At 38.7% G+C, this 71,185-nt stretch overlaps 5 protein-coding genes across 6 annotated transcripts; 1 reads left to right on the top strand and 4 right to left on the bottom strand.

Moving 5' to 3' along the window:
- Positions 1–18,972: 18,972 nt before the first annotated feature.
- On the bottom strand, positions 18,973–32,867 carry eefsec (eukaryotic elongation factor, selenocysteine-tRNA-specific). Its single transcript, XM_041783495.1, has 7 exons — positions 32,051–32,867; positions 29,513–29,720; positions 29,288–29,384; positions 27,104–27,268; positions 25,128–25,760; positions 23,125–23,281; positions 18,973–19,775 (listed from the first exon to the last, which is right to left on the bottom strand). Exons 1-7 carry the CDS (start codon positions 32,352–32,354, stop codon positions 19,600–19,602), a joined length of 1,740 nt encoding a protein of 579 aa, XP_041639429.1. The 5' UTR covers positions 32,355–32,867; the 3' UTR covers positions 18,973–19,599.
- A 133-nt stretch (positions 32,868–33,000) lies between these two features.
- On the top strand, positions 33,001–42,626 carry ruvbl1 (RuvB-like AAA ATPase 1). The gene is made up of 11 exons (XM_041783708.1): positions 33,001–33,294; positions 34,028–34,114; positions 35,122–35,254; positions 36,055–36,206; positions 36,459–36,548; positions 37,163–37,312; positions 37,416–37,479; positions 38,871–39,069; positions 39,160–39,262; positions 39,355–39,446; positions 42,240–42,626. Exons 1-11 carry the CDS (start codon positions 33,154–33,156, stop codon positions 42,397–42,399), a joined length of 1,371 nt encoding a protein of 456 aa, XP_041639642.1. The 5' UTR covers positions 33,001–33,153; the 3' UTR covers positions 42,400–42,626.
- On the bottom strand, positions 42,623–44,100 carry mustn1a (musculoskeletal, embryonic nuclear protein 1a). Its single transcript, XM_041783709.1, has 3 exons — positions 43,913–44,100; positions 43,674–43,803; positions 42,623–43,361 (listed from the first exon to the last, which is right to left on the bottom strand). Exons 1-3 carry the CDS (start codon positions 43,919–43,921, stop codon positions 43,264–43,266), a joined length of 237 nt encoding a protein of 78 aa, XP_041639643.1. The 5' UTR covers positions 43,922–44,100; the 3' UTR covers positions 42,623–43,263.
- A 2,576-nt stretch (positions 44,101–46,676) lies between these two features.
- Positions 46,677–50,559, bottom strand: rft1 (RFT1 homolog). Of its 2 annotated transcripts, XM_041783045.1 has the most exons (10): positions 50,281–50,559; positions 50,090–50,175; positions 49,845–49,967; positions 48,539–48,830; positions 48,325–48,459; positions 47,953–48,213; positions 47,733–47,877; positions 47,531–47,636; positions 47,206–47,455; positions 46,677–47,068 (listed from the first exon to the last, which is right to left on the bottom strand). In XM_041783045.1, exons 1-10 carry the CDS (start codon positions 50,341–50,343, stop codon positions 46,904–46,906), a joined length of 1,626 nt encoding a protein of 541 aa, XP_041638979.1. In that variant the 5' UTR covers positions 50,344–50,559; the 3' UTR covers positions 46,677–46,903. The 2 variants fall into 2 exon arrangements, with proteins under 2 accessions (XP_041638979.1, XP_041638980.1); XM_041783046.1 differs by lacking the exon at positions 50,090–50,175.
- Positions 50,560–55,865: 5,306 nt separating this feature from the next.
- Positions 55,866–69,667, bottom strand: prkcda (protein kinase C, delta a). The gene is made up of 18 exons (XM_041784015.1): positions 69,539–69,667; positions 66,341–66,470; positions 66,024–66,223; positions 65,866–65,932; positions 64,773–64,929; positions 64,230–64,261; positions 64,009–64,094; positions 63,333–63,462; positions 63,153–63,253; positions 61,600–61,696; positions 61,337–61,467; positions 60,944–61,117; positions 60,749–60,840; positions 58,500–58,562; positions 57,265–57,403; positions 56,954–57,142; positions 56,384–56,512; positions 55,866–56,260 (listed from the first exon to the last, which is right to left on the bottom strand). The coding sequence occupies exons 2-18, from the start codon at positions 66,447–66,449 to the stop codon at positions 56,102–56,104; spliced, it is 2,055 nt and encodes a 684-aa protein (XP_041639949.1). The 5' UTR covers positions 66,450–66,470; positions 69,539–69,667; the 3' UTR covers positions 55,866–56,101.
- Positions 69,668–71,185: the final 1,518 nt, after the last annotated feature.

The raw sequence follows: 71,185 nt of genomic DNA, 5'->3' as shown, positions 1-71,185 counted from the left end.
CTGTGTCAACAATGCATAACTATGCTATCTAAAATCTTTGTGAATACAAAAAATGCAAAAAATTCCAGCATTACTTCCTCACAAATGTACTCATAACTAAGGGAAGTACTTTATTAGAAAAAAACCCTAGCGTTTTTAACAGATTCCACAAGTACAGATCCTCATTTTAACATTTGATATGATCTGCAGATTTTGTTTCAGTGACGGTTGCTGAATTGGATTTAAATTCTTCTAATGATGATGCAACAGACTATAAAATAAAAGACTGTCAGTTCAAAATATAAGTCTTATTATAAACAGGGTTTATAAACTATTAAAATTGGAGCTGTCAAGATTAATTGAGTTAATTATGATTAAGGTCTATAATTAGTGCACTGATTTTTTATTGTGATCAACAGCATGATTTATTATCCCTTTCAACACTCTCCCTGCGTCTCCCTGCAGTCACAGTAATGCAAAATACATTATATTGCCAAAAGTATTCATTCACCCACCCAATTAATTGAAATCAGTGTTCCAATCACTTCCATGGCCACAGGTGTATAAAATCAAGCACCTAGACATGCAGACTGTTTCTACAAACATTTGGGAAAGAATGGGTCACTCTCAGGAGCTCAATGAATTCCAGTGTGGTACTGTGATAGGATGCCACCTGTGCAACAAGTCCAGTCGTGAAATTTCCTTGCTCCTAAATATTCCACAGTCAACTGGTATTATAACAAAGTGGAAGCGGTTGGGAACGACAGCAACTCAGCCATGAAATGGTAGGCCACATAAAATGACAGAGCGGGGTCAGCGGATGATGAGGCGCATAGTGCGCAGAGGTCACCAACTTTCTGCAGAGTCAGTCGCTACAGACCTCCAAACTTCATGTGGCCTCCAGATTAGCTCAAGAACAGTGCGTAGAGAGCTTCATGGAATGGGTTTCCATGGCCAAGCAGCTGCATCCAAGCCATACATCACCAAGTGCAATGCAAAGCGTCAGATGCAGTGGTGTGAAGCACACAGCCACTGAATTCTAGAGCAGTGGAGACGTGTTCTCTGGAGTTCTCGCGTTCTCGCTTCTCCATCTGGCAATCTGATGGACAAGTCTGGGTTTGGTGGTTGCCAGGAGAACGGTACTTGTCTGACTGCATTGTGCCAAGTGTAAAGTTTGGTGGAGGGGGGATTTTGGTGTGGGGTTGTTGTTCATGAGTTGGGCTTGGCCCCTTAGTTCCAGTGAAAGGAACTCTGAATGCCTCAGCATACCAAGACATTTTGGACAATTCCATGCTCCCAACTTTGTGGGAACAGTTTGGGGATGGCCCCTTCCTGTTCCAACATGACTGTGCACCAGTGCACAAAGCAAGGTCCATAAAGACATGGATGAGAGAGTTTGGTGAGGATGAACTTGACTGGCCTGCACAGAGTCCTGGCCTCAACCCAATAGAACACTTTGGGATGAATTAGAGCGGAGACTGACAGCCAGGCCTTCTGGTCCAACATCAGTGTGTGACCTTACAAATGCGCTTCTGAAAGAATGGTCAAAAATTCCCATAAACACACGCCTAAACCTTGTGGAAAGCCTTCCCAGAAGAGTTGAAGCTGTTATAGCTGCAAAGGGTGGACTGACGTCATATTAAACCCTGTGGATTAAGAATGGGATGTCACTTAAGTTCATATACGAGTCAAGGCAGGTGAACCAATACTTTTGGCAATATAGTGTAAGTCTACCAGTGCTCCTTAATGTTTAATTTCACTTAAAACAACTCCAGCAGCTCAGGGGACAAATCAAAAGTTATGTGAACCTTGAATTATCAAACATTTACCTTTTACTGTCGCCTTAGGTCCTTTAAAATCAGTAACAAGTTCCTTTTTCCGTGGTTAAGCTGATACCATAATCTTCTCTCTACCAATAAAATCAGGTCTGTATCCAGATAGGCAGTCAACACCTTTACTATAGGAGAGAAGAAAATTCCAAAATGATACAAAAATTTTAAATTAGCAAAAATTTGAATGTGATAAAAAGGGTGTGATTAATTGCGATTAACAGAAATTCTGAGGTTAATTGCAATTAAAAAATGTTATCTTTTGACAGCTCTAATTAGAATTTATAACCTCTTACTTTATTTTTCATTTGATTAAATGTTCATTCGTCAGTGAATCAAATATTAAAACTGTATTGAATGTTTATTGCTGGAGCTGTATGATTCTGAATTAGTCTATGTTGTTAAATTTGTCATTTTTTTATTACCTCCGCCAAGGAGGTTATGTGATTGGGTGGGTTTGTTTGTTTGTTTGTTAGTTTGTTAGCAACATAACTCAAAAAGTCATGGACAGATTTTCATGAAATTTTCAAGAAATGTCAGAAATGGCATAAGGAAGAACTGATTTGATTTTGGGACTGCTCTGGATCACCGTCTGGATCCAGGAATTTCTTAAAGGATTCTTTACTGTTGGGAGATAGGGCTAATGGCGGAGGTCTGCGCTGTTACCACTTTACACCAGGAATGGCAGACATGAGTAAATTCAACACCAGCAGCATGTTTTTGGTGTGTTTCTATTCATAGTTTTGGAGTTTATAGAGTTTGAAAGATGCAGGCCTGGTCGAGGGGACAAGTCAGAGCGTAACAGAGAGAAAGACAGCGAATTGTAGTGAGAATACTCACAATGCTGGGAGGAATAGAGGAATATTCACCCTCTGCCATGACTTTCAGTCGTCCAGTGAGACCATGGGTGCTTCCGCCATGACAGTCCACATATAGCGAAGCCAATGCTTTGTCTCACCGTGTCTCCACCCCAGGGGGAGGGGGTAATTGGCGAATTAGATTTTGGGAGTGATTTGGATCACTGTCTGGACCCAAGAATGTTTTAAAGGATTCTTCACTATTGGGAGATAGGGCTGATGGTGGAGGTCTGCGCTCTCTGAGTGCTTTTCTAGTTTATAAATGTAAAGCTTGTTATAAGGTATTTAAGTGAAAAGGGGCAAATCAAAAGATGATGCCTCTGGGTTGCAGATGACAGAAAGATAACTTTAACTAAAGTTTTACCCTTTTATTTTAATCAAAACATTATTCAGAATGACAACATTATAAATACGGACTGAAATTGCTTTTAAGAAATTTGTTGTTGTTTAATTTTCCTCACAGTTCACATCTTTTCCTGTTAACATTTTTTGTTTCATTTTATTTCATGTCATTTTAATTCAACATACATTATGCACCAGTTTTGTTCTGGTTGTTACCATGATGGTTTATAAACTGGTCACAAACACATCTTCCTTTGAGCCACTGAAGAAACCCTTGTGCTGAAACGTGTTGGTGTCCTTCAGCTGCTGCTTTTCCTAAACCATCAAAGTTTATTAGTTTTAATAATCTTTATTTTTTGGCCCTGGAACTGTTGTGAGGTCAGGTTTCAAACAAAGTGTTTGGATGTAAGCTGGCAAAGCAGCCTTTTTTGTAACATTTTCCACAGAAAACTCTCTTGATGAGTGATATTTTTAACATTTAAAAGAACACATGAATTTTTTTTTGGGTCATAAACAAAACTTACAAGGAGCTGGTAGCCAAGAAATTATTTCTGTGTACTCCATGTACCGACCTGGTGTCCTGGATGCAGACTGCATGGACTCAAATCCAATCTGTGGTTCTTTACTGCATGCCATTCCCATCTCTTTCTCCCCTCACTGCATTGCCACACAAGTTGAAAATACTCAAAATATTTGTGATAGCTGATTGTGTAAAAGTTTTTAAGTAGTGGAAGTATATTTGCTGAATATGACTTTACTTAAATATATAATTTACATGTTTCATCTATTGTAATTTCCCCCCAAGACATGGGGCATCACATATTTTAACTTTGAACAACCATGCCACCCAAAGTAAGCTAATTAATTTGACTACAATTAACAAAGACTGAAAGATGCACTTTAACCCAGAGTTCAGTGCATCATCTGTGCTATGTTAAAGTTGAGCCCCACAAGAAACACTTCTGTATCTGAGTGGGTAACTTCAGTCAGGGTGCAAAAGTGTCTAATGCACAAAAGGAAAACTATGCAGGTTATGGGATGATTGTAAATTATTTTAACAGAATGATAAAAAATACTTTGACTGATTGAGCACTGTTCACTTTGAACTAAAAATGTGTTCTATCAACTCAGAAAAACAGAGACAAAGTAGCTGTTTTAGATTTTTAGGTTTAACAAAACACTTTTTCTTAAACCTTTAACTGGTGGGTCTTATATTGTAGCTTCCCATCCATGAACTTCCCTGTCTTTCTAATAAAGGCATAAAAAAACAAAAAACTATGGCCTGGTAGTTATATGCCTCTGCAACATTTCCTGTTGCCTGACAATAAACATACAGTCATGGGCTAAGAAAAAGGGCTGAGGTTTTTTGGTAGTGTGCTTTGCTTAGATGTTATAGGCAAGGGGCTGTGGCCCAGTGACCTTGACCTTGGACCTACAGTCATGGATAAAACTATTGGCACCCCTGGAATTTTTCCAGAAAACACACCATTTCTCCCAGAAATTGTTGCAATTACAAATGTTTTTGGTATACACATGTTTATTTCATTTTTGTGCATTGGAACAACACAAAAATTAGCAGAAAAAAGAAAAAATTGACATAATTTTCCACAAAACTCAAAAAATGGGCCAGACAAAATGATTGGCACCCTTTTAAAACTGTGGTTGAAACTTTTTCCAAGTATGTGATGCTCATTTAAACTCACCTGTGGCAGTAACAGGTGCTGGCAATCTAGAAATCGATCTGAAGCCAGTTAGAATGTATAAAAGTTGACTCAACCTTTGTGTTTTGTGCCTGTGTGTGTCACACCAAGCATGGAGAAGAGAAAGAAGAGCCCAGAATTGTCTGAGGACTTAAGAAGCAAAATTGTGGAAAAATATGAACAATCTCAAGGTTACAAGACCAACTCCAGAGATCTTGAAATTCCTTTGTCCACTGTGCGTAATATAATCAAGAAGTTTATAACCCATCGAACTGTGGCTGATTTCCTTGGACATGGATGGGAGAGAAAATGGACAAAAAACTGCAACGCAGGAGAGTTGGAATGGTGGATAAACATCCTCAGTCAACTTCCACACAAATTCAGGCTGTCCTGCAGACTCAGGGTGCAAAAGTGTCAGCTTGGACCATAGTGTGTCATCTAAATGAGATGAAGCTTACAGAAGCTTTACAGAAAACAAAGAAGAAAGAAAAGAACACAGTACCTACAGTCAAACATGGTGAAGGTTCAAAGATGTTTTGGGGTTGTTTTGCTGCCTCTGGCACTGGGTGTCTTGACTGTGTGCAAGGAATCATGAAATCTGGAGACTATCAAAAAATTTTGGGCCACAATGTAGGGCCGAGTGTCAGAAAGCTGGGTCTGCGTCGGAGTGCATGGGTGTTCCAGCAGGACAATGACCTAAAACATACCTCAAAAAAGCACCAAGAAATGGTTGGAAACAAAGCGCTGGAGAGCTCTGAAGTGGCCAGCAATGAGTCCTGATCTAAATCCCATTGAACACCTATGGAGAGATTTCAAAATTGCTGTTGCAAGAAGGAACCCTTCAAATCTAAGAGACCTGGAGCAGTTTGCAAAAGAAGAGTGGTCCAAAATTCCAGTTGAGAGGTGTAAGAAGCTTGTTGATGGTTATAGGAAGCGATTGTTCTTTTTTTTTTTTTTTTCAAAAATTCAGTTGAGGGTGCCAACAATTTTGTCTGGCCAGTTTTTGAGTTTTGTGTAAAATTATGTCAATTTTGTCTTTTTCACTTCTGCTTTTTTGTGTTGTTCCAATGCACATAAATGAAATAAACGTGTATACCAAAAGCATTTGTAATTGCAACAATTTCTAGGAGAAATGGTGTATTTTCTGGAAAAATTCCAGGGGTGCCAATACTTTCATCCATGGATGTATGACTTCAAGAATCTATTCAACTCATCCATGAGTCAGAGTGAAAACTTGTGCAAAGTTTGAAGAAATCAGTCGAATCAGTCTTGAGATATTGTGTTCACAAGAGTGAACTGTGAAAAACAAGCCAATAAAAACAATGCCTCTCACCATGTAATTGTCAGCGTGGAATCATAAAAACATTACTTATATCAGTTTATCCATAGGAGACACCAAAAATGACTCAATTACAGTGTTTTTTTTTCAAGTTATGATTACATTTAGATTTAAAAAAAAACATTACAATGTCAATTTTTATAAACAATTGTAGTATTCTATTCTGTCTTAGATTCTTATAAGTCGGCCAGATCAAGTGTTTAAGATTAGTTCACTTATCAAAGGAAAGCATACATCTTACATAAAGTTGACCCCCCAGGTGTGTATAACTGGTACTGATAATCTCTTTAGAGATTTGTAACAAAATAAAAAGGTCATTTAAAAAGCAGTTGTGAAATGTGAGGAGAAAGACAAAAAGATGATTTTGTTGCTGTTCAGCGTCACCCTCCAAAGATCTTGTCATCCCCACGGCGCTCTGCATCTCCTCACAATGATTTTATGTACGCACACCTGACGCTTTAATATGCAGCCATGGAGCAGTGAAAAGAGGGAAGAAAGGGCTGATGGGAATCTTTTTGGGATGGTAAACACTGCATGAATTAAGCTATCAGAAGGCTGACATCATGAGGCATGACTAGAAAACAAATGAGGAGGGTGAATATTAATGGAATATAGTCAAAGATATAGTATGTTATTTTACAGACTGCTTACGTATGCATGTGTGTATAAGTGTGGATCTTACGTACGCAATGCCAATCAAGCCCGTTTCTAATTAAGAGTTGCTGTGTAAGGTTAGTGATTATTGCTAAGGAAGGAAATCACTATCAGCAGCCCATTTTCACATGAATGAGCTCCTTTAATTAGACTGAACAGCTAATGAGAACCTATATCAAGTTAATACAATACCTTACCAGCTATGTAAAAAATGGACAAAAAAGAGATTGTGATTATAAAATATAGGAAGAAAAATGAACATAAGACAGAAACAAAAGGAGCAAAAAGCAGGAGGATGAACTGGTTCCAGAGCAGAAATAAAGATACTGTCGTGTTTTTTCAGCATCTACAGAAGTTCAAAGAATCCAGAGCACCAGAACGATTAGGACAAAAGGAGAAAGAGGGAGAGTGAATGAAGGATTGCATGATGTAAGCCCGTAAAACGCGTGTGTGTCTGATGGAGAAAGGAGCAGTGAGATCGAAGATGAAAAAAAAAATCTCCATTGTCAGTGTGTGTGTTGGTGTCTGATTGAGAAGACTGCACACATGCTTGTGTATCTGCTATAATTTCTCCATTTGAAGGTTAATTAACGCTTGAAGAAAGAGCTACAGGACTGCAAATCAAAGACAGTAAACACTCTCCCTGTTGCTCCAGGGGATTATTAAGAAAATAAATGAAAGCTGCATAAAACAATTAAAATATTTGAAATGTGAACTTTTTGGGGGCATTATTTTCTCCTTTTTCTTTGATAACACCAAAACGATCAAGGACAAGGAAAAGAAGACTGTGAGACTAAAACTGCACCATACCATACTCATTTCCTCCCTACAACTGCATATTTCTACACTGCATACTTTTATTTTCTACTGTAGAATATTTATCTTTATTGCTTTATCATCCCTTTTTTATGTTGCTTAAACCAATGTGAAGTTCCTAATTTTCTTTCAAAAAAAGCAGGTCTGTGCCATAGCAGAGAGTCATTTACCTTGGCTTAAGACAGAACAAAATCCAAAATAAAGCAGAGCTGTTTTAAATGTGTAAGCAGTATTTAAAAATGGGGAGATAAGTTGCTATTGACGACATAAATTCTTGGATTAATTGCAACTCGAAATTTGAATGGTTGTACAGGGCAGGGGCTGGGAACTACTGCTTTAAGCCATTCTTACCTATGCAGTCCTTACGTTTTTAGAAATTTTCAGGCAGCCTGCTCCGTTAATCTTGAGCTGACCCTTCACGTCTGCAGGTGGAACAAACAGGCAACGCTTTACTTTGAATACTTGCCCCTTTATCAGAGCTTGTTGTTGTTGGACATAGCCTGAGATAGACAGCATGTGAATGTTAGACATCACATTGCATCCCACACCGTCCCAAACTCACTGTCCAGACTGCATCTTAAAAAAAAACAAAAAACTCTGCTCCGTGAATTTCAGTTTCCCCTTGTAACTGGGACATAGAGTGCTTTCATTTTGAAAGCAGAGAAACTGAAGTGTTGTGCTCTGTAGCCTTTGAGACAAAAACATATTGCCTTCTTGTTGACACAAGTCAGAACACAGCACATGCACAACTTTCTCCACTTAAAAACAAGACAGAAAGCACTGCAGAGTGAGGAATGTGAAAGAAAAGGTTCATTTTGCACATTGAGATTGCAGTGGTCATTGCTAATAGTACTTTTGGTTAACCTAACACGCCAGATGGATTTGTTTCACACATCCATCTGGGAAAGCTTCTATAGGAAATTTTTGAGAAAAGGCAGAGGCTTTGAAAAAAACTTGGAGTATGATTGGGTGAATGTTCTGTCTGTGACATCTCTACGGGCCACACGTGACGTAGCCGCTATCAAGCTGCGCGTGCACAGCTACTGAGGAATAACGTGAAACATGGTGACTGTAGACATGAAAGTACATGACTTTTGTCGTTTTTGAAAAGACAACAACTCACTGCTGTTCTTTGTTCCTCTTTTAATGAAGAAATGTCGTCAAGTCCTGATAAAACTGGTGCTTTAGCAACATCCACGTTAATCTCTTCCTCCAGAACTGCACCAGCTCTTGCTGCTGCTTGTTTACATCACGACTCTTCTGCGCCTGAAAGTACTGCCCCTCGTCGTTGATTGGTCCTGTCACTTTCTAACTGGGCCCCAAACGGTTCAGATGGGAGCTTTGCAAGATGGATTCACCAGTGAAAAACAAGGAAACGGGCGTATCCATCTGCTTTGTAAGTTTAACTTTTGGTCCCACTGTCTGCATTTTAATACTTACCCCAACTCAATGTGGAGAAATTTAAAGGGGCATGACAGGAAAAAGCCTGGGTAAATCCAGCTGTTTCGTGTTTGCACATGAAGCTCACGCTGAAAATTTCAGGATTGTTTTTAGTTTTGTATTTATGTGACTGAGACTTCAGTGATGAATGAAAGTAGCGTTAGAATCAAGCGTTTTCAGTAGTTTACATTAGAAACCAAGATATCATAAATGTAAATTTAACGTTCATGGCAACATGAAGTCACAAACTGAGTTTCTCCACTCTCAAACAGAAAACCACTGATAATTTGAGCTGTAAGGAACACAAAACACAAGAGGCACGAAAACACAATTTAGGCTCTTTAAAAGCAGTAAAGTGATGTTAGTTACTGGTCTGGAGGGGAGTTTTTGTGTTTATATGTTTGATTTTTAGCTGAGCCGTGTGCATGTCAACACCCTCAATCCAGCAAACCAGAGGGATATGAGCTAATTAAGGAGGAAGACAACCAAAGGGGTAAAACTGAGGGAAGAAATCAAATTACAGGCAGCAGGGGGATTAGTGAGAGAGGCACTTTTTCTAGAGTTTAGCTGAAACATTTGGAAAGACAAGTAGGGCAGTAAACAAGGAATGAAGAGTAAGAGAGACATGAAGAGGGCTTTCACTTAAACTGATTTGGATGTTTTTTTTCCGAGCACATTTGCATTAAATGAACCCCCTGCCTTTAAACACACTGTTTGTCTTATTTTCCTGTTTTCTCATCGTTCTCTCTCCGTTTTTGTCCATCTTTTCGTCTCCTTTTAGTTCTCTCCTAGGAGTTGTCCCTGTCCCAGTCGCAGTTCTTATCTGATGGGCAGCGGGCCACTGTTTTCATAAACACCGTTTTTGGAAGGTTAGCGTACATACATAAACAGCAGCACCACAGACTGCAGTGTCAAATCTCCTCTAAACCTCTGTCACTCATTCTGCTCTTCTAAAAGCTCCATCAGGCCGTGTTTGGGTCAGCCTGACAGTGTCAGTGCTTTCAGACAGGGTCCCAAAATGAACCAAAGCCATGCTGGGGTCCCCATAGAAACACAGCAGTGTCCATCACAATCCCACTGTCCCTGCCTGTCAGTCCAGGATAAACTCTGTATACATACAAAGCCATTATAGTACACACAGCATAGACCTCAGAGCACAATAAATGTCCTATAATCTGATAACCTCCTGTTTGCTTGAAAAAGAAAGTCACTGAGAGGTTTTTGTGGGTTGGAATATGTTAGCATGAACCTCAAACTCTGTAAACAGTCTTCTTCTGATCATTAAAGAACCATTTGTGGTTTCCTAAAGTTGAGATCCTGAGGTCCTTAAGTATGCCCGGGCTTTTTCTGTGGCACTGAAACCTCCGTATGGTGGAGCAGCAGCTGTCTAATTAGAATACATTAACTACTATCTATTCATGGCCCTTACAGGAGCAGTTTACAATGTAAATGTTGCCAAACCACTTGCTTTGAGGTTGTTTTTCTTAAAAAAACAAAAAAAAAAAAAAAATCAGAAACTATTTGAAGCTGTTAAGGTATTAACAGCTGTAATATTCAGAATAGAATAGAATAGAATAGAATGTTTGTGGCCACTCACATGGCTTTGGTCTGAACAGCTCTTTTTTTTTTTAAACTGTATACTCATAATCTTGCAAAGCAGATGAGTCTGCCAGCCGTCATCTCTGTCATCACAGAAATTCATCGTGCAAAGCTCCAAAGCAAGAAGAATGGAGGCATTTGTGGCTGGAAAAGCTCCACCAGGATTTCCAGGGCAACTACGTGGACTACGTTCAAGTTTGTCCTGAGGATTTCTTTACAGGTAGGTCATATTCTGTGTTGCACAAAGTATCTTAAAATCCTACTTAGGTGAAAGTAAATTCATCATGCTAGAATATCATTTGGATCAAACTAGGTCACCTAAATAAATAGTACTTGACTTAAGTATTTGGTGTTAACTGTAATGTTACATTAGTGTCAAAAATAATTGTCTGGCCACTAATATAATTGAGTGTACAGAGTACTAAGTAATTTGCATGTATCAATGAATTCAACTGTGTCCGGATAGGATATAGAAAGCAGAACCGCTGGTTTTTAATGTTTCCAAGATGAGAGAGCTAGCTCGTATGGGTCTTTGATACTCTTTTTCCTGCTGAGTCCCTCTCTAGAAGTTTTAGCAGCCGTTAACCATTTTTCTGATTCTCTTTGTGGATTTATTCCAAAATCTGATTTAATTGTACACTTTCATCCCCATCCATTCATTATTTACATGCCTGTATCTCCAACATGTCTGCACATCCAGGGAACTGCCCAAATTGTGACGTCAGTCCAAAGACTCTATTAAATAAAGAGCAAAGAACAGCATTGAAATCTTTTCATGATGGGAAAGATGTTTTCCCTCTTCTGCTAACCTGCTTTGCCATAAGTCTGCTAGAGTTATGAAGGGAGGGGGATGTTGTAGTATTTTGAGTCAATATATATAATGATAGAGCGACTCTCAGATAGAGAAGATGTTTTTGCCCTTCTCCCAACTGGCCTCAGCAGTTTCATCCACAGTTTATATACCACAGCAGTGTTTGCTTGTCAGTGTTTTTGTGGAGCTGGACATGCCTGCTGCCTCATTTTGTCTCTTCACTCTGATTGGCTTGTAATAAATATGAGAGACAGAACGTTTTTCCAATCACCGTGGGAAATGTTTTAAAAGTCCTGCCATTCCCAAAAGCTTTCTATGAGGGCTTTACCAGATGAATGTGAAAAATATCCAATAAAAATTTTGTTCACAGCAGAGATCTGACTTTTCTTCTCAAGGTTGAAGGCCCCAAGTCTGCAGCTCCTGCAAATTGATTTCTGGTGATATTTCTTTGGCAAAGAAAAATATTTAGCACATGGAGCTATTTATTTATGATCTTACAGATGTTAAAGTAAAATAATAAGTGGCTGTAGACACAGTCCTTACCTTATCTGTTTGATTATATCGGGATAAGAGCTTTAAATTAGCATGATTAGGAGCTGGAGCGGACAAAGGCCTGCCTCTCTGCTTGTTTCTACACTGTTTGAAAAGTTTGGTGGGCAAAATTTCCAAAATGAGGAATGGTATTTTAAGGTCTCTTTTCAAAACCAGTGGGTGTGGTTATTAGGATTAAGACCACGTTTTATAGACTATGGTATTTTCTCAAAGCCTTAAAGAATTAAGCATCTTTGAGCTTATGCTAAATGCTTTCCTAATGCTTTCAGTCCAGGATAAAGCGGTACAGTTAGCTACTAGCTGATGAACACAGTGATGACATTTTTCTAAGGAGCTAATAGAAACCAAAAAGAGTTAAAGCATTTTATAGCACTCATATTTATCAGGTGGATTTAAAGATGGTTGACTTTCTGCTTTCAAGTTCTCAATAAAATCTTCAGATTTGAAAACATGTATTGTGTTCCTGATTGCAACCCTGAAATCCTTGTTTACCATTAAACAAGTATTCTTAATAAATTAAAGGCTCAGTGGATTGAGAGTGATAACCACACAGACTGCTGGACTCATAAGGAAAGACTTAGGACAAGTTTCTTTGTTTATGAGCGTCATGTTTGAGGACTAATCTAAACATAACATCTACCTCTGGGTTGCAGCGAGCCAAATGGACTCCCCAAGGCTCCCTGAAGACATTTCATTAAATTGTATAACAAGCATGAAAATCCAAGAATAGTTGACATCCCTTTGACATCTTTTACAAGGTTACGCAGAGTGGAAGTGACTTTTCACATGACCCTACACATCACATGACCCCACCAGCAGCAATTTTGAATGAACCGACTGGACCCTGGGTTTCAAAACGATCCGCCCTGCAGCCTGACGTCCCTCAGCAGTAACACAATGCTGGAAAGGGAACAGCTTCAGGCCTTTCCTTCAGATTCATTACCATGTAGGTTTAACATAATTAGTGGGAACATTTTTGTGACTACACATGACCTCAAACCAACATCAGAAAGTTTCAAACTTGGTAAGACTAGCTAAAAGCTAAAGCATGGGGGGAAATGCTACAATTAAGAGAGAAAAGAGAGGACAAAATGTTGGTAGGTGGTGAATAGTTGAGTGCTTTCCAATAGTGCCATGCATTTCACTGTGGACATAACAAAAAGGAAATGAATGGTGTAACCCCACAACTGACACGTTCATTGCATGACATAGACATGTTTACTGAGCTAAACACTTTAACACTGTAATTTATATAAAAGGAAAAAAAATAATGCTTTAGAAATATTTTTCATTGGTAAGACTCTCTAAAATACCAAAAAGTTCTTAATCTTTTTCATTAAATTATTTCAGCCTCTGACTGCTTTCACTTTCCATTTCACTGCAAAAAGGCTGTTTTTCCAAACACTATGTCTGGGACATCAGCAGAGAACAGTTTGTCATGCTTCAAGGTGACGCTGCAGGTGATCTCTGACCTGGACGGCTGGACTCTGCTGAGCTCAGCTGATTGACATTAATTCTTTGTCCATCAGTCTCTGCCTTTTAACTGCCTGTCCCCTCGTCCTGAGGCACAGAGGAGGGAGACGAGAGGTGACAGTGGCAGTGAAACAGACTGCTGGTTTTGTTGGGTGTGAGTGTGTGTAGGTGTGTCAGGGTATGGAAGCAGTTTATCAATAGACTGCTTTATTGAGGTGCCAGCACTAATTTGCATGGGTTTTTTCCCTTTCTTTTCTTTTTTTTCTACGTAAATGAGACAGGAATAGATATGCAAAAAGCCCTGTGGTGATGGAGGAACAATGGCGGTCTTGAGAGCGATTCTTTCATTAAAGTGTACTGCATACCTCATGCAACTTCTTTTGTGGATGCATCAGCAATGGGAATCTATGACATGTTAAAGGAAACAGCAAATACTTGTGAATAGTAAGTAAACTAGCCAGGGGAGATGACTGTTAGTGGCCCCTTCAAGGAGGAACCTGTTGGAGTTTGAATTGTTGTTCAGCAAGCATTTAAAAAACAAAGTAATGAAACTGGAATTGAAAAAAATGGTGGTACCTTAACTTGCACAACCTTTTGAGGCAATCACTGCAATCAAGTCTCAGTGAGACTTCTGCACCTGTCCACAGGTATTTTAGCCCACTTTTAGTAAACTGCTCCAGCTGTCCCAGGTTTGAAGGGTGACTTCTCCAGACTGCATGTTTCAGCTCCTTCTACGGAAGTTCAATTGGACTTAGATCAGGGCTCATAGAAGGCCACTTCAGAATAGTCCAGTGTTTTGTTCTTAGCTATTCTTTGGTGTTTTGGCTCATTATCCTGTTGGAGGACCCATGACCTGTGACTGAGACAAAGCTCTCTGACACGGGGCAGCACATTTTGCTCCAGAATGCCTTGATAGTCCTGAGATTTTATTGTACCCTGCGCAGATTCAAGACACCCTGTGCCAGATGCAGCAAAGCAGCCCCAGAACATAACCAAGCCTCCTCCATGTTTCACGTAGGTTCAGTGTTTTTTTCTTTTTATGCTTCTTTTTTGCATCTGTGAACTTAGAGCTGATGTGACTTCCCAAAAAGCTCCAGTTTTGTCTCGTCTGTCAACAGGACTTTCTCCAAGAAGCTGTGTGGCTTGTCAGTATGCATTTTGGCAAATTTTGTCTTGCCTTTAATAATTTGCTTTAAAAAGTGGAGTCTTCCTTGGTCATTTTCCATTATGTCCACTATAGCTCAAACAGCGACAGATGGTGCGTTCTGACACTGATGTACCTACCTTGTCCTTGGAGTTCCCCACTCATCTCTTCAGAAGTTGCTCTGGGCTCTTTGGTTACTATTCACATTATCCATCTCTTCAATCTGTCAACAATTTTCCTCTTGCAGCCACATCCAGGGAGTTTGGCTTCAGTCCTGTGGACCTTAAACTTCTGAATAATATGTGCAACTGTAATCACGGGAACATCAAGCTGCTTGGAGATGGTCTTATAGCCTTTACCGTTAACATGCTTGTCTATCATTTTCTTTCTAATCTCCTGGGACAACTCTCTCTGTAGCTTTCTGTGGTCTATTTTCAGTGTGGTACACACCATGATACATAACAGCACATTGACTACTTTTCACCTTTTAAATAGCCAGACTGACTGATTACATGTTTGAAGACACCTGAGATGCTGTCCTGTCCTGTTCTGTGATCACAGGACACACCTCACTTAAGCATGTCCGTACGGTCAAATTATTTTACATTTTTTCTAGGGGTGCCATCAATTTTGTGCAGTTTCAATAGTTTGGTTTTTAAAATTACTGTGCTGAACCACAGTTCAAAAGCAAAGTCTGATCCTCATTAGTTACTTTCCAGTACATTTTTATTATAATTACTTTTGTCAGTTTCAAGCTATTGAGTGACCACCATGACTTTTTCTTTCTTTCCAACAATTTTGTTCACGTGTGTGCGTCATTCGTCTTAATATGTCATTCATGTTATATGCCGATAAGTGCAAGATATAAGATAAGATCAGATCAGATAAGATATTCCTTTATTAGTCCCACAAGGGGAAATTCCAATGATATTACCCTGCCATATAAGTCTTTGATGGCTTATATGAGCATATATGTGCTCTCTCTACAGTTCTTAGATGGTGTTCTCCCTCAGACCAGTGGGTTTTAAGGTTGGTGAATGAGGCTTCAAGTTCACAAACAAAAAAAACCTGACAACTTGAGAAGGAGCAATTACATGCCAAATTAATTCAGCTTTACTCATTTATTAGCAAAAAAGTAAGACATTAAATGCAGTTTTTAAAAATCAATAACTGGTGAACAATGAAATTAAAGTTTAATAGTAGGCCTATGTCTATGCTCAAAATTTAAAAAAACAACAAAAAAAACCCTAACTAAACAGCCAGAAAAAAAAAAAAAGACTTCCACAGCTGATGGGGGGTTGGGAGATAAGCAGCACCGGAAATGGAGAAGTCGCCTGAAAGAGGCTGCAGCAGTATTAATTAAACGATGCCCATTTTAATCAGAGCTAATTATATTGGCAGGCGGGGTTGAGAGGACTGACGGGGGCTGAGGGTGATTTTATCTGTGTGGTTGCTCATTAGAGCGGTGAAGCTGTCTCATATGGCTCCTGTCATCTAATAATCACAAATAAACATCATCTCTATCAGACGAAGGTGAAACAGTGATTATAGAACTAAGTTACATGTTAACATCTACATCCACTCATGAATGGAGCTGTTTGGATTTCAAAAAACAGAGAAAAAAAGGAAAATGCTACAGTTGCTGCTTCTGAGCAAAGAAAATCAGACAAAGAGACAGGAAAATAAAGGAGTGTAAGCCAGGAGTGTGTTTCAGTAGCATCAGCAGCCTAACCTCCTCCCCACTGGTTAAATTGTTAATTAATGTTGCAACCATTTATCAGTCAAACGGCTGCTAATTAGTCTTTTAAATCTCCTCTGCCTTCAACCACATTTTAAACTCTTCCTTGTCAATAACCCACAGCCTCCAAAACTCCCTCTCTCTTTTTCTTTCTTTTTCTGCCAGTTATCTCCCCTGATCACAGACTGTTTCCCATCTATAAACGTTTAGAAGCGCAGATGGTGACTGCTCAGCCTCTGGCTGACCCTAGGGGTCACTTGTAAAAAGACTGAGGGGAAATCTTCACAACTGTATTGTGAGAAATAAAGGAGGAAAATGTAGGGAGTTATAGTAATAAGCCAAAATAAACAGGAGGACATGATCACTGTCCTATGTCAGGTGTCTGTCCCTGTCCTGGCTCGGTGATGGTGTGATGAGCTGGGGCGAGAAAACACCCCCAGCTGCAGTCTTATAGCCTGTTTGTCTGTTTCCTCCTGCCACAATCAGCTCGAAAAGCCGATTATTCAGTCCACCCAAAACCTCTTCACCTAAGCTTGGAAAGGAAAGGCAGTGATTCTCTCAAACACACACATGCACGACAGGATTAGCATGCATGTTAAAACACAGTGAGGGAAACACAGTACACACACTCTCCCGCGTCGTATTAGTGAAGGAGGATCTTTATCAAGACGAGAAGGATGAAAATAATCATCTTCTAAACACGACATGCTGGCAAATTGATTCAGTGTTTACAATTATATTAAAGCATGATGCAGTTTGTTTGTTTAATTAGGATTCAATGCAAGACAATGATCACTTTCAGCTAATTTATGGTAGTTTGCACGCCTTTATTGCTTTACTTATGATTACATAACAGATAAGGATGCTGACTAGATATTAGATATGGATCTGAGTAATATGAAGCCTCCTAGACTGTTTTGCATGGCTGACAAGAAAAATAAAAAATTCATACACACATTAAAGAAAAGAGTTTGGGGAAACATTTATGAACCTAAAAGATGCACTCCAGTAATAAGGAGGTGTCAAAGCAGCAACGGATGGAGAAAAAGATCCAAAATAAAAGCTAAAACAGTGAAGAGAATGATAGAGGAGGTGGAGCAAGGAGGAGAAATTGGAGAGACAAAGGGGAACAAAGCGACAGATTTTATTTTTTTTCTTTTCCTGTCTGGTTTTCTATAAGAGGAACGAGGGGAGATAAGACTAAAAGGACTGTCACTCAGAGGAACAATCCTTCCAGTGTCCCCTCCTGCTCCTCCTCCTCCCTCCCTTTCTCCCTCTCCCATTTCCACAGATTCCTGCTGAGATAGAGTCGCTGTTCGCAGGGACAGTTTGCTGACATCATCTGCTTCGTAGTGAGCGCCCTGCACTCTAAGAGCCCAGCCCCAAAACACAACACTGCTGTGACAGGACGGACATACACAGACACAGAGAAATGTAGCTGTTCAGCCTCTCTGGTCATCAATGGGGAGTGGTGAATAAAATCAATCACATACAGTCTGAATATTTTTGCACTGTCCTTCTGTTTTTGTTTTTTTTATTATTATTATTATTATGTTTCTAACTTAAGCCTTAAAATGTCACATCGAGTGTAGGTAAGTTGCATCACATGGGATATAAAATTTATAAAATTTGGTTTGAAAATAGCACTCATCCTCTTCCATCATGTTTAAATATTCCACTTTTTCAATAGTTTAGATCACAACTAGGTTGGTACTGGTTGGGCAGAGTACCCGAATGGGTTGCTCTTATCCCTAGATAAACATGAGAAGCTTAGCAGTTAGCATGTCGTAAGAAAAGCACAGTGTAGCAGGGTTTTAACAAGAGATTTGAGTTAAAGTTTTATGTTGGCTGTTGAGGGTTATACTCATATATACTCAACTGAAGTGACAAGTAACCACATTAACACGATATTAATCTGCAAAAACGGAAAAATGGCTGATGGAGCTAGCTGCTAACTTAAGCTACACTCTACTAGCACAATGACCCTGTGATGAATTTGAATGTTTTCTAAGGATTCTATTCTTTTTAGACTAGCCGGTTAAATGCAATTTAGATGACCAGTTAGTTGGATGGGGAAATAGATGCCTGGGAACATCCTTAATTTAATAACTAAGCATGGTTAAAACATACATTAGACTGTTATTTCTAACTTTAATACACTGAAGTTGAGGTATATCAGTCAACCTTACATTCTTCTGTATGTGGCCCTCAGTAAAAGAAGTCTGGACACCCCTGTCATTATTGCTCTTCTTTAGATACTGTAATAAGACTCAGTGAGGAGTTTCAAACTGTATGCTGTAGCAGGGCTAGTTAGGGTTGTTAGTTAAAGCTCTACTCATATATATTTGGTTTAGGGCAAAGTGTGACCTCACAACAACTTAAGGAGGAAATTGATGTCTGAGTTGTAGCGGAAACCAGAGAGAAGCACCAGTTGGTCACGTTGTGCTAGCATATTTGGATACAGTTTTCCTTTAACTATTCATAAACTGCAACTTGCATTAAAAATGCTATATTTTGCAGAATGCATTTCTATATTGCATTTTGAACAAAAGGGAAAGGTTTGGTTGTTATTGTAATGCACACAACTTTTCTGCAACTAATTTGGGATACATTTGTTGCTTCCATTGATACTATAATCATCATGTATACATGAAGTTCACTGCCAAAGATCATACAAAAATGGCCACATATATTTCCAGTATGTTTTTCGTTTTATTTATCTTTTTGAAAACATAATTCAATCAAACGACCTCCCAGCTGTAATTACCATCCAGGTTACATTTAGCTCCAGTAACTGAAAGCAGATTCATTAATGAATTAATAAATGAAAGAATTTTTAATGACTGAGCCAAAGCAAAGAAAATGCCATCCTAAACATCAGAACTTGACCTTCATACCAGCTAAATAAAACAGATAAAAATTTAAGCTTTGTATTTCCATGATGTTCATTGATGTTATATGTTGAATAAAAGAGAAATAAATCTTCCCAGCATGTCAAATGAATTGATTCAGAGTAAAAAGGGAGAACAAAAGAACTGTTTTTAAAGACAACTTAAATGAGGGACAGAGTAGCAGCTTATGATGGAGCAAACTGGATTAAGTTTATCTCTATACAAGACAGATAAAACAATCATTGTTTCATTTGCGTTCAGCATTCCACAATCAGTGCATTTCAGCAGACTGTCTCTATCCCCAGAAGAAGAGGCTGATGGGAAAAAAAGCAATCACACTCCTGATACCAAGGCCTGTATCTCCTTTTACCTCCACAGGACCTCTGACTCTGCTCTCTGTGACACAGTTTCAGGCTGAAGTGGACACAGTGAAGGTCAAGACTGAACCATCTTTTTGTGGGGATCAAAGATGTACCGTTTAAAATGCAACTGAATGCTAACAGGCTGAGAATCCGTTTTAGGCTCGTCATCATTTCCACCTTTCCCCCCACCTTTTCCTTTCTTCTTGGAGGTGGAGGATAACAGCTGCTTGGTTTCTGGAAGAAGACCCTCTGAAGAAAAGATAAACAATCAGGGTAAATTAAAGAGTTTATATGTAAATGACATACAAAAACAGGAAGAAACTGTTCCCCTTATGTAACAAATCTAGATCATTTTATGTTACACTACACTCAGTGTGCAGGTCAACCTAATCATGTCATTATAGGTGTATCTGATGCATGATAGAGATCTTCTCTTCACTGTTATGTGTGCAGTAGATGCTGGAGCCTGTTTAGTGTGCTGACCTTAAGATCAACTGACGCCTCCATCCTCCTGATGTAACTGATGAAAATGTGCAGAGAACCAGGTCTGGGTTTCTCCTCACATGGCTGTCCCCTATATCTGCTTAGATGCACCCTTGTCATTCTTCCTCACTCAGGCCTCATTTGTAGTCAGTGAGATCTCAGCGAGAGATCGCTGAGCTGCTGCTCGATGCTCCTCATGCATGCTCTAAAAATTCTTCTATGCCATCGTATCTAACCCCTAGTCTTTTTGCATGCATATGTTTTGCTTATGTGCAAGGTAAGAAAATGTTCTGGGTTCATTGCTTTTCACGCACGGCTGTCTGACCTTGCGTACAAACGGCGCCAGCATTCTTCTTGTTATCGTTCTACCAATGTGAGGGTTATTATGGTTCCAGTGCCGCCAGAAATCTCATCTTGTTATCTATGATCGGCTGAGAATGTCTGTTTACTGGCACAAAACACGCCCAAACCTAAATGTTTCTGTTCACATTTAAGTGACACATCAGAGTAGCAGTTTTACTCATACGCTCTCAAATACATACTCAACTTTACATCATATTAAAATATATCTTAAAAAAAAAAAACATTTTTTCTGAAGTAGATGTATGGACTTTAAGGAAGAAGGACCAAATATCAGGACAACTTCCAGTAAAGCATTTAGACTGGTGTCGCTGCACAGTTTATCAGACAGGACTCAAAATCCTCACATAATACTACGCACTAAATATGAGAACAAAGTTATTGATAAAAATAAGAACAAGTTCAGTAGCTGAGATCAAAACAACAAAAGGTTGGTTTAACGGCAGCTCAATGAGTCACATTTTCATCATTATAGCAACATGAGCTTTTGAAATAAACACATAAAAAGTCTGAATTTTTCACATTAAATTACAAAAGCTAACAACAGAGTTCCTACATGTTTTTAAAAGTCAAAATTAAGACTTTTTAAGACCTTTTAAAGACATCAACTGAGAAAAATTAAAACTACTTTTTGCACTATAAACCATCAAAAATCAAAGGCATGAGATTGCTTGGTTCACCGGACGAACACTGACAACACTATCAATATGCTGTATTGTGATATTTATCATTACAATTCTTGCAGGTGTGCTGAGCTGACTCTGATCATTTTTAAAAGCAGATTAATACTTTTGTTCAGGCAAGACCTGTTAAAATAAGGGTCAGCTGCAAGGATTTTTAAGTGGGGTAACCTGTCAGCACAGATTAGAACAGAACTGGTGTTTCACAACCAGTGTTGGGGGTAACGCTTTACAAAGTAAACCGTTAGAGTACTCAGATTACTTTTTTGGAGTAACGAGCAACGTAACACGTTAGTTTTACAATTCAAGTAATCCCATTATCAGTTACATTTTCATAAAAGTAATCCGTTACTGAAAGAAAAATCCCAAAATTCCTCTCTCTTTCGTCTTCCTCATATTCAAGCCTAATCTAAAAATTGCCATCCTAGTTCAAATAGACCTTTTTGTGATCATAAATTCAATGCTAATATTACTCATACTTAAGCCTACAGTACTCACTGCATATACTTGTATGTGGCATAATTTCCCTTACTTTTGCATAATGCAATATATACATCTTTAGAAAAAAGTCAGGAACAAGACAACAGTTTTTTTTATATTTCATGGAGCATACTTTTCTTTGATATATCCAAAAACAGCCAACAGATTACAAAGCAACTGAAATAATTGTTAGTTGCAGTCCTAAAAAAGGTATGAACAGTAGGCAGGAACTACTGATAAGAATCAGTGCCAGTAATGTCTGCAAAAAAGCAGGTACCCCTTTTTCTTATCTATGTATACATAAGATGGAGAGAATAAATCTTTTTGAGGACAAAGGATTAAAGAGAAATTCAGTGAAAAGGGAAAGGAAACAAAGCTGAGGATGCTGGCGAACAGCAACAAGAAATGTATGACAAGGATTAGAAATCACAGGGTATCTAATAAAGAGTATGCCAACAAAGAGGAAAATATCACCATACAGCAATTCTGCGATTACTGTTTTACTGCAAGACATTCATATAATGGATGGATTATCCAAAAACTGGATAATAGAGATCCCTCTTAAAATATAAAATGCAGGGCTTAATGTGCTTAATCACTTCAATATTGTGTCAGTTTGATCTTATTCCTACCAACTTGTTCATTTTCTGTTCATGTTATCTTCCACCAATTTTATAATATGAGGGGTCATGAAGTATTAATGCATGGTGTCGAACTAACAAGGAAAGATGATTAGAGCACCATTTTTATCATAATGCCAACATTTGGAGAAAGGAATTGAATAATGTTTGACATGAGTCAGAATAACTGTGTATAGTGTTGAATCATTATTGTGTCCCACCCTGGACTGGTCATTTCAATTCTGTTTTCTTGTAAATAATTAGTTCAAAGCAACTTTAGAGTTTTGCAATAAGCAGCAGGAATTTTTTTCCATCATGCAAGCAGAGGAAAAGGGTAAAAAAGGCTGAACTGTAACAAGATGAAGGAAGATTAAAGTTTAAAATGTCAACACTAAAGAACAGATATATCTAAACCAACCATGACATTGACACACTTGTATTGATAGTTTTGAAAGAGGCCCTACTTGTATAGTTGTCCTACCCGCCATCTGACCCACACCTTATCAGCAGAACAGCGCTGTATTTGCGCGGTGCCTGCAGGGAGACTCACATGAACACTAGCCTGTCTATTTAATGTTCATGCATGAAGATGTGAGTGTTAGTGCGTGTGAGACTTTTTCTGGGGTATGCGTGAGTGAGGCGCTGAAGAGGATGTAGGTGAGGTTCTCTTTCTAAATGTTTTTGTTTTCTCTTCCCTCCCGGTGAGGAGCAGCGGGTTCAGAGCAACAGAAGGTAAAATAAACACCGAGCAGACTTCCCCCGGAACACAGGCGATCCCCTGAGGAATCATGGGAATGTGGATCAGGATGTCGGGCCTACCACTCTTACCGCATCCTAAAAACTATCCACGAATCCCCAAAATCCCAGAAAAAGATAAAGAAAGGGCTCTGGATGTGTTAAAAAAAGGTGACTTGGCCTTCATTAGATAGTGTTGATGTGACAGGTGGGGTTATCCTCACCTCAGGTAACACTTACCTTGTATGCGAATCTTGAATTTCCCACTTTGTCCAAACCCAGCCTCGATAACGCCAGTCTCCCCTGTCGACAACATGACTTTTAACCCGACGAAGAGCTGGAGGTTGGTCTCTTTCTTGAAGAGGTTGCGTCCAATCACTGTGTAATCATCAGTCACCTGTAAAAAAGAACAGAAGAGAGCCTAATGAGCAACAGCATTTAAGGAAGTCTTAAAATTATGACACAGCTAAACTAAGCTGTGAGGTTGTCCAAAACAATACAATATCTGCTTCAATAAGCATCAAAGCCTACAGAAAAACTTCTAACCCAAAACTGCCAGAAGCAAAAGAAATAAAAACAAGAAATTAACTACTTCAGTGTGCAACAGACTTCTATTTTTGTTGCTGAGATGCTGTGGGATGAAACAGGCAGCGGTACTGTTTAATTTTTTCTAGAACTGTATCAAAGTTTAGAGTGCTGGCAATGTGACAACCCCTGCAAGCATGTGATCTGGTTTGGACAAAATATCAAAGCTGCTGTGATTTCATTTTGTCATTAAGGAAAGGTGACAAAAAAGAGGAGCTGATGCTTCATCCTCATCAGCAGGCACCACTCGCCACATTCTTCCAGACTCACCGCCTGGTTGTCTCTTCCTTTCTTCTCTTTCATCCTCCTGCACATTTTATGTTATATTTGTTTGTATTTCTATCTTATCACCCATCGTTAAGTTGATCTTAACCCACCGCTAATCTGATCACAGGAGGGCACCGCTCTGTCTCCTACTCATCCCCCTCACCGTCGGCTCTTCCTCTCCCTTCTGCCTCACCCTCATTCATTCTTGAACATTTGACCTCGACGTCCCTCAAGCGTGACTGATGCGCTGATAAAAAAAAAACAGTTGCTGTACACGTCCGGCAGACCATATGAATTGTGGCTGGATGAGGCAGTCATATCTCAAAAATGCCAGTAATGTGTTCTTTTGCTAAAAGGAATTTCGAAGACTCGAATCATAACTCCCTCTCTGCGAGACATATGAGCGACAAATGTTAACGTCACTTGACCACGGTGTGACCTCTCACACACACTAGTGCGCTCCTGAGTCAGTCAGTGGAGCTGTCAACAGCCTGAGGTGCTAACAGCAGGATAGTTAGCTCACACACTTCACCTCTGACATGAATCTGACCCTGAAAAAGTGTGCAAACTAGAGCTGTCATGACTCCAAAATTTTAAACTTTGTTATGATTCTAAAAAAAGATCAAATTTAAGTGATCTCTCAGTCAAACTACGACAGAAGTCCTAAAATCTGACTTTTCTTTACAGCTTTGTTACTTTTTGACACTATCAATCACTGAGCTAACAGAGATTGTATTGTTTTAATACAGCCAAAAGTAACTATACAGCACAGCTTGACAAGGAACCACTAAGAACATCTTCAGTCTGATGTTGTTGGCTTTTTAAGAATTTTTAAAACACGCTGAATTAAAAAAGAAAAAGTTAAAATTGGAAAAGATGACCTGCAAATTAGTTATAATTGTATCTTGGGAATTAAGACGGGGGTAACAGCAATAAGACCCCAACAAACATCTAAACATCATGTGGAACTGACACTGAAACTGAGAGAAGCAATGTATGAGTCAGGTGAACTCCAGCAGTCATGTGGGTATTCCTGTGCTGCTCATGTGTGTCCAAACAGTGCCAGCATCTGACAACTAGACGAGGATAGTGGCGTCAGCCAGCCACCCACGTACACCTCTGTGTCACAGCACATGCTAAGGTATGCAAACCCAGCCATGCCTCAAACACAACGTGCCTGGGTTGCATACGCATGCTTGTTTGTGCGGACGTGCCTGTTTATGAATATACAATAGGGGCTGTGTCTGTCTGAGTGGCACGCTCCAGTGCCAGCAGCAATGAGAAACATCCAAGAATAGGAGTAGAGTCAGGAGGAGTATGCAATTGTGGTAAGGGCAAGGTTAAGAAGGATAAGACATTTTTAGTTGCACTATTAAGTTGTTTCTGCTCACCCTTTCCACTTGTCCCTCTTTCTGTTTGGTCTTGTAGATGCGCAGACAAGGCAGGGCTGTCTCAGCATAGCCTTTATCCTCAAACCCCTGAAGCAGAATGCCCTGGAAGGCTAACCTGCATGCATTGGCGTGGATGTCCGTGTCCAACTTAGAGCCAATCACCAGGCAGAGAGAAGGGCATGTGACTGGCCGCTCGAACTCCAGTAAGGCCCACTGCTCCGGGTCAGGTCCTGAACTTCCTTCTCTCTGACCGCTGACGTACTCATCCTGGTACAAGTACTCCCTATCAAAGGTGAAGGGTGTCTCCAGTGAGCAGGGCTGTGATGGAGGTGGTTTACTCTCTGAGGCCTCCAGAGGTGGCAGGCCAAAGAAAGAGACCCTTGCCATGACCGTCTCATGGCCCATCGTGATGTGGAACTTGGCTCGGGTGGCAAGAGAACCCTTGAAGTAGCTGATCTTCCGCACAGAGATGACCGCAGCATAGAGGGTGCGCAGAGATCCTGGGGTGCACACCACACCTCGCTCTAACAGTTTAGGGTCAAACTGTGTCACACACACACCCACACGGTCACCCTGCATGGCCCCCGACACCGGCTTCCGAAACATCTGCACTGATTTTATCTTCTTGGTCACCTGGAGTCAGAACAAGATAAAAAAAGAGGGAACAAAGAGAAATATTTATACTATTTTGTATCTATGCATCACATTTAAAACATCACAAAAGCATCATGTTAAACATTTTAAGCAAAAATGTAGTTTTAATTCAAAATCTCTAAAATTAAGTAATAAAATACAATAAATGTTGAAAAATATTCCTTGTGTGACATTTTATGACATACTACTTTTTCTTCTCCATAAAATGTGCCCATAGAATCTTATATTTCCCTGAGATGCCCTTCTTTTGTCAAGATCCTTTTAAATATACTATAAATTAATTTCTTTTTCAAATGAAAAGAAGGCGAGAAAAATATTTTCTACTGTCTAATCATTTTTTTTTTTTACTGTGAAAAAAAAAGTGATAAAAAAGAAAAGCTGGATCATTTTAAAAATTGCATTTGTAATTCTGTGTGAATCACCGATCACTAAAGCCATGCACATACCTAAGTATGGAAGTCCTAATTAGACATACATGCATACATCTTAAATGACTTTACTTTCCTGTGATAAAGACTATGTTTCAGTTGTTTTGTCCAGATCTTGACTTTATAATCACTCTATCTTCAGAGAAAAATACTGATTTCCCCTGATAAGTTAATTTTTCAGGAGAAATAAACTCAATCACTATCACAGGGAAATGGAGCACAATAACATGCACAGTATGGCACAGAAGTGTAAAATCTTCCGAAGGTAAGCCTATTCAACGTGCAAAACAAATTTGTTGAACCTTTTCGATATCAAATGTAGAAGAGCTATTTGTCACAATATTGCATTTGCCCTTTAGTTTATCTTAAAACAACCTATTGACAATAAGATTTGACTCACATCTCAAAACAAATAATCTGTAAAGCTGATAACCTCTCTACATCTACATTATTCTGTTTGAAGATCTTCAAACTACAGTGTGTCTGAGGTATTTTCGCTTTTACTCTCCATAAACTAAAACAACAGTTAATGTGCAGACTAAAGTCCTTTTAAAAAATAAATAAATTAAAAAAAAGGTAAATTAACTATTTGCTGCCACCAAGAGGTGAACAGCATAACTGCAGGCTAATCCTGCTGAGCCTGGCTGAACATGTGCATCTGGTCTAAATTACCGACTCTGATGCTGCCAGTCGACGTCCCCATCCCCTCATCCGCCCCTCACATTATACTGACACATCCTCTGAACCCAGCCGGTCATTCCTCCCTCTGTCTGCCCACTTCCACTCAACTTCTGAACTTCCTAAACTCTGCGGTTTGTGTGAAAGAATTTCCAACACTGGTATGGTGCTGGCTTGTAAATATGAAAGATTCAGAACTCGTGTTTTGGAGCGTACCTTTAGTGCCGGGATTTCCAAAGTGTCATTGATAGCCAGGGAGCCCTGCAGAATGGTTCCAGTCATGACCGTCCCCTGGCCACGGATGGAGAAGCAGTGGTCCACCGCCATCAGGAGGTCACCTCCAGGGTCTCTCTTAGGGAGGTATGTCTGTTTCTTCAGAAGCTGAGACAGACCACCAAAAGCACAAGAAACGACTTACATTTTACACACACAACAGAAAACTGTGATCATATTTTGGTTAGATTGCATTTCAGAAATAATCAAACAGGGAAAAAAGAGAAGACCACATGCTGGTTTACATTAAAAAGTTGTTTAGTCTGACTTTGCAGTCACCTCGCAAACACTGTCTGACACACAGTATCATCCAAGTTTTAAGTTCACTGCCACCACTTTATGCATGCTTTTTAGAGCTTGACTAGAGTATGGCCTGACCAAATCAGTAAAACTTATACTGGAAAATTGTAAATACTTTATCATTCTTTGAATAATTCAAAACATAAAGAAATTAAATATAAAAAGTGAATGAAAGTTCTTAAACTTTCTATTTTCTGTTCAATACCTTGTTTTCAAATTATACAATATCCATAATTTTAATGATGACATAAAAAAAAAAATACTGACACTTTTAAATAAACTACTATTTCATAAAACAGGTACTTAAGAGACAAGTTCTTTCAGAAAGTATTTGGACTTCCTTCACTTTTCTAAATTTTGTTATGTTACAGTCTGATGCTATAATCATAAAACACCCTTTTTTCTCTCATTCATCTATATTCAGTACCCTCCTATGACAAAGTGGAAAAACAAAATTTTAATTTTTTTTTTTTTTTACAAATTTATCAAAAAATTTTAAAAAGAAATATCACATTGACATAAGTACTCAGATCCCTTGCAAAACACTTGAAATTTAGCTTAGGTGCTTCCCATCTCTCTTGATCTTTAGAGAGGTGTTTCTATGTCTTGACTGGGGTCCACCTGTGATCAAATTGAGCTGATGGATATGATTTGGAAAGGCACACACTTCCGTATAGAAGGCCTAACTGCTGCACCCACAATGCGTATCAGAGCAAAAACCAAACTATGACGTCAACTGAACTGCCTGCAGAGCTCAGAGACAGCATTGTCGCAACTTGGCTTTCATGTGGAGTTTTTTGCAAACTCCAAGTGGAGCAAAATATGTTTTGCAGTGAGGCTTTCATCTAGCCACTCTGCCATTGTGTCCAGATTGCTGAGGGAATGCAGTGATGGTTTTCCTTCTGGAACTTTGTCCCATCTCCACACAGGATCTCTGGAGTTTGGTCAAGGTAACCATCAAGTTTTCCTCAGTGCATAACACATGAAAGCCCACTTGGAGTTTGCAAAAAACTCCATATGAAAGCCAAACGGGACTACGTCAGCTTGGGTTTGCTCTGATATGCATTGTCAGCTGCGAGACCTTCTATAGAGAGGTGTTTGTCTTTCCAAATCAACCACAGTTGGACTCTAGTCAAGGTGTACAGAGCATCACAGCAAAGATCCAGAGAGATGGTGGGAACCTGAGCCAAATTTCAAGTGTTTTTGCAAGGGATCTAAATACTTCTGTCAATGTGATTTTACAGTTTTTTATTTTTAAGAAATTTGCAAACATTTCTAAAATTCTTTTTCTACTTTGTCATTATGGGTACTGAGTGTAGATTCATGGGAATAAAAATGAATGTAAAACTGCAGAATTAGGCTGCAACATAAAAAAATGTAAACAAGTGAAGGGGGTCTGAATACTTTCTGTATGCACTGTATGTCAGTCTTGATCTCAAAAAATAAAAGAGGATCTAAGGCGTCCAATTGTATCCATGTATGCAGCCCCACATGACCAAACTAGCAGAACTTAGTATACATTAAGTATCTTGCACAATACCTGCTCTACTGTTTGCAGCTCCCTCATTGCCCCTTTAGTTCAATTTTTTTAACCTTACATATTCTTTAAATATTTTTTCTACTCTGTATTACTTCCTTGAAAGTAGAAGTACAGCTGTACGACTGCTTGTAGTAGCCATAAACTTAATTCTCACTGATACATTTTTGGTTGAACAAACACAAATATCTCATTGCTTTTTAGTTTAGTTTTCTGTGGAGAGTTTAAATGAGAAATTGTGTGCTCTTTTGACTCAAGTAATATAAGGAGGTCAATAAAGTGTCCTTTACCTCTATTAACTCTGTTACTCCCTGTGGCTCCTCAGTGTCAGGAGCTTCAGGGCCCCCGGGCTTTGCTGCCACAGAAATCACTGGACAGTCTTTGAATCTGGCCAAGAAAAAAAAACATATAACATTATTATTAGATCAAAGATCCACATAATTTAAATAGAAATCAAATTGACACCTTGTCTGGGTCTTCATTTAACAGTCACTACCTCTGTGTACAATTCTGACCTGGTGCTCTCCAGTGTTTTGTGCAGCCTCTTGGTCATTTTCTCAATGGCACTCTGTCTCTTGTTTGGCGGAAGGAGGTCAACTTTGTTCAGGACCACCACCATGCGAGGGCAGGTCAGCTCTCCTATCAGCAGGCACTCAGCAGTCTGAGTCTGCACACCCTTCACCACATCCACCACCAGCATCATCAGATCAATGATTTGGGCTCCTGGAGGAACAAAATCAAACAATAATCAATAAGATGTCAGATATTACTGATACATAGGAAAAGTCCCAAACATTACAAAGAAAGTCAAGACTTTTTCAGTGAAACTGCAGAACGATGTAAAAACAGTGAGTACAGACTATGAAGCTGACAACAGCAATACAAACAGGAACAGACCCAGACACCCAAAAATAACAGAACAAGAAGAGAAATTCGAGGAGGGGTACACAAAAGCATAAAGAGAGAAAAGGCTAGAGGGGCTGAAACTAGAGCTACAGCTCACTTGGTTGTCTTTCCTTCCCCTCTTTACTTTCTCTGACTTTGGCTGTCTCTCTTTCCTGTGCTCCCCTCTTTTCTCTCCTTCTATTTGGCTCCTTCTCTTTCCTGTACGCTCCCCACTTGGGACAGGAGGGGAAGTTTAATACATACCCTGATCCCAATACTTTCCTTCCTCCCTAATCTACAGCATGTGCCACCCCACTGGCTCCTAGGTTTCATTTTCCACAGGGTTACATTACACAGCAGGTTTTAGGGTTTTAATGCTGTGGGTCTCACTAATAATAACTTAACGAAATTCTTTTTTCTATGTCACTCTTTAGTTTAAAAACATGGATTTTGGCTCTTATTTCTCCTTTTAGTTACAAGTAAATATAGAGAGGTTGATTCGGCTGCTCATGAGGTTAGAGCACCATCTGTTGGATAATTCTGATTTGTGCACGATAACAGGGGCAAGGAAAGCAGCATTCTATGTGGCTCTGGCTACATCATTTACTCAACATACGACACAGATTTAGGACATCTTTAGATTTTGTGTTAGTAATGGCAGGTTATAGTCTCAGTGATTTAATTCTGAATGGGTCAAAAACAAAAACATACCAAACGCCATGGATTTACAAGAGACTATGAACAAGACCACTGTAAACTAACTAACTAACTAAACCAACTGTATCTATGACTTTTCTTTTTTGCTGTGGATTATGTAAAAAAAACTGCTGTTTTACCAGCATGTAGTTCATCATTCATTTTTGGCACCTACCTCTTTGACAGTTATTTTGGACATTAAAACTAGGTAGAAATAACCAATCTTGTCAATGATGGCCTTGTTTGTTTCTGTCCGTCATCAGGAGGTGTCAATATTAATTTGATCTTGATTCGACCTGCTTAAAAACTCCTCATAGGAGCTTTAAGCACAGGATATATTTTTAATAAGTCACATTAGGCATCTTTATACAGCATTAAAAAGTGTTTAATACAAACTGAGCAACCTGAATTTATTATAATTATTAATTATGCAATCTGCAATCTTCATAATGAATTGAGTGATAACAAGTTTATTAAGTGGAAATACAATTCTGCAATAATTGAAAGATCCTGTGGTGAACTTTTGAAATGTCGAGTAGCGTCTCCTGTCGACAAAGCAGTACCTCTTATCTCTGATAATCTTGTCCTCAACTACAAGTTTAAGTAGTTTATTTTCTTTTTTCTTCGTTTCTAAAATGCCAAATTTAACAGTCAACAAGAATCTTTGCCATTGAAAATTCAAACACAGGCTGTTTTTGCAGCCTGTTACCAACTTATCCCTCTTATTTAGTTGATTTGTGTTTATAGATAATAAACAGACATATTCATTTTAGTTTGTTTCATAAGCAGTCCATAACAGGAGCTTTAATGCCTGGTTACAACACATGTTTTACTCAATGGCTATTAGACACCAAACGTCATTTATCCTGAACATTTTAACATGCACTGTCATCGGTGGTGTATTGGTCACTGCAGATGTGGTGGATTTTTTTTTTGCGACCCACCCAGCAGAGGATCAACGGCTTGTGCTGGACTAACACAAGCCACCTAAAAACAGGCCATCTGAATTTGCACATCAGTACTACACGTCTCCTCTTTCCAGCTGTAAGAAGTATTAAATTATGACAAGGAAAACAACCTGAGACAAAGTAGTGCAACCCACTCTATTTACATCAGTGAACCATTAAAGGAAATTAGGAGGACTAGCCAATGTAGAGGCAGAGTAAGGCAAGTTCCTTCTCCATCCTAGGGAATAAAAATGTGGCATACCACTGCATGATGTGCATCAGATGGGACAAGGAGTGGGTAAATACTTCTTATATCTGTGTATAGCCTGCTCTACACCACTGTCTGTCATCATTGTAGCTGAGTAATGCTGTGTTGGATATAACATAGAATGATGTATTGCTTGTGTTTGCTGAAAACTACATAGTGAGGGTTTTAAACAATCGCATGTTAATGTTGGGGGTGTCAGTCCTAGGCATCATTAAGACATCTAGCCTCTAGCCAGCACAGTTTCTGGTACTACAAACCTCCAATTATGGTCCGAATAAGAGAGGCGTGCCCCGGACAGTCCACCAGGGTGAACTGTAGGCTGTCATAGGGCTGCTTCCCCTCGCTGTCCCGCAGGTGATCGGGAAGGTCCACGGTGAAGGAGGAGAAGCCGAGGTCCAGTGTGATGCCTCTCTCCCGGGACTGTGGGTTTTTGTCAAAGGCAGCCGTAGAGGCAGTGCTGCTCAGCGCCCTGGCAAGCGATGTTTTGCCACTGTCGACATGTCCGAGCACCCCAACGTTGAAGTTTAGAGTTCTGGTACGACTATCAGCAGACTCTGTCATTTTGACAGCGGTTCACGTACTAAGTAAACGGGCGTTTGTTTTCTTTTTTTTTTTTTTTTTTTACTGTGACATGAACCTTGAACTCAGCTCCAACGGAAAGATAGCACGGTGTTACTCATGTCCACAATCTTTGGCTCGCTGACATACATTTAGTAAAGCTAACCCCTTCGTTAAACAGTTTTCTAACTTTCCAGAAGCTTACCAACACTGAAAACTTTAAGTAAGATTTTAACGTTTCTTCAGCGTGTAAGCAGTTGAGTCTTCTCTGGTGTCAGTGCTCTCAATCCTCAGTACAACATGCTAAAGCGAAAGATGTTCCCAGTCGGTAACACAATAAATGATTCGCCAAAATGCTTCGTTGGTTTAACACGGCTATAATACGTTGATTGACATACGAGAATCAGCAGGTCGTTCACTCTGAAAATACTTGTAACTCTTCATTACACTTCGACAAGTTTCTAGCCGTTTCTACTACGACAAAGCAACTGAAACACAGACGGAAGAGAACCTTCATGGGCGGGATTTAATGAAAATGATTGACAGGCGGTTTGGCAAATTAACATATTATCTCTGTTGGCAAGGTCCAATAGTTTTCCTAGAAAGCCCATATGGGCGGTACTTCACTGTTTCACTTCCGTTAATTTTCCCTAGTAACCCACATGGAGACCGATTTTCCTGTGTTTTGAGTTTCGGCGCCGCGTACGGCGGGGTGAAAATATTTGTGGCTCAGGAGGGGTTTTGTAAGCTACAGAGCTATTTTCCAGTTTCAGAATAAGGACTTTATGATTCAAGATTAACTATGAAGATCGAGGAGGTAAAAAGCACCACGAAAACTCAGCGCATCGCCTCCCACAGTCACGTCAAAGGACTGGGGCTAGACGAGGCCGGGAATGCTAAACAGTCAGCATGTGGGCTAGTGGGCCAGGAGGCTGCAAGAGAGGCAAGACTCATGTTTAATGATACCTGATACATTTTTTAACTCTGTCGGAAAATGTACTTATCAGTGGAGTATTTTAAAGGCATTATTTTGCTTTCCCAGAGGCAAAGTTGTATCACCAAGCTAACGGATATTCATTAGCACGGTGGTGTCGCTGTTTCATGTCTAGATCAGAGCTAAAAGAAAAGTCTAAACCGAGAAGAAGGCACCTTCATTCAGAATTGTTGTTTCCAGTGTAAAAATTGTAATTGTATCATTTTTTCTTAATCCACTCTCATTTTTAGGGGGCGAAAAACAAATAATACTGATTAATGCGGAGTAAATGTAATTTTAATCTTAAATCAAAAGACTATCATAGTTATGTCTTCTTGGTATCTTCATTTGCCGAAACATTAGTTAAAATGTAAATAGTTGCGTCACTCATTCATTAACAATGAATAGGCTCACAAATTGACCGTATATATAAAATAGGACATGCTTGTTAGCCTTAGGGATACTTAAATGCCTATCAATGGCATAAAATAAAGTGTGTTAGTTAACACATGCTAAGATTGAAGTTTGATTTTACCTGTCATATTTAATTTTACAGTGTCATATTCTGTATGAAAATACTGTCAAAGGGATTCAAAATAGCTCTACAGAGTAAATGTTAATAAAGGGTTTTTTGGGCTTTAGATTAATTGATATGCTTTGATATGTTTATATTAGAGGCCTGTATATTTTCTTTTTTCTGCAGGCTTGTGGCATTATTGTTGAACTGATCCGTTCAAAAAAGATGGCAGGGAGGGCGGTATTACTGGCAGGGCCACCAGGTACAGGAAAGGTAAGTGCATATCACTCATTCATAAGAAAAAGTTTATTTATCTATCTGTCTGTCTGTGTTTTTGTCAGGGACAATGCATAGGCATTGTTGTATCTCATTAGATTGCAACCAATGCAATTTATGCAAGACTCTGGTTAGACTTTGAAACAAATGACACACATCCATCCATTTTCAACACTGGTTATCCTGTTGGGGGTCGCGGGGGGGCTGCAGCCTATCTCGGCTGCCATTGGGCAAAAGGCAGGGTCCATCCCGAACTAGTCGCCAGTCAATCACAGGGCTAATACCACAACATGCGAAAAAATAAATATAGAGATTAAAGACTTGACATTTAGAGCCCACATACAGTGCATTTAGAAATTTATCAGACACCTTCATTCTTTTTTCAATTTTGTTATGTTGCAGCCTGATGCAACAGTTGAAGAAATGAATTTGTATTGTCATCAGCCTACTCTCAGTATCCCATTATAACAAAGTAGAAACATAATTTTAGAAAATTATTCTAGAGAGAGGTGTGCACCTTTTCAAATCATGCCCAATCAATTTAATTTACCACAGATGGACTCCAATCAAGGAGTGGAAACATCTCAGCAATGATCCAGAGAAATGAAAGGAACCTTATTTTAAGTGTTTTTGCAAAGGGTATAAATACTCATGTCACTGTGATATGTCCTTTTTTCATTTTTGATAGATTTCCAAAAGAAAATCTAACATTCTGTTTCCACTTTGTCATAATGTGGTACTGAGCGTAGATCAATGAGAGAATTTTTTTTCCACTCTAGCATCAGGCTGCAACATTACAAAATTTTAAAAAAGTGAAGGGGTCTGAATACTTTCTGAATGCACTGTGGAAGGGCAGCTTAACACATCCACAAAAGCTAACAGTTAAGCAAATATAAACAAGCGGATTGACGACGGTGATTAAAAATAAGGTCATAAATGTCTACACTAATACTTTTCTTTGCAAATCTTGACTTAAAACTCAATATTTTATCCCCCTCCTTCAGACTGCCCTTGCATTGGCTGTAGCACAAGAGTTGGGAAATAAGGTGCCTTTCTGCCCTATGGTCGGCAGCGAAGTCTACTCATCTGAGATTAAAAAAACAGAAGTACTAATGGAGAATTTCAGGAGGGCCATAGGTGAGTGTCACCTCAATTTTATTTATTTCACCCTTACATGTTTTTTGCTTGCTTTTTGTCTGTTAAAGTAGTCTACAGTCATGCCAGATTGAAAACAAATCAAACCAATGCTAGCCAGTTGCATTCTGTTAGAATTTAACAATCTATACAGATCATGAGCTGCCTCTTGGTTTAAGAGTACGGCTGTATAGCAAGTTTTTTCATCTCTTATTGTAAACAGGCATCAGATCTCTGCCTTAGTGACATGTTCTTGGGCAGAAAGAGCAAATGCATCCTATGAGCGCCTTTATCATGAGCTGAAAGCCTCCTCCCCACAGTGGATTTATGAGAATAGTGTTGAGATGGAATGGAGGCTGAAGCGGTGTGGGGGTTTGACTGACTGCTGATGGTACCTGTCACAGGGCAGGAAATAGAGCTTAGATAGAAAAGAGAGGTGGTCATCAGCACCTTTGCTCCACCCCTAGAACAAAATCCACGAGGGGAGGGGGTTTCATTTTTGAACTGTCAACACTGTGTCGATAAGAGTACTGTGACAGACAGTCTCTGCCTTAAGCTTTGCTTTTTGACCCTCACTGCAGTGGATCAGCCACCTGTGTGCTGCAAAGAGTTCCTGAAAGAGAAACAAAAGAGTGATGGAGTTACGCAGTGATGCCCAGACATTTCATGGGCACACGCACACATGCTCGCTGCATAATTAAAGTCATTGTTCAGTAAATCAAAGAAATCGAGTGACGTATTTGACACAAGATTTGAAAGTCCTGTTTGAGGTCTAACTCTGTATTGTATTATTTCACATTCAGGACTGCGCATCAAAGAAACAAAGGAGGTGTACGAAGGGGAGGTGACAGAGCTGACCCCCTGTGAGACTGAGAACCCCATGGGTGGCTACGGAAAAACTATCAGTCATGTCATCATCGGTCTGAAGACAGGCAAAGGCACAAAGCAGCTCAAGGTCAGACTTTTAGCTTGTATCTTGATTGTCTCTCATGTTTTTTCTCCCCTCCTATTTAACGTCCTTTGAGCTTTGCAGCCATTGAAAATTGTAATTTTAAGGTTAGGAGTAACTGGAATTGTTGGACTCCTGCATCCTTGTTGTCTTGACTTTATTTTGGTCTCTTTCCCCTTGCAAATCTGCAAAGCACTGATTTCATGCAAAATGCGCTCTACCATTGTCATAATTGTAAATATCCTCTTCTTTTTTTAGCTGGACCCCAGTATTTATGAGAGCCTTCAGAAAGAACGTGTAGAAGTGGGAGATGTCATCTACATTGAAGCCAACAGTGGAGCCGTAAAGGTACAACCCAAGTTACTTTCATGCACCTTGAAAAATTTAAATCACTTCACACATTGAATAATGAAGTATTTTCTGTACAGAACTAAGAGTGATTCGGTCACACCAAAGTTCAGTGTGTGCCCTCCTCAGTCCTTCATGGTAGCGTTCTTTCATCTCCTTTAGCTCTGCATGAAAGCTCTGCTGAATTTCTCCTGTACTCTGGAATGAGCCTCTGTCATTCCTACTACTCTTTATGATCCCTTTATCTCTCCATCTCCCACAATGCCTCTTTTCCAGAAGCAGGGCCTGTGGCCTGTGTTGATAGGCCAAGATGACGGCACCTTTAATCAGTGCAGGTGGGCCACGGCCTGTAGTTCGGGTTTAGTCAGAGGGCTGGATGACACATTTGTTACTGTTGACAGCTGCATCATGACCTGCCTATGAAACTCTTTCATCTTTCGGCCACATGCCCTCCTCTGGGTGATGGACCGGCTCTTGGTTCAGTAATACACCTGCTCCCTTCTCTCCTGTGCCGTCTTTTGTTTCACTGATGTTGAGAGCAATGTGAGACATCCACTTTTGAAAATACTTTTTTTATTAGACACCAATTTTGGCTTGTTTTTCTGTCTTTGCAGAGGCAAGGTCGCTGTGACACATTTGCTACAGAGTTTGATCTGGAGGCAGAGGAGTATGTGCCTCTGCCCAAAGGTGATGTCCACAAAAAGAAGGAGATCGTTCAAGATGTCACACTGCACGACCTGGATGTTGCAAATGCAAGACCTCAGGTATGTAACCACAAATGTTTTGTTGGTTAATATCACATTTTACAAAACAGACCAATAGATATTAAGTTATTTAATTGTTCAATCTTTAATTCTGTGACCACAGGGAGGCCAAGACATCCTCTCCATGATGGGACAGCTGATGAAGCCCAAAAAGACAGAAATCACAGGTAGAGAAACCAGGAAACTCCTCAGCTCGCATCACCAACTAGCTGCAACATTAGATGACCCTTTTCAGTCGTCATTTTCATGCAGCACTTGAAAACATGGTCAGGGCTGGAAATATCACTTAAAAAAGAAAAAAAAGTATCTTGCTTACCATCTGATCACAAACAGAATATGATTTATCTAATGGAAACTGGATTTAAAGTGGGCAGGGCAGTAAGCTAGAATTTCATCTTTAACGTGAAACAAGCATTCACAACAAACACATGGCAAAAGTCAAAACTATCTGTAAATAAACAAGGAAAATCTTTAATTGAAGAAGCAAGTATTTCTCACATTTTACCTGTTGATGGGAGGCTTGAGTTTAATGACCATGGTTTTATACCCTCATGATGCAGTAAAGCAAGGGACATATTGCAAACACATAGTGTAAAACATGAAGAGTGAAAAATTGGCATATAAACTATGATCATTTGCTAAAATACACTTTTAAATAATTGTTTATTGCACTTCCAAGGCACACCACACCATTTTAGAACCACTGCTCTAGAATTCGGGCATTAAATGTGCCAGAAATCGTCAAATTTAGGCATTTAGGAGCCCAAAAAATTCTTTGCCCTAAACCATTTGACATTTTATTAACAGTTCATTAAAAAAAATAATCAGCCCTGGTCCAGTATAGTGAGAAATCTTAGATGCCTTTCATTTTTTACTGTTTACTGTGCAAAAAGTGATATTAATTTTTCTCAGTCCATGTCTTAAAAAGTCTTAATTTTTTAAAGCATGTAGGAACCCTGAGAAAGAACAGATAGCACAATCTTGGTTAAATCCCTAAAATATGTCCATCTTTCAAAGCATATCCAAACCAATAGTCACCACTTTTCATCAGCTGCAGTGTGCTTCAGCCACTTTAATACTAACTGTACCTGTAGCTTAAAAAATGCCCTCCTCTGTCATGCTATATGACACTACTAGAAGCTTACATTACAGGATCGCTTTAGCCACTGTCTGACTAGCATTACTGGCCCATTGTGCACCCTTACAAAAGGGAAAGTGCGACCAACAGATAATGTTGATGGTAGTCAGGGACTAGCTGAATCCTCAAATTAGCCTGTAAAATCATTCTTAACTTGCTTCAAATATTTTTTGAACCTTTTAAATACAGCCTGATATACATTTGAATTGCTTTATCCATTGTCTTTGTTTGTTGCTGATCAGACAAGAGGCTATGAAGATATTGCTATTTATCAGATATCCTATATTTAGAGGACCTGGCTACAACCTAAGCCATAGCAGCAGGCCCATTTAACAGCATTTGAACTTCCCACAGAGAGCCAAATGTTCACCATGTAACTAAGCTGAGTTTTTTATTCATGAGTTTTCCCTCCTGTTTTAGATAAATTGCGTGCAGAGATCAACAAGGTGGTGAACCGCTACATTGACCAAGGTGTAGCTGAGCTCGTGCCTGGTGTGTTGTTTGTGGACGAGGTGCACATGCTGGATATCGAATGCTTCACATACCTCCATCGAGCACTCGAGAGCACCATCGCCCCCATTGTTGTCTTCGCCTCTAACAGAGGAAATTGTTTAATTAGGTCAGATGACTAACTTTGCTTTATTATGTGAAACAGAAGCATTTTCCTTGCTAAGATGTTAAGATTTGCGGTACATTTGTTGCCCACCAGAGGGACAGAAGACATCAGCTCTCCACATGGAATTCCTCTGGATCTGCTGGACAGAGTCATGATCATCCGTACCATGTTGTACACGCCACAGGAGATGAAGCAGGTGAGTCATAACATTAGAATATCTACATGTGGGACTTTAAGCATCTGTGCTTATGTCACCCTAATGGACCCTAATGATCGTGTGGTTTGTAGATCATCAAGATCCGAGCACAGACTGAGGGGATTACGATCAGCGAGGAAGCTCTGACACATCTGGCAGAGATTGGCACAAAGACCACCCTCAGGTATCAACAGACAATACACAGTGCCTTTAAAAAGTACTCACCCCCTTGGATGTTTTACCTTTTTACTGATTTTATAAATCAACCATGGTCAATTTGATTTGGCTGTTTTTCACAAAAACATTTTTCAAAACAACTTCTGTAAGGGGCGCAGGTGGCTTGGTGGTTTAAGGCACGCCCCATGTATGCAGGCGGCCTGGGTTCGAATTCAGCCTGTGGCCCTTTCCCACATGTCTCTCTCCGCTCTCTCATCCCTGTTTCCAACTCTATCCACTGTCAGGCATAAAAGCCCAAAAATAGATCTCTAAAAAAATGTATTAAATGTCAAAGTAAAACAGATTTCTACAAAGTAATGTTTATTGAATACAAAAATGCAAGATAAAATAAGTGACTGCATAAATTTTTTCCCCCCTTAAAGTCAGTATTTAGTAGATGCACCTTTGGCTGTATATCAAACGTGTTTGATCTTTACGATTCTAGGTCATAGTGCCACTGACGGAGTACCCACAACAACCAATGAGAGTGAACAGAGCGGGTAGCGTCACAGCAAGATCATACGTACTTTCCCCACTCACAACCATAAACACACTTTAACTTAATTTCAGTCAGGATTTCATCCCCAGTCTTTCCCTTGTATTATGATTTTTGCTTCACCTGTAACACATGCCAGGACGGCCTGTTGTGGAGAGACAGCAAGACGGTATCAACAGACATCCGTGTTTTGTTTTGTTTTTTTTCTGAAGTCACATGATCACGTGAGGTCGTAGGCAGGTCAGCAGGTGTGTGGTCTCCAGTGATCTGACAGTCTGGCTGAGTCATCTAGTGTGTGCATTCAGAGGATTTAAGATGAAAAATCTTTGGAAATTGTCCCGAAGTCTGTGGTCTCCCGGAGTTTATATTGTTTGTTTATTGTTTAAATTGTTCCAGATTAAAATGATCATCTAGTGTGTGGCCGGCCTAAAGAAGCAAATTCATTGCAGGCCTTGGTAGAATGAAGCTCATGTGCTACTGACACAGGGGGGTTTGTTAATCTCTCAACAGTAGAAAAAAACACTCAACATTATTTTTGTTTTTGGTGATTATGTCTGAGAAGAAAGACTGCCTTGCATTCCTTATCTGTAGATTATAAGTGTGAAGGTTCTCTTTGTAAAGGTCAAAATAAATCTGGATTTGTTTTTCTCCACCTGCATTCAGCTTTTCGGCACTCTCTTTTTTCACTTTTTACCGCCATGGCATTTCTCCGTGGAGATCTTTTTTTTGCTAGAGACAATCATCAACTTATTGGGAGCAAGGGAGTCAATAACATTTAACATTTTAGAATAAAGGTTATCTACCAGCTCACTGACTGAACTACAGGGCAGGGTGGCTGTGGAAGAAAAAGGTTGTTAAACGTTTCACTAGTGTTTTCAGTAATTCATCGTTTTGTGATAACTTCTCTCTGATTACTTTTATGCACAGAGATCATGCTCTCAAAGAAAACACAGCAGTGATCAGACAGTGCCACATCACTCACAACAAACTTGTGTATGTTCAGACCCTTGGAGATAAGCAGGTCCAGAGTGTGCCCCCTATTATGTGTGGGCTCTGACACATGCTGACTTAGCCCAAAGCTGTCAGGAGTACAGTTCTTTAGCCCCTCTGTCCTGGGGGTTGTCAACATGGATGTTAAAAAACCAACAATGATTATACAGTCATATTCAGTACAGATTGTAGACAGCAGTTCATTGAAATCATCAAAAAAAGTCTGCACAGTATTTAGGTGGCCTGTAAACATTTAGTAACACGGCTCGAAGGGAGGACTTCAGCTGAGGAGCCACATATTCAAAGGTAGAAAAATTACTGAAAGATCATTTTTTAAATTGTAAAGAGTTTTTGAATAAAACTGCCACTCCACCTCCTCTCCAATTCACTCTGGCCTCACTAATAAAACTATAGTTGGGAGGGGTTGACTCAATAATAGTTGTGCTGTTGTTTGATCCAACCAAGTCTCAGTTAAAAACATAAAACCAAGGTTGTGCTTATTGATAAAATCATTTATTAAAAAGGTTTTTCCAGCCAGAGAACTGATGTATAAGGCAAATCTTAGTGTCATAGGAACATTGTCTATAATTTTAGGATGGACTGTGACTCATAGGTAATGAATTACAAATTTGACAATCACATCTAATGGTAGCCAGGAATACTGATTAACCAGTGGACCTGTGTCTGGACCTTTCAGACACAGGTGTCTTTATACTACAATCACTTGAGACACATTCACTGCATTCAGGTGATCCCCATTTCACTAATTGTGAGACTACTAGCACCAGTTGGCTGGACCTCTTTTGAATTAGGTCAGTGACTTTAAAGGGGGTGAATATGTAATCACTTACTTTACATTACATATTTTTATTTAATTGACATTACTTCATAGAATTCTGTTTTCACTTTGACATTTAAGAGTTTTGTTTTGTTTGTTTTTTTGTCAAAATATTCAAATTAAATTAACCCTTATTTCATTTATAAAATCAATAAAGGATAAAACATCCAAGGGGGTGAATATTTTTTATATCCACTGTATTACTGAAGATGGAAGATGGAAGAGGAATGAATCTTCTTTCTAGGGTCCATAATCGTGTATAGTGTACAGCTGATAGGGCTTGTGGAAAACACATTATTAAATGTTATCTACTATAAAAGAAAAGAGGGAGAAAATACAAATAAAGATTTTTTTTATACAAAATTAAATGGACCACTCTTCCCTCCAAGGTTAACTGTTTTTGTGTTAGTATACTGATTTCCTGTTTCCCCTTTTAGGTACGCTGTGCAGCTGCTTACACCAGCCAGTCTACTGGGTCGAGTTCAGGGCAAAGAGTCTGTGGAGAGGGAGCAGGTCGAGGAGATTAACGAGCTGTTCTATGACGCCAAGTCTTCTGCCAAAATCCTGCAGGACCAGCATCACAAGTTCATGAAGTAAAACTCCCCTTAGGGCTGTTGTTTTCAGCCAGTTGTTACATTGTTCACACTGATTCTCCATTCTCATCCCAGGCTTAGTTTCTTTGTTTTTTGCCATCTCTACTCTAACTTTCTGGTTCTTTTGCATCACTTATTACTGTTATAGTTTTGTTTGAATAAATTTTAAGTGTTATTCGTTCTGTTTGTGAATGAAAATAATTTTTGAATAAAAAGACAAAGGCAAATTGACTTGTTCCCTTTTTAATTTCTGATAGTTACATGACATCTTTTTTCCATGTCTGCTGTATATTTCAGAACACAGGAGACAAAATTAGCTTTTCACAGATATTTTTATTTTCCATCTTTTAATTGTTTTTTCCATGTACAAGGGGTCAAGATTGCATTAGGTTGAAGTAGTTATGGTTCTCAAGGAACCAAGTTTTGTTACATTGATTTTATTCTTTGACAAAATATTTCACTTCTAAAGAAAATGGTACACCAATTTTTTTTTACAATGAACAATACTGTGTAGGTTCTTCTTCTGTACATAGAGATGAACATCACTGAATAGTTTAAGTTTTGCCCTTTATATTTTACTCTTGAGGTAAAACTGGGAGAAATTACCAGTCTTGCAAATTGTAATGCTCAACTAATGAACAATACTAAAAAAAAATTACATTATTTCAAACTAAGACAAAACCTGTTGTTTAAAATACTTCAAGGCTCTGTTTGAATTTCAATGACTAATCATTTAGAGTACAAATATAAGAGTGACTTCTACAAATGTCAGCTTTCAAAAGAGATTTTTCAAGGACAGAGGCACAACTGGACCAAAAAAAACTAACAAGAAAAAGGTGCTGCCATGTCCAGGACAAAAGGTCAGCTTCTACTTCTTGATTGGTCGGGCCGAGCGTGTGTTCAAAGATGTCTCTGCCCCCGACTTTGCTCGACTGAACACTGAGGGAGCAGTTTTACCCATTTTGTCTGTAGAGGAAGAGAAACAATGCTAAGAATTACTCCCATCTGGAGGCAGTGAGTAAAGTAATGCATTGTTTACATGTTCCTAAGTGTTGCATAAGAAAATGTCTGACATGCATCTCCCAGCATTTGTACCCTCCTTTCCTGTCTGTAAAAGGAGTGGAAACTTGTGCATCATGGAAAACGCCCCTCACACAAACTCACTGTGATCATGTAATGTTGTCATCGCTTTTCCCTGTACAGAAAACGCTCATTTCTTCTCAGTTTCCTCTGTAACATTCATTGCCATTTTATGTGTTTTTGTGCAAATGTCCTTACCACACTCTTCCATCACTTGTATCGTCTTACTCTTGGGTGGTCCAGTAAATCCAAGTCTGTTCCTTGTTTCGGTCACATCTTCTTCTCTCACCTCAGGACGCTGTATCTGTTCATCCTCCTCCTGACTCAACTGAAGGGCAAGAAAAAGTTAGATATATTTAGATTTCTGCATTTATGTCTGCAAATTGTCCTCCAACATGATAACATGATGCAGTTTCTTCTTCAAACAGAGTTCTTACTTGAGACATCTTTGTTCAGCAGTGGGAGATGATCTATTGAAAAATCTCTCTTCTCTGTAGGGCTACCTTCTTTTGCTTTCCTGCGTCCACACTCTCAGAAATGGATACAACCAAGCAGTGATTCTCTGGTGGATGATAAATCTGATCCTCTAGAGTTTAGAATGACACAGCGGCTGTAAAAGCTCCTCCTTGTTTCTGTCTCACGGCCTCTGTTTATTCTCAGAGTATGCTGTCTTCTCTGCTGTTTAACCTGAAAAGAAATTGATTGCTGCTACCTGTCTTGGCATCCACTTTGCTGAGTAAATCATACATCTGCAAGAAAATAATAAAAGTGAGTCCTGTATTTTTAAACCAACACTTTCCAGTACGGCATTCTTAAAAAGAAAGTAAAACAAACTGGTCTCAAAGTTCAACAGATATGATTTAAAAGATAAGTAGCTGTCTCTCTTTGGATATTGAACTTGCCAACAAACTTTACATCACACTGGAGTCTTGTATGCTTGTAAAATATGTTTTTTTTTTTTTTTTAAATGAGCCAAGAGAAGAATAAACATTTCTCATCTTTAAAAGAATGTTTTCCCCTCCCATTCTGTGTCCTTTTCTAAAATCCCATCATTATTCAGCCCCTAGGGAACCTTAATTTAGTGGCTATTTGGCTGGATGAAAGGCCAACAAATAGACTTAACTGTTACCTAGAAACAGTGAAAATATTCCCAGAATTTAAGCTTGATAAGCTTCCATAAAGTTAAACATGACAAAAAGTGGTATCATTTGGGCAAAATGTTCATAGGTATGAAAACAACATCTAAAACTTGAAGTCAGGATGTGTTTGAAACAGAATTCAGTCCTGTTTCTCAACCTTAACAAAAAATATGATCAGTCAAAGGAACAAAAGTAGAAGATTATTCTGTACAATGTTCATTTCCTTACTTGGCATTATCACGTTCCTTAACATATCCAAGGATCCTGTCATATCACTTTTATTTACAATATTAACTTCTTTAATATCATGTAGTAATATGTGGTATGGTCACTACATGGAGCATGCATCAGATTTGTGTCTCAACTGTCAGCACTAGCAGATAATGCCATAGCTGTTGTACGCTGATAAAAGAGAATAGTTAGATGAACTTAAAAAATTACTTCCAAGTGGTACACACAGTTGAATCAAGTTTTTCCAACGCAAATTAATAAGTTGTATCAACATAGTACCTTCGAGTCAGATGTATTTACTCTAAAAGTATATTTGCTCACTGTCACTACACAAGAATAACTGAAAGGTGCACCCTGGACCCGGAAGTCCTCTTCCATCATGTTTGCTATACTGTCCATTGTGTTTTGAGGTTGCTCCCCACGGGCAGGACTTCTCTAACTGAGTGGACAACTTAAGTCATTTTCAGAGAAAATGAATGATTGTCAAATAATTTAAGTACAGTTACAAAAAATACTTCAAGTGCCTAAAAGTGACAAAAAAATCTTTGGTTTAGGTTTGTTGTATGACAGGCCACTGTTATGACCCATCAGGTCAATTTCAGTCATGATAAAAAGTTTATAAAATCAAACTTCTAAATCATGAAAAATTAGGCTGTAAAACCTGCTCCAGGATGGTGTGGGCATGTTGGTTCAATGAGCTGAAGCCACACCCATTCACGAGAGATAGACCTTCTCCAATTAAAAAAAAAAAAATGCTTCTTATCAGAACGCAGCTGCATGCAATTTGTTCTAATAACTCAGAAAAACAAAGCTGAAATGGCTGTTTTGGATTTTTACGTTTACACAACTCAATTTTAACACCCTTTCACATTTCAGTCTTTCAATGAAAGACTGAAATGTGAAATCAATTAAAGTGCACTTCCAGAGAGTTCAGTACATATTCCTTATGTTTAAGTTGGTCCCCACACGTGGGAATTTTCTTACAACTTTTCAATAACTTCCTTCATGGTGCAAAAATGGCTAATGCTCAGAGGCACTCTGGTAAAACTGCAGATCAAGCAAATACCCAGGCAACCCTGATGCTCTTTACCCAAGGTCATAGCCCCACTTTAAAGGAATAACTTGCAGTTTCGAGTTGAAATAGCCTACAAAAGTTCATTACCACCACTAAAGCACAAAACTGGATTAGATTCACGCAAAATATTACTTTAACAAACACTCAAATACACTTTGTAGGGTGTACTCGTCTCAGCTACTTAACTCATATTTCATTTTAACTTACTTTAATACTTATTTTAATTTTTTGTATTCCACTTGTATTTCATGCTCTTTTGTGTAAAAGTTCTCACTCCTGAAACTCTGGAGCTACCATGCATAAAAAGTTATTTCTTAGCATATCTCTCTTATTACAATTTTACTACAATACAGTGTAGCACAAAAAAAGCTGCACAAACACAAAGTTAAAGAAACCCCAGCTGATTCAGACAAACTACAACAGAAGACCTTGATTTTCTTATTACTGAAAGTATGTTTTTAAAATCACCTTGATTCTTTATTGAATTTTAAAAAAAGGTAAATTCTATGTAGTTGTCATCACTAGTTGTAATTTAAAATCATGATATTATATCATGTTGTGAAGTTTAACATGTTCATTACATTTTCAGTGAGAAACATTACCTAAAATGGCCCAAAAAAGCAGGAATCCTTCATTATGCTGGAAATCAAGCATCTGAATGAGAGTTTTGCTGATTGACAACACCGAGACATATTCAACACATGAAGTTTATACATTCATATTTTTATGCCATAAGTGTAAGAATCACAAATATGATAAAAGAAACCTTGTTTTATTGTAGGACAATTATCCCTGTAATGAGTATGACTGATTTACTGAAACACAACCATTGTTAACATCCTTAAATAGAGTCCCAAACTGTAATGATAATTGTTCACACTTGTTCCCTCGTTGCTTTGGTAGAGTCAGTAACTGTTGATTAGCAGCTACTGTTTGTTCTGAAACAGAAGCTTTTTCAGTCCAGGAAACACTCCAAGTCCAGGTCAAGTGTGTTTCTTTCTGTATCTTGGTAAGAGCTGAGTCCTCACAAACTGAACTAGACTATTTTCAGTAAGAAGAACAGTGATGAACACTATGAGTAGACACGCTGCTCCTACACTGATGTGGACCAGCCTCAGCAACCAGCCACCGTCACAGCAGAATAAACCCTGAAACCAGTGGATAGAAGTGCGCAAGTCAAGGCTTTGTATAAGACAGACAGATATAAAACTGTGGTATAATAATGCTAGGTAATATTTAAAGATAAAACATGAGTGGGGAACACAGAGTCAAGACTCTCTTGTACCTCTGACAGCGCTGTGACCACGGTGCTGACAGCGAGTGCCAGCAGGAGGAGTGGGGAGGGTAAGAGGCCACGCAGCGGTTTCCACTGACTCTCTTTGAAGTAGTGGTGAATGTAAAGAACACTGTGCATGATGCGGAGGCCCATGTTCAGGCAGTTTGCCATTATGAAGCCTACGGCGCCAGCCCACCATGTCAGTATGTAAGAGAGGAAGAGGAAGGACACTGAGAGAGCCAGCATCACAAGGTTATACCTGTGGACACAACAAAAACAGTGTCATCATACATGGTAGGTTATAACTGAAGCTTGTATATGCTTCCACTCTTACTTGTCAACCTCTTCTTGGCTCATGGCAGCGAACACAAAACACTCTGTGACACCGTTTACAGCGAGCAGGAGAACATAGCAGCTGTAGCATCGCAGCAAGGTTGGCCCTTTGATAAGAAAACAGCTGTGACTGAAAAGGAATGCAGAGCACAATTTAATTGTCACTTTTTCCTGATACATCAAGTTTTCCATAGCTTACTTACCTGCCCCACTACTCAGCAGAGAGCCGCCATAAATATCCAAAGCCAAGTGAGAGTAGGCGTAGCCAAACACAGTAATAATCAGACCAACCACCAGCACCAGTTTCAGCAGACACTCCAGGACCTCTGCTGCAATGGAAACCTCCTCCTGAAGACAAAACATGAAGTAGAGCCAGAAAATACTCCACAAAGGCGTGTTTATGTTTACATCCATGACTCACACCTGTTTCTGGCTCCTGACATCACGTCCTCGCTCCAGGACCTTGGCAAAGAAGATGTAGAAGCTTTCCTCGATAGGCAGGAAGATGAAGCGAGCCACCATTGAGCCTAGATTATTCACAATGTCATAAACTCCCTGGTCTCCAAAGCTGAGGACATTCAGGAAGGTCATTACATAACGCTCTCCCTCTGTGAGGATCTGCTTCAGGAAAGACTGCTTGAAGAAACTCCATGTAAGCCGGGCCAGAGTCCAATCGATAAGCAGCTACAAACAGGGTAATAGTATAGGATCATTATCTATATTTTGGTCGAATCAGATTGGTTGTATCAAAGTGATCCTTGCTCATAACAAGGAATATATAATCTTTTTCATTACCTCCCCATCAGCTCTACAGGGAAACAGATCTTTAATATGGTTCAGAGGAAAATTTTTCTTGGCTGCCTCTTTAGATCCCAAGAAACGAATGAAGTAAGCAGCATAGCACAGCACCAGGAATCCTGTGTACACCAGCTAAAAAACAGAGCTTAAAATCATTTCATGAAAAGGGACAAATTCAGACATAATGTAGAAGACTTAAGCTTTTTCTTACATGAGCAGCAGAGAAGATGTAAAGGCCCCATTGACGAGCAAACACCACCAGCACCACAGTTACACTGCACTTGGCAATCATGGCTAAGCTCTCAGCAACCACTTTAAGCCGAACGAACATATGAGCTTGAGCCAGGACCCAGAGGGGCTCAGCCAGGAGTTCCTGCACCCCTGACAAGGCAAACAGCAACACAGCAGGGCCATAGTAAGGAATAGCTTGTGGGTCTGGGACCTCGAGGAGCCACAACCACACACACGCCAGCAGGGCTGCCCATAACACACCCAGAGGAAATCTATAAGGTCAGTAGAACAAAAAATGAGACACACAAACAAGCTGAGAAAACAAGAAAAACACAATGTTGTCAAAATGTTCAGTAATTCAATACTTTTTGACGTTTTAAAACAATACTATTGCTATCATTTCAGTGATCCTTCATACTGACAAGTATGTAAGCTCCAGAGGTGAAGTACAAGCCTACTGTACTTAAGTAAAAGTGCAGATACTTTTGTTAACATTTTCTTGCATAGAAGAAGAAAAAGTTCTGGTCTTTAAATGTACTCCAGTAAGAATAAAAAGTAAGACAATTAAAGTTCACTCAAAGTAGTTAGTAGTAGCTAGGCGTTTTTACAGTGAAATATGACCTTTTCTTAATGTGCAATAGCTACAAAAGACTGTGAATCTCCACCAAGTTTGGTTATTAGGTGTGACTTAACCTATAATATAATGCAACAGCTGATTTGGAATGAAATCTGAAAAACATTCTCTCGCAATGTGGTACTGACCGTCATGTGTTGTGAAAGGTCAAATTACTGTCCTTGTTCTTGTTATTGGTAGAAAGCTTAGACTCCTCAGTTTGGCATTAAGTGTTTGTTTTTTTACTCACTATGCTTTCAAAAATGTAATGAAGTACAATACTTTCCTAAAAACACACTTGAGTAAAAGTAGTGATTTTATAAAGTACTCAAAACAGTACAAGTAAACAATAAAGCCACTTGATTAGAGTAATGCAGGTAACTGTAATTGGTTACTTTCCAACCCTGGTATGCTCTAAAATTAACTACATCGATTTCATTAGACTGGTGCATAAGAAAGGAATCAATCTGTCAAAACCTTGCATGCAAATTGCTCCACACTGTCTCACAATTTATACAAGTGGGTGCAGAGATCCCTTATTTTGTTAACTTGGAAAATTAACAGGAATCAATATTGATTTATTATTATTAGTATCATTATGACTTTTAAAAAATATTATAACATGAAATCCCTATAACATAGAACCAGTACATTAATCATCAAGCCAACTCACGTCAGCCAGAGCAGGTTGATAACTTGTCTCCAGCTGTGGTTTGTCCCGGACACTCCACTCAGGCAGGCTCTCCGGAAGGCTTCTCTCGACAGAAATACTAATGTGGAGTATAGTAGTGTAAGCCTGCATGATAGAGACACATAAACATATTCATATGACAGCAAAAAAACGGAAAATGAAATATTCAAATATACGGCTTGCTCTTATTTTACTTGGAAGCACTCCTTCCTGTCTGTCCTCTTTACCTGACGTTTACAACTCCAATCAGTTCTTTGGACACAAAACGCAGAGTGAATGCATTCAGAAGGAATGTGAGGACACGAAACATCACCTAAACAATAGCCATTACACACAAAAACATAAGACAGAATAAGAATATGAAGAATGTTTTAAGTTTAGTAAGGTGGCATGACTAAGCTTTTGCGTGTTCACGTACCTGTAGCAACACATTGTATGAAGCTAATGTGGACGCATTCTTCAGCACATCCTGAGAGCTCATTTTAGACTTCCTCTTACTCGCTGGAAATCTTTGTAAAACGTAACAAGAATAACGTATCTACCCTTTTCTACGAAACAAAACCATTATACTTTCATGCTGTACAACCGGCACAGTCACTGCCATAAAACACTTTAAACGCCGCCTTATTCAAGCGAGTTAGTGTGGATTTGAATTTGCTCAACAGCAGATGCTAGTAGTGGTTCAAGTAACACTTCCGTACACATTGCGTGGACCACGTAACGTGATGACGTCAAAGAGATTTATATACACTGCTGCGTCGCTAGAGGGCGAAGACATCGTTGAGAAATTGTAGGTGGCTGATAAGACAATCATGTTTTTTATTTATTTATTGAAAGAAAAAACCTATACAGTGCTTAACAAATTTATTAGACCACCACCCAAAGTAAGGTTTATGCCATAGCTGCCCTAAATTAACAGCATTGGTAATTACCAAAATCATTTTTTATGTTTCTGCAATGGTTCATACACCAATGTGTAAAAGCCCTTTAACCAAAATTATATTTTTAATGCTGAAATATAATTTTTATTGTTACCCATGAATTTTCAGATTTACTGATTTACAAAAAAAAAAAGAAAAAAATAGTAAAGCGCATTATTATTTCTTGATTAATGTGTCACATATAGTTATTTACTTGCATTCCTGTACAGAAAAATGAGTTTTAGTGGTTGAATGTAATGCCTGATTAATTTCTGACTTCTCAGAAAAGCCCAGTGAGCCGGCTCAAATTTGGGTGTAAAAAGGTGAATTCAGTTTGAAATCCCTCATTCCTGTTCAAAATGGTAAAACCTGTAGAGCTGACTGAAAATGAAAGAGTCCACATTAAAGCATTTCATGATGCTGGATGGTCTTTGAGATAAATATGACTGGTGGTCTAATAAATTTGTTAAGCACTGTATATATATATATATATATATATATATATATATATATATATATACATATATATATATATATATAATGAAATCCCGTTAAACATTTTCATTTTTATACTTTGTCAAAATGAATATTTGTAAGAACACCCTGGGCAAATCATGTTCTCACTCTTTAATTTAATTGTTATTTTAATGACTATTTTGTTTTTGAACAAGTGACTGGACCCTAAAGTCTGCCATAAGTCGGTCTAAAATGATCCATATTAGGTTATATATTGTTATATATGTTATATATTAGGCCATGTGTTTTATTTTGGTCCATAAAAGAATGATTTCATGTGTGAAATCTTGTTATTTTTCACTTTTTTTTTGGACATTTTTAACATTTAAAAAAAATTTGGAAATCGGAAAAGAAAGTTGCACAACAGCAACAGAACAATGTCAATATTCATTTTGTGTGTGTGTACGTGCATGTGTGTGGGGTATGTTTGAGAGAGTGTAGGCTTTTGCACAGAGTCAGTTTTTTTGGTCCAAATTATTTTTTTCCGGAACAGGTTCGATTTTATGCAAATTTCGCATTAGTTCAAGCCATTTAAATTGGTGACTAATGATTCAGAACAGCACCTGGTGTTTTCTTCTCACTTCTCTCTCTCTCCCTCTTTCACACCAAAACCTCACTACTAAACACAGTAGTTAGCCTTTGCACAATGTGGAGAGCAACCATGGTAATATGACAGATAAAGGCATAAGTTTGCTCCCACAGCCACCAAGCAAAGACTGAATTAAAAGTTGTTTTCCACCTCTCCGACTTGGCTCAGCCGTGACATATGAACTGGTGCCATATGAAGCTCTGTTGAGATGGATGGATCCAGTGGGATTTTTTAAGGAGTAACAGGGCCACAGTCTCATCCTCAATGCTTATTTTTGTCACACTACAAAACAATTTGCCACATTTCACTCATTTTCACAGTGTATACAAATAAAATTAAACGGACTGTTGAGCAAAAGAGTGTGTGTTTCTTATCATCTATCATCAGATATGTCTATTTCACAGTTTGCAAAGCTAGCTAGCATTAGATCAGTGTTTCCCAACCATTTTTCCCTGGAGCCCCCCCTACATATACCTAAGAAAAGCAGAGCCCCCCCCCCCACCACCACCACCACCACCACACACACACACACACACACACACCCACACACACACACACACACATCTTTGGTTGGGAACCAATGTATTAGATAGACAGTAATACAGTAATGTTAGCTAGTTAGTGTTAATTTGTTGATATATGATAATAAGCCATACTCTTTCACTCACTAGTCATGAATGTCACGCCGCACACACATTTCTCAGGTAAAAATGAAGATAACAGTTACATGTATCAGATGTTACTATGTAAAATAATCTTCTTTAAGGGGTTACACTTGTGATATAGCCGGTGTGGTCCACAAATTGACAAATTGACTGACAGTCACAGTTGAGAAGAATCAAAGGTTTTCATGTAATTCCATAGGAAATGAATGCAGGTCCCATGATGACCCACTTGTGCATCTAAGGGTTAAGCAGAGAAGTGACAAAAGTAGAAACATGAAGGTGTTTAGGTATATAATTAGGTAAATAATTGAAAAGCTGTTATAGAGATGGAAAATGATCAAATTTATGTTTTCACCATCAAACATTGTCACCAGAATTAAGGTATTAATCAGATGTACAGTTTTACTCCATAAGACCACTCCTCCACTGGTTGATAACTGACAGTGATGTTTTATGAAGTGGAAGGTGACGGTTTTTAGCCTGCCTCATTGAACTATTCGGAATTTCAGAATTGTAAGCTAAATCATTTCTACGGCAAATAGATAAATCCAAATTTTGATATAAACTTTGAATAGGAATGAAAAAAATCAGAAGAATGTTAATGTCAACAATGGTCAAAAATGGTAGTTTGAGAAAGAGTGAATTACTCGGTGTTAAATTTGGAAAACATAGCCAAGACCCAATGATTTATAAAACACTACAAAATACACATAAAATGTATGGTTGTTATTGAATCAACAAAACAGAACAAATATCTAATTCCAATATGAGAACATTACACCCTTCCTTATGTATTTGCACTAAAATAATGTTGAAGATGAGTAAGCCCACTAAAAAGTTATTTTGTGTTTTTGAACACATCTTTCATGGTATGGGTTTGGAATCTTGCTTTAAAATAAGCTGATTAAACTTGGGAGTTGATGGATTTATATAGATGTATTATTCCTGAACATTTTTGTTTTTTTAAAAATACAAACCAAAGAAACAGACAAAACAGACAAAAAAAATCAAAGCAAATCCAATACAGCATACCAAAAACAAGAACAGACCAAAAACAAACAACCTGCCTCCTAACAAAAAAGAAAAATAATAAAGGAATGTGTCCATGACAGTCAGGCGGTCAGTAATGTCCATGAATCACACAGAGGTCATAAGGAGAGTCCGTCAGTCCCAAGTTGTACATAGTTGAGTGAGGCACAGAGCAAAGATGAGAGGACCAAAGACCAGTATGTCTCAAACAGAGCAGCTCATAGCGATACAGGAAAGCACAAAAAAATACACAGTTGCTAGTTTGGCATTTCTCCTTTCTGATGTAGTCAATGAAAGGACCCCAAATCTTAAGAAACTTTGGATGAGAGACAAAGAATACCTGATTTCTTGGAAATGATATTGTTTAACCAAGTTTTAAAACAAGGAGAAGTGGATTTCCACCCTTTAAAAATAACTCTTTTTGTTATTACCATACCAAACCTCAGGGATTGTTGCAAGGTAGAGGGAACAGTCAGGGAATGATTGGAGCAACTCAATATCATAATAAGGCTATTAGGGGTCAGGTCTATACCATATAAAACACTGTACGGATGAAAATTATTGTTCCAGAAGCCTCAAAGTTTAAGACACGACCAAAGAAAATGTCCCAGAGTTCCATCACCAGACCCACATTTGTCACATGTAGCAGAAACAGAGGGAAAAAGCCTGTTTCATTTAGTCTTGGAGTAATGTAGCCGGTGAAAAACTTTAAACTGGATGAGTTGAAGTTTAGCATTGATAGAACAAGACTTGATCCCCGTCAGACCCTTGGCCCACAGCTCATCCGAAATCTCTCCACCAGTGTATTTAACCCACGCTTCTTTAATATGAGTAGATGGGGTTGCCGAAGAAAAAAATTAACTAGTTGTGATATTAAAAGTTTTGAGGTGTGAGGTTTTGTCATCATAAAAAAGATGTTGTTTGGGTAATGACTCTAACACAGAGAGAGCCTAAGAAAACTTCTGATTTGAAGACAGCAAAAAAATGACCTCAAGGAAGATGAAATTTAGACTGTAGTTGTGCAAAAGATGCAAAGTGATTGTTAATATAAAGATCCTTAATAATGGACAAGCCCCTGTCCAACTGTGTAAAAACAGTATCCATCAAACCTGGCTTAAATAAGGGGTTCTGGCAGATAGGAGCATAGGTAGACAGTTCCGGGAAACCCAGCGCACCCTTAGTCTGCTTAAGAATCTTGTATATGTTGCAGAAAATGAAATCATCCTTCAACTGTTTAGAAGATAAATTATATTAGAGAACAAAATTTCTGACAAAGAGGCCTCTGTTTAGTTTAGTAAGGGAGTTGATGGAATTTTTAATCAGATGTAAAAGATGGAAACAATAAAAAAAAGTACATCATCAAAGAAATATACATGTTACAACTATATACATATACAATATCTATATACAGCATTTCAGTGACTTTCTTCTCATAGTTTAAAGTCACGTACACCTGACTGCATTTGGTCATCATTTAAATCTTGTTTGCATATGTTCTTTACATGGCACTTTTAAAGTCAGTCACATAATTACAGATTTCACTTTTTCAGAAAGACATTATTTATCCAGTCAAAGGCAAAAAATTTGAACGTTTCAAAGACAGGTTACACATTCTAATTCATATTTTCACGTTATTCTACTCTTCATAGTTTAAGACCCAAATTATTTTTTACTGAAAGAGACAAAATGCAACAGATGGAAGCAGTGATGTACAATGGAATGGAAGTTATCTCAGCCTCCTGTCCGTATACTACTACTCATATAGGGCTGGACAAATAAGCATGCACACATACAGAACGACCTCAATATATACAGTAAAATGGCCCATTTCTATTCTTATTTTTTATATACAGTGCTTAACAAATTTATTAGGCCACCACCCAAACTAAGGTTTATACCACAGCTGCCCTAAATTAACAACATTGGTAATTACCAAAATCATTTTTTATGTTTCTGCAATGGTTAATACACCAATATGTAGAAGCTCTTTAACCAGAATTATATTTTTAATGCTAAAATATAATTATTTTAATCCATGAATTTTCAGATTTACAAAAAACCCTGAAAAAATAGTAAAGCACATTATTATTTCTTGATTAATGTGTCACATATAGTTATTTATTTGCATTCCTGAACAGAAAAATGAGTTTTAGTGGTTGAATGTTATGCTTGATTAATTTCTGACTTCTCAGAGAAGCCCAGTGAGCCGGCTCAAATTTGGGTATAAAAAGGTGAATTCAGTTTGAAATTCCTCATTCCTGTTCAAAATGGCAAAACATGGAGAGCTGACTGAAAATGAAAGAGTCTGCATTAAAGCACTTCATGATGCTGGATGGTCTCTGAGACAAACATGACGGGTGGTCTAATAAATTTGTTAAGCACTGTACATGCCCCAGAGCAATAATATGTGCTAATGAAGAGGTCAGACAAAATACTGATTTTAGAACAGCTCAACTATTTGCCATTCCAATGAGGTGACAGAATAAGGGGGCTGTGCATAACTTTGCCTCACTAATACAGTCACTTTTCTAAAAGATGCTCCATTGTAGGGTTGATGAATGAAAAGCCAGAGAATGCTGACTGATCCATGGAGTCTATGAAGTTCTTATCGCTGTAAGAGAGGCGAGGCTTCTCACTCAGGAACTCCCGGTCAAAGTTACTGCAATCATTTGGTGCTTTCTGTAAATGAAAACAAATGGGACCCAGCAAATGATTATCATGACCAACAGTCCTCTACAGATGTAATACATCATCAATACTTCTTTATAACTTAATCCTTAATGACTTGTATGTGTGTCATACCACTTTTGGTTTGAAGGGGGGTTCAACCTCTCTCTTCTCCAACGCCTGCCAGTTGATAGATTTGAAAAAAGGATGTAAACAGATATTACCCACAACTCCGAGCCTGCGAGTGGGGTCTCTCTCAAACAACTGCAACGAAACAAAGTTAGAAAGGGAGAATGAGAAATGTGCATCTCAAAATATTCTAAACTGACCAGATTTTATGGTTTCTAGATACATTTCATTAAACCTTAAGATGTGAAATTCTATTATTTTGTACAGGAACATATGAACTCAAAATTTAAAACAAAACGCTGCAGTTGACACTTACAAATGTCTGTGGATGATCTGCTGTTGTTTTTGTTTCACTTCTGAAAGCTGGTGGCTGAATTTCATAGGACAGGCTTACATGAGCAGTTTGCCTGTGTTTGTTTAGTCACTACTTCAACACGCAACTTCTGACTTTGTTAACTGTCTATATGTGTATAAATTTTGCATTTTGTGTGATGACCAAATGAAAAAAACAACTACTACTAAAATAAAGAAAATGTAACCTACAGTTAGATCATTTATTAAACATGTGGCACAAACCCGTTCAAGCAGGTCCTTGGCCTCCTTGTTGATCCAGCGAGGATAGTGGGGAGTGTCCATACGGATAGACTCAAACAACTCATCCTCATCATCTCCGTGAAAAGGTGACTGGCCGACAAGCATTTCATACAGCAACACTCCAAATGACCACCAGTCAACAGAAAAGGAGTATTTCTGACCAAGCAGGATCTAAGTTTGAAAAACATTAAACACAAAAAAACCCTGTTTTATTAAGAATCTTGAAAGCAAATTATTTACAAAAAGTAAATACTTCAGAAAAAGGGAGAATTACAAAGTATGAAAAAGTTCACCTCTGGGGCGATATAGTCAGGAGTACCGCAGAAAGTTGTGGCACGATTCTCCCCAAACACGTTCTCCTTGCACATGCCAAAGTCAGCAATCTTTATGTGTCCCTCGTGATCCAGCATCACATTGTCTAACTTCAAATCTCTAGACACAGAAGAACCACAACAGGAGGGGAAATTAGCACAAATAATTGGATTGTAAGTTTTAAATTGTCTTCATTTCTAAATGAAACAAAGTTTGAATTTAGGTAATACTTTCATGCTTGTATATCAACTTTTGAGAAATAAATGTGTGACAGATGTCAACTTTCAAATGCACTAGAGCAGTGGTTTCCAAACTTTTCAGCCCATGATCCTCAAAGTAACAGTTGCAGAGACCGGGAGGAGTTTTTGCACACTTGTTAACTGCTGTTCATTTCAAACTGAACTCATTTTAAGGATAAGTTTTTTACAATAATGGATAGGCTCTACAACTTTGAAGCATTTCAAATCTGTCTTTGTTTTTGTTTTCTTAAATTTACATTTACAGTAATCTTCACAGGACAGTCCACAAGTCAGCACACAGAAAAACTCTTTTTTTACAAACAAGACTGTTTCCTGTCCAGGATTTTAAATCACTTGTTAAAGGGAGATCTGGTGGGTTTTGTTGAACTGTTGCATGCTACCAGGTTGTAAAGCAGTATATTAGAAAAAAATCATTCAGATAACTGCTGTTTCCAGTATATTTCACTGTCAACTGAAAACAAGGGATCCAAAGCTTGCCTAAGAATGTTTTGAGTGCAGTTATTGAAAAGTTGTAGCTTTCATATATGGCTGTGCAATTGCAAGTATTTTTAGCATTCATATTTACTTAAAATTCAAACATGTATATTTCTTTTAAAAGTTAGTGTTTCTTTATTTAAAACCTAAATGATCATCAGCACTTCACTAGGAAGGAGAGGTCTCCTAATAGTTTCTGCTTACAGCTACACCATCACAATGTAAAGATGAAACATTTAGTAAACAAACTTGTGAAATAGTTAGGAATGACCTAATCAGGTATATTTCACATCGCACTGGCAACTGAAATAAAATGAAAAATCTTGTGTAAAGTAGGAAAATTATTCAAAACAGTCTGCTGGCATTTTTTCAAGAATATCAGTTCAGATGTAGGGACACCAAGAAAATGTAACATCATGGTTATTTAACCGCATGTCCTGTACATGAAGATGTGCTGTGTATTTTTTCTTTTTTCGTCTGACCTGTAAATGATCCCTTTGGAATGTAAGAACTGAAGACCCAAAATGATCTCTGCAGAGTAGAACCTGAAGGACAAACATGACAGAAAAAACATAAAAATGTTCATTAGAGAGGGGAGGCTACAGGTCGGGGCTTTAGCTGCTGGGAGCTGAGCACTGGTGTCACTGCAGACTCATGTCGGTGTCGAGCTGAATTATAGAAGAGGACATTTGTATGGAGTAGTAGTCAGGTGAATAACACTCTCATAATGTGAAACCTGAGAGCTGCTTTGAGCTGAAAGATTAGACTATCTGTGACCTGCTTCTCTTGTCATCTGTGTCCACTGAAACCATTGTGTTTTGAGAGGAGATAAAGCAGCCTTCGCTCTAACCCAATAACTCAGCATTCACTGTAAATGACCAACTGCAATGAACTGAACAGGCTGTTATCTATTGATTATCACTCACTGCAAACCTTTTTAAAATACAGCTCTCATGGAACAAGCCATCAAGTGCAGATATATCTACATGAAGTAAAGTGTAGTCTGTGTAAGAAAAGTTGGACTCTGCTGTGTGAGGAACGGGCGCTGCAGACTCTACAGCACCAGGGCAGCAGGTTAGCAGTAGCCACGGGGGAAAAGGACTTTAGTGCTGATAAAGAGGTCACTGGAAACTCTGCAGTTCATTTTCTGCCTGAGGAAAACTCTTGCATAACCAAATACAGGAGCTAGTTTCCATTCTACTGCAACAACTTGTGCAGCATTACACCAGCTTATTTTCTACATTAAAACAAATATTTACTGAAATGCATGTCCTATTAAAGTTTAATGCCAGATAATGAAACAGCACACTCTCTTTCCCTCACTCAAGATGGTAAATTATCCATCCAGGCTGAATACAGTCACTGAGTGAGGAGGATTTCAGAGGATGCCAACACAATATCAGGTGTCTGTGCTTGTAAAGACGAGGATTATTCCTGTCATCTCATGGGTCCAGGACAGTAGTTTAAATACATGCAATGTAAGAGCACACTGTTTTTAAATATCACAGTCTAGACCACAAGTAAATCTGATTTCGTACGCATACACCAACACGTCTTTAAATGTGGGTGTATAACAAATGAAGTATCAATCGATCATGTCAATATAAGCTACATTTAAACTCAACCAGCTCTGCTTCATTTTTCATGTTGATTTGTTTTTAATAACAAGAGTGATTAAAATAATAAAGTATTGAACATCTACAAACCCCCAGAAAATAATAAATTAACCCCTTAAAGCCTGTTGCATCATTTTTGATACGTACTTGTATGATACCTCTATCTAATCAATATGATCAATAAATTAATTAAGCAAAACTTTGAATACAATCTGATAAATGATAAAAACGCCCTCAAGTGGATTATCAGTTACCAGAAACACCTAACGTATCAAATGAGATACAAAAAATATATATATATGTTCAATTTAATGGAAATTTGGATTTTTTTGAATTTCAAAAGTTGAACGTGTCAGTTCCAAAAAAAATGAGAATTTTCTGGCTATAATTTGTGTTTTCAGGCTTTAATGGGTTAATCCAAAAGCTCTAATAAGAGCTGCTAGTAGTGAAAGCATTTCAGCCTTTATTGTGCTTTTCAAGGAGGGAAATAAATTAAGTAAATGGAAAGATGTGTCATAAAAGACAACACATCTGCTTCAAAGCTGAACCTCTATTTTCAACAATAGAGCACCCTTTTGAATATTGCCTTAAAATGTGAATTTAAGACAAAAAGCACCTTCAAAGTAGAGTTTTGCTTACATCTATCATTTGGAAATGGGAGTCTTTTAAAACTTTAGTTGGTGGTGGTGTAGGTGCTAGCAAGCTTTAGAATCGATAACACTTTTTTTCTTTTTTACAAGTGCGCCTTTGTTTTGTTCTGGAGGGGTTCCCATAGAGTGATGAGTGGAGAGGTGGGTGGAAGTAACTGATACCTCCCCATACAAACATGCACAGACACAAAGAGACGCTCATTCCTTACAAGGGCAGGCTGCTTGTGAGCATTAGCCAACGGACACCAAAACAGCCTCAACCCATCAGCATTCAGTATCACATGAAAAAAGGGGAGAAAGACAAAGAGGGCGGCATGGGGAAGGTGACTATAGGCATCTCTTAATGTCTGCATCCCATCAACTCATTGATATGTTGAGTGTCACTGTCTGCATAGCTACAGGAGCAGCAGTGGAAGTGTTTTTTAACATTACATGTTATTTTGTCTGTGTGACAGTGAGACTCACATGGCTCTGAAGGGTTCAAAGCGTCCTTTCTCCTGAATATGAAACATCAAGTCTCCTCCATTCAGATACTCCATCACAAAGAAGAGATGCTCCTGTTGGCACAGGTGACTTTGAGTTGTAAAGACCAAAATCAATTTATTGATATGGAATAGGGAAAAAATGGGGAAAGATATAATTGAAGCAGAAGGGGACTACCTTTGTCTGGAAGGTGGAGTAGAGATGTGTGAGGAAAGGGTTTTCCCAGGCTAAAGCCAACACTCTCTTCTCTATCATTGTGCACTCCACATCATCATCCATCAGAACCACATCTTTCTTTAAAGCCTTCACTGCAAAGTACTCGCCTTGACCCTTCAGCTCTGCCAGGAGAACCTGAGAAGAGAAGAGAAGAGAAGAGAAGAGAAGAGGGGTTGAACTAATGTTTTAGTTAACTTTTAATAACATTTCAATTGCTTTTCCATACTTTCAAAATCAACTGTGAGACTTTGTGAGGCCTGATGTCGCCAGTGTATTATAACAGTATGTCACTCATATGCTGGAGCATTGTTAATGCACTCTCATATCTTAATGACACCAAAATGTTTGGTGTACCTTGCCAAAGCTGCCTTTTCCTAAGACCTTGTGAAAGATGAAGTTGTCCACATTGATGCGTGTTAGATGGGTAATACGAGACTGAGGTCGTGGGCTGGACCCCTCCCACAGTCTGCCATAAGGAGATCCTTCTATTGAACAAACATAGAAATGGCCCATGCACATATTTGTTCTCAACACTTTACATTATTCCTCAAGAACTACTACTACACAGAGTCTGCATACATAGATTAGTGTATTCATAAAAAGAACTACACACTTACCATTGATATCCAGTCCAGCAAGCTTGTTCACTTCATCATAGATTCCAATATCTGGCAGATTAGGTAGGTTTGGGTCTGAACGGCGGGTAGATGGTTTCTGATGAAAAAGCCAATGTAAACACAAAAAATAGGCATGAAATGGTCAAAAAAACAAAGGTTTCCCAAGTTGCGGTTACCTATCTACCGGTAATGCATTCAATTTGCAGTCCTTACTTCTGGCCCTACCCAAAACTACAATAATTTAGAGGCCTGTAAGGGAGAAAAAGGGTTTCACAGTGGGGCAGTCCTTTAACACACCAGCTCAGATTCATGAAGCTCAGATTCATATTGGAGTTTAGGTGTCACTCTCAACAATAAGTCAAGACACAGAGAGAATTTGTGCTTCACATGAAAGGGACACTCAGATTGAAGATTTATTTCAATAGATAGTTGCCACTTATGAGCTACATTTCAGGAGAATATAATGTGGGATTGACACAAACATAATGTCAAGTGAGAATCCACAGTGTTTGGGTTTGGACTAATTTTACTGTTGTAATGAGTCCCATTTAAGGACCTGGTTTAGGACATTATGGGGTTGAAGTAGTTAAGATCATGGTTATGTTCAAAATGACAAAGATTTGATTAAATCATCAGCAGCTTGATAGCTAAGTTTTCATTGCTGACTTTGATACAAGGTGTTTTGGGGTCCTGGGCACAATCAGTATCCAATGTGGGCTCTTTGGCAAGGTCCTTAATGCTATGAACACCCGTTTATGTCTCAGATGTGCATGGCATTGGATTAAAGCGTCTGCTAAATGATGTTGTAACATTGTATCATAAACCCACACTGCACTTTATACCACCATGCTAGTCTTGTGTTTTTATCATGTGTCTTTGAGGCGCCTTGACTCACGAATTAGTTTAACAAAAAAGTCGAAGGGAACCAGGCTGTTTGCAAAAATGTACATACTTGAGTTGTTTATATTTTCAAATGATCTCTAAGCAGATCAAGAAAATTAAAAAATGAAGTACAGTTGATCTATTCAAGGTTGTTCAAGTATTTTTTAACTCAATTTTCAACTGTAATCACATATTGGTATGAAAGTTAAGATTATGCAATGTTGATGTATTTTCACCACAATGTAGTGCATTAACTGCCTCCCTTTGGACAGAAGCCAAATGAAGTGTTACAAAACTTACTTGAGACTTGCCTCTAGTCTTCCAACTCCTGAGAAGAATATGATTTTTGCGCATTTCTTGACATGTTTGTGGGACAATGTATTAGCGTATACCCAAAAAAGGCTGAATCATGATAAAGGACTTATGCCTGTCTTCAATACAAAGGTCAAATCCCCTGAACATCTTTCGTGGACCTAAATCCTTTAAATTCATTTGAGTGTTAAAAGAGTTGCACAAGAGGTAATGTTATCTGAAATCTGCTGTGCCTGGGCAATGTTAGAATTAAATTATGTTGGGTGATTTCTGAGTTAGACTCTTCTTTCTAATCATTTAGACATTTACGTCAGCACCTGATTAAACCAAACATTGAATTACTGTCTCCATAAACTCACCTGGCTGACTTGTGTGAGTGCCTCAGCCAGTAGTTTCTGGTTGATACCACACAGGTTCGCCACTTTATCTTGACACTTGTGATGAACATTCATGGCACAGTCTACAAGATGAAAAAAATAATGTTTACGAGAAGAGTAAAGTTGTATTTTAAGACTTATTCATTTATTTCAGAGCTGTACCTTCACACTTGAGTCCTTGTTTGACTAGGCCCCACAGCAGACTTCCACAATGGTCACAAAAGGTGGGACTCATGTAGTTGTTGGTCTTGAAACGATGTGGCATGTCAATTTTAAAGCGCTCCTTCTGGAACTGCAGGGACAAATGTGATTCATCATCTCCATGAAAGACAACTGGTGAGGGAATCCTTCTTGGCCACCTGTGATAAATTGCAGGCCTGCGTATCTGCCTCATTTTTTTTCCTGTTTACTTTGTCTTCTGCTTTTCTTTCTGTGCCTGTACTGTCAAAAGTGACTGCAGTGATGGATAAAAGTTCCTTGCATCTCAAGGCCTACTATGATTTAAAATGCCCCTCAGAGACCTCCCCCCGGCTTTTAAAGGCCCTATGGGTGGGTGTGCTTGTTTATTACCATGATATCATTATCTAGGTAAACCGGTCTATGATTGGTTTTATCCACCAGTATTGATGCTCACTGAGAAGACAAGAGCCTCTTTTTAGATGTGGACCCTGGCTGTAAACTAGGACCTGCTGGTGCAATCACATAATAATTGTTTTTGATTAGAAAACATCTACTACAGCACAAAGCAGACAGAGAAAGCACAGATTAAACTGACATTTTGAGGCATACACAGAACCCTCACAGCACACTGTGTACTGCACAAATATGTGATACTTACCACAGTATCCCGACTGTTGGCAGCAGTACCTGTACATCTGCCAATGATTTTGTCTATACATTTCTTGTGGATTGCTGCATTGCATTCTGATAATTAAAAAAAAAAACAGAATAAAAGACACTGGTCAGGAAAATAAAACACTACCATAATGTACAAACATCCCAGAAGTTATGTATAAATAAATATTGCTTAAACTGGATATTTAATTGTTGTTCACTTACGTCTGCACTTATAGCCTTGTTTGTTGAGCCCCCTGTGGGAGAAAAGGTGACATCACTGGGTCAGTTTAAGTTACTTTTTTGATTATGTGAATAGAAACAATTTGCTTATAAATTATTTTATATTCATAACTGAACGATGTTGTGCAGCGTTATTGATTTTTGTGTCAGGCTCTCTGTCTTATTTTTAACCAACTTTCTCTTTAGTAAAAAAAAGTTTTTCTTTTCAAAGCAGATCAGGTAAGATCTGCTGCCATTTGAGCATGAAATTAAACAACTGCAACAGATGTTACAACCTTACGGGAATACTGACATTTATAGGTCTCATCAATTAAGTCACAAAGAAAGTTATCTAACGTTTTCTGACTTAAGTCCATAGATTCTAGCAGCATTGAATGCACCAAAAATATAAGGAAGTCCCTTAACACTATAGTCTACTTTAGTCTTCCTGTATGGTGGTAAGAATTTATCTGATTAGTCTTGAAAGACTTCCCTTCTAGCTGTGGTAAAGGTTTGGTAATAAGGCAAAGTGTCAGGCAGACTGACCAAACAAATTCTCTGCAAACGGAGCAGAAAGTGGGCTGTCTGAAGAATGTGGCGATGAACTCATGGTTCTTAATGAAGTGGATCTTTGCCTGCTTAATGGCTCCTCTTCTGCGGTTCAAGGTAGGAGCCTCTTCTTCCTTTGCAGCCTGTTTATTTTCTAACAGATGAACAGAGAAACACAGTCAGTCAAAGGTTATTCTGTACTGGTCACTAATTGATAGCCATAGAGGTAAACTGTTGGGACTCATAGGAAATTCTGACACAAATGTCTGTGAATCATTAAAATAACACAGAAAAATACTAACCATTGGCTGGACGGTGTGCTTATTAAGGGTGGTTACAAGGAAAAGGAATGAACATAGCAGCACAGAAATCACACAAGTTGTTCTTGACTGAAAAATAGTCATCTCAGCATGGTACTGAGTTTTTGAAGAATGGTATCTCATACTGAGTTTCTTTCCCATATGTTTATGTAAAAGAATCCACTCCTAATTTCATACTACTAATTCAGTTTCTTACTTGGATCCATTTCTCTTTTGGCTCCATCTTTAAGTAATGGGATCTTACATTAATATTAATAATACCAAGTGTTTCAAATTTTCACATAATGCTGTGAGAGACAGTGCATATGTTTATTCTGAAAGAAAGTTTCCATAATAAACTACAGGGGAAACACTGTCTACCACAAAAACATGCATGACCTCTCCCCTCTTTGGTAAAACCAGCAAGACTCCAGTATCCTTTTCTTGGTCTAAACCAGGATGGTGATTATTCCTTTCATCAAAGTCATCTGCTAATGTTGTTAGCCCCCCACCAATCGAATCTCATCATGCCAGTGAGGTGCTAATGAGATCAAGAGTTTTAAAGCTCTCCGCATTTCTTAATGCAGAATCTTCCATCATAAATACGTAGTGTTATGAGGAAATCTACCCAGGCTCTAGTGACAACTTGGGAAATCTTACCCCAGGAAAACATAACACCCTGAGTGCTTCAGAAGATGATACAATTTCTGCTGACCTTTATTTCTGTGTGATTACAGATAAAGGGTCTACAACAGAAGAGGCTAAAAATGTTTCTATTTTATTTTTCTTACCTGTATCTCCTCCCTCCAGGAAATACTGCACAGCCATCATCACTTTCCCTGAGGGGTGAAGATCCACCTGAACATACAAACACACAGTTTAATGCAGAGTTAAACAAACAGCTTGTTTTGACCATGGAAGGAACAGAGGACTGTATTCCAAGTCCTACCCAGAACTCAGCACGCCCATTGGCTTTCTTGCAGCGTTCAGCAAGGACAGAGACTCCAACAGTGACCTCAGCAAGGGGCTCCTCTGCTGTCTTCATCAGCAGTACCTCCAGCACACGACCCTCATAGATGTGGGCATCGAAACAAGCCTTCCATGCAGGGTACATTGTGGGTTTCCTCTGAACCAGGGTTTTACCTCGTTCTAGCAAAAGCAAGATGTAAAGAGAAACACAAAAAGACTGTAACACCTTCTTTTTAAACAGAGATATCAAACTTCTGTAAATGAGAGGGCAGTACAGATTATAAAAGTGTTTCTCACCAGTTGTCAAAGCCTCCTTCATCTTGATTGCACAGAAGGGCGAGTCGGCCAGGGGAGGCAAGAGCCCTAAGTCATATGCATTAAAGGCAATCCTCAAAAAGGGAGCCATGGTGACGAGTACCAAGGTCACCTGCTTACAGAGATTGACAAACACAGTGAAAATATTAAATATGCACACAGTTACAGTTTCAACTTATGTAAACCTATTACAATGCATATAGCCTATACAAAATCTTAAAGTACATTAAGAATCCAAAAGAAGGATAGAAAAAACATCGGTACACTCTCTTTGATAGACATCTGTGTACCAGATTTCAAGCCTAGATGCAATATTCTATCACACACCTGTACAAAAAATGTGAAATGTGGTGTCAGCCAGTGCAGAGGGTCTTTCACTGAACCTCTACTTTTTGCAAAAACAGGAAACAATTTGACTCTGCACACTGTGCCTTTACAAGAACTCTAACTACTTTTCTCTTTTCAAATGAAAAAGCTCATTTCAAAAAAGGTACGCCTTTTAATTGCCTGTTTATTCTGTAGAGGGCATTCTATTCTACATTTTATTTATAAAAGAAAAAGTCTAATGTTGTAGATAAAAGTCAATAAAATTATAAACTTATGTGACATAGGTATTATTTGTATTATCTGTTGTATGTACAGATAAATTGCTGTAATATGAACCTGCACAAACAACAACATTAATCTCAATTAATTAGGTAGTTGTTAAATTCATATTCACTATGTATTCACACTCAGAATGCCAGATAAAACCCAACCCATAGATTAACTACTTGGTGTCAGTCTGGTGAGATAGCTAAAATGATGTTTAGAAAAGGAAGGAAATGATGTTGACAAAGACCTTAGGTGAGAAATTACATTACTTCTGCATTTTAATTTTTTTAGCTTTTAAAATTTTATGCCCTAATATTTTACCATTTATAGTGTTTAAAACATGACTGGGGCTCTTATGATGGACATTTGTCACATCTCATACACCCACACCTGCAATACAATGATACATTAAAATTTATAAAACAATAGTTGTTACATTAGCCTAATACTCTGTCTTATAAGGGAAATACATGCTTGTAGTGATAGATTGGTGTGGGATCAATAACACCTTATGTACTTGGCAAAAGCTGCTTCATGCTCAATATAGCTTGTGTAAGCTTACATGTGCTACCGACTGAGCCACAACTTGTTCTGTACCAGTCTATATGCCTCTGGTTTCTCTATGTGCGCTGTAAAGTTGACGCCCATCCTTCTTCTCGTCAAGCATTTCAGTCACACAAATACCATTCAATATGCCTATTCTATTGATTTAACAACTCTGTTGTTTGAAAAACAACTGCCTTGTCAGATCAGCAAGCATCATCAGCGCCTCTTACACTCTTTCTGGTTCCCTGTATCTTTTTTTTTTTTTAAATATGTAGTTTGCAGCTGCAGCAGTGGGGGTGTTTGCCTGTGCTACAAAGGAAGAGCGAGCCTCAACATGTCGCTAATCCAAATACAAGCATGCAGTGCACCACAGTAGTCCTTGCTGGTATTTTCAATCCTACCTAAACCCATAACCACCCACACTAAGACCAGAAAAATATGAAAGAAAAAAAAATAACAAGGCAGAAAAAGTCTCTACTAACAGGGAGGGTGATAAATCACCATGTTCACATAGTCTCTCCCTGCTGCTGCTGTTGCTGCGAGCTGTCATGTCAGGGGTTTTTGGAGATCAATAACAAGCACAGTGTGTGATTGAGGGTGGCACAAGATTGATTACCAAGGAAACTGCATGTGCAGTTTCGATTTGTCCCATCTGTTAAATTCAGTAGTTATGTCCTTATAAATGCCGCATTCAAACTTTTGCTGAACTGCCCAAACTGCTTATATGTGCCATACTTACTGACACAAAAACAAACAAGCAGGGTTGCAAGAAAGAGTAGCACTTTTTTAACACTATATTATCACATCAATAATCTGGTCCCATGACAACATGGAAAAAAATGAGAAAAGAATACAGACACCTTATGCAAGTGACTGTGCTTCACCAATGTAAAATAATCACCACTGCAGACAACAATGTAATATATGGACAATATAAGCCAAAAATCAAGGTCCCTATCCACAATAAACTTCAGTCTTACAACTGATGACACATGTCCTCACATGTGCCTCTCTGAATCACATACACATGTGGTGAAGATGCAACGGGATATTAAGATAGTTTTAATTCCTATAGCCTACTCAGTGCTCAAATGCTACTCTGTTGAGTATTACTGAAAGTTGCAAAATGCAGGAGCAGATGATTTACAACGCAAAAATGAGCATGCAGTGATTAGAGGACAGGCAGTGTGCACCTGACAATTCTTGTCACAACATTTATCTTTCAGAAGGATGTGGTTGCACGCCGGCTGACTGTTCACAGATGTCTTGTTAAATATGACTCAAGAACAGTTTCTATCCAGGTTCTCTATATGACAAATAAATATGGCGGTTTATATAAAAAACAGCAGTCCTCTTGCTTTGCTGTCCAGACCTGCCCACATTCCTCTTCACCGCCCGGTGTACAGCGTATTCTGTGACCCGGACTGGAATTCCATAATGCCACAGCAGCCTCAACTATCATCATAACTAACTGTGCCTATGTAGCTGTTGGTCACACCAGCGAATGTAGAAAGGGTCACGTTTTGACAGCTGAAGGCGGTAAACAATACTGGTTAGTTTGCATAGAAGTAACACATCACCTGCCCGCAACTGACAAAAAACAGGTAACTTTTTCGAGTCGACCCTGTAGTTTAAAAAAGTCACACAGGACAAAGATTCTGTCAAAACATTTAAGCTAAAATGCCCATAAACAAGCAAAACAAAAGTTGTCATGCTTTATGTCTAAGTCAGGACTGCTGCTTGGTTTACGAAATTTTGCTTATAACGCCTTACAGAAGGGTGTAGAGATAACTTTGAAAAGGATTAATGTTACAACAGCAAATAAACTCGTTACGATATCAGACTGTGGAGGAAAAGCTAGCGAACGTTAGCACCAACGGTTACGGTTGACTAGTTAACGCTACGGTTAGTTTCCCCATAGATGAAAGATGAAACAAGAAGAGGAGAGGACTTCAGTTTTTTGTCTTTTAGCCCCTTTTCCGCTCTCCAAACATGGTCAGCCGTAACTGTAGGAAGAAAATAAGAAAACGACAGCCTCACCTCGCCCTGCAAACGCGGTGCTTGCTCTTTTTCACCGCAGCACGATGAAAGTTGCTCTTTCTCTTCCTCTCGTTTTTTTTTCGCTCTGTGATTCCGTCGATTGAGGAAGTGTGGCGCGCGCTCACTGAGGCTTTCTCGGCAAACTGTGACGTTTACCTGCCACACTCACTCACAAACACACACACACACTCACACTCGCAGCACCCCCAGTAGACACAAAGCAGCAAGTTGCCCTATTTTGAATGAAAGTCCCGGCTGTCCATGATTGTGATTTTTCCACATGAGTTAGGCCTGTTTCATTATGCCAAAAATATGTTCCATGCACATTTTATTTTCCATTACTGCATTTAGGGCGACTGTTGTAGGCCTTTTAGCCTTGTTGATCACAAGCCTTGGTGAGAAAACTTGCAAAGAAAGTGCAACTTAAAAGATCTGCAGTGCTGCTAAGTATGCCCTAGATTGCCGTCTTGTATGTGGGTTTTATTCATCATAAAGCCTTTGTGTGGCACTGGCTGACTTGGCTTGTACTGTATGCTGCGGGGGTAGTTCTAAGGACGGAGGTAGGTTTTTCTGGTGGAGAGGTGGCAGATCTGGCTTCTTTGCAACCAAATGATCTTTTCTTGTTCTCATAGGAATTTCAAATCATTTGTAGTCGCTATTTATTTCATGCCAAACATGTCCACACACATTCACAGACACACACAAACAATTTCCAAATATACCATCTGTGTTTGCAAACGAACCAAGACAGCTATTCTTAACAAAAGCATAAATGATATACTGGCAGCTATTCTTATCTAAAAATATAAATGATATATTAATTGAACAGAGGGTCTAAATACCAATTACATTACATTATGCAGAATGCTTCATAATTTAAAGCTCCTGTTAAGACATTTATTTTTGTGTTGATTTTGGCGTCCCTCATAAGCAAAGCTGTTCCTCCTAACCCTACCCTATCTGTTTTTTTTTTTTTTTTTTTTTTTTAACAAAGTCTGTCACTTATCAGGCAACTTTAGCTTACTCCAGGGGAGAATTTCATTTCAGTTTGGTTCATAACCTGCTAAAAACTCCTGACTGAAGCTTTAATGTTGAGGGGCATTTAGTGTGAATTGCAATTTATGAGCAACCTTAAAGACCCTGTAAAGTGAAATCCAAAATTTGTGTCTTACCACATTAGATATATTGGAATATGGTTACTGTAAACATGTGAAATGTTTGCATCTGGCTGCAGCCCTCAAGCAAACCAAGCAGCAACCTCCAGTCCTAAAAAATGAAGCCGATGCGGAAGTGCAAAAAATTGCTATACCGGGACTGTCCACTTGAGGCTGGCTGCAGGAAAACCGGAAGCTCCATCTGCACACATGTTAAACAGCTGGTTTTGACACACAAAATAAACTGGTTTACAGCCTGGTTCAAAACACCAAACGTGTCTCATTAGCTAGTGTCTTATTGTGCTCCCACTGTACGGGGGGTGAATTTTTTTTGTACAACGATCATTTGGATTATATTTAGGATAAACCTCACTTCACGGTGATTGGCGCGTCTCATTTGATTGACAGATAGCTTGGCAGGCAGAGGCTCTATTCCTGTCAACCATCAGCTAGCTAGCAGGCTGACAGGAAGTCACGCTTAGTGGGCGGGCCG

This window comes from Cheilinus undulatus, linkage group 3 (assembly GCF_018320785.1).
Source record: "Cheilinus undulatus linkage group 3, ASM1832078v1, whole genome shotgun sequence".
In the NCBI taxonomy this organism is placed as follows: domain Eukaryota; kingdom Metazoa; phylum Chordata; class Actinopteri; order Labriformes; family Labridae; genus Cheilinus; species Cheilinus undulatus.
Note: the sequence above shows the minus strand (reverse complement) of the source record. Positions and strands in the feature narration are given on the sequence as shown.

Bases quoted from the DNA above. Each gene is read 5' to 3' on its own strand.
- eefsec (XM_041783495.1), bottom strand. From the start codon at position 32,354: ATGACAGAGTCTGCTGATAGTCGTACCAGAACTCTAAACTTCAACGTT. The intron at 27,269-29,287 runs GTAAAGGACACT...GGTCTGTCTCAG, and splicing joins GAGTAACAGAGTTAATAGAG to CTTCTGAAGAAACAGACATA. The intron at 23,282-25,127 runs GTGAGCAGAAAC...TCTTTTTTACAG, and splicing joins AAGAGGGACAAGTGGAAAGG to GTGACTGATGATTACACAGT.
- ruvbl1 (XM_041783708.1), top strand. From the start codon at position 33,154: ATGAAGATCGAGGAGGTAAAAAGCACCACGAAAACTCAGCGCATCGCC. The intron at 37,480-38,870 runs GTAGAGAAACCA...CTCCTGTTTTAG, and splicing joins CAAAAAGACAGAAATCACAG to ATAAATTGCGTGCAGAGATC. The intron at 39,070-39,159 runs GTCAGATGACTA...GTTGCCCACCAG, and splicing joins AGAGGAAATTGTTTAATTAG to AGGGACAGAAGACATCAGCT.
- mustn1a (XM_041783709.1), bottom strand. The intron at 43,362-43,673 runs GTAAGGACATTT...CTTCCTCTACAG, and splicing joins ACAAGTGATGGAAGAGTGTG to ACAAAATGGGTAAAACTGCT.
- rft1 (XM_041783045.1), bottom strand. From the start codon at position 50,343: ATGAGCTCTCAGGATGTGCTGAAGAATGCGTCCACATTAGCTTCATAC. The intron at 50,176-50,280 runs GTACGTGAACAC...GCTATTGTTTAG, and splicing joins CATACAATGTGTTGCTACAG to GTGATGTTTCGTGTCCTCAC. The intron at 47,878-47,952 runs GTGTGAGTCATG...TTTTGTCTTCAG, and splicing joins ATGTCAGGAGCCAGAAACAG to GAGGAGGTTTCCATTGCAGC.
- prkcda (XM_041784015.1), bottom strand. From the start codon at position 66,449: ATGGCTCCCTTTTTGAGGATTGCCTTTAATGCATATGACTTAGGGCTC. The intron at 63,463-64,008 runs GTAAGTATCACA...TTGTCCCTGCAG, and splicing joins CCAACAGTCGGGATACTGTG to TTCCAGAAGGAGCGCTTTAA. The intron at 57,404-58,499 runs GTCAGACGAAAA...TTCTGTGTCTAG, and splicing joins TCCAAAGGGATCATTTACAG to AGATTTGAAGTTAGACAATG.